The sequence below is a fragment of the Grampus griseus genome, assembly GCF_964374135.1.
Source record: "Grampus griseus genome assembly, chromosome: 11".
NCBI classification, from domain to species: Eukaryota; Metazoa; Chordata; class Mammalia; order Artiodactyla; family Delphinidae; genus Grampus; species Grampus griseus.
In genome coordinates, this window is record NC_139005.1 from 6,476,911 (window position 1) to 6,546,660 (window position 69,750).

Sequence of the window (69,750 nt, forward strand, 5' to 3'; positions counted from 1 at the left end):
ATGGGAGGGACACCAGGGCCCGACCCCATCGAAATGAGGTGGTGGAGGGAGAAACAGTCCCGTGACGGGGAGTGGAATTCACCTCTGTGGACCCCTTCGCAGTGCCCGGTCTTCGCTGCTCCATCTTCCCTTGAGTTGGAGATCTGGAGATACAGTTGTGTCTGAGGTCCTGCTTTCTCCCTGGGTGTCAGAACACATAAGGTGGCCAACTGCGGATGGCTTGGCCCATGGGAGGGAGGCCTCACGGCCTTACAAGTCTAGGTCAGGGCAATTGCAGCAGAAGGATGAGGCAAATGGAGCCCCAGAAGAGGAAGCCTCCCACTGACACCTGCGGGTATAAAGCCAGGACCTGCCAATGAACAAGAGGGGCCGTGGCGTGAGCCCCCAGCAGTCGGCCCCGGGAGGAGGGGCATCATAAGGCTCAGGGGGCCACGTGCTGTGTTCTTTGTCTCTCTGACTGTAGCTTCACTATAGCTATTCCATCCTATACCTATCTAACCACTATCTACGCTCACGATACTGGTGACTTGTGCATTTATTTTTGCCCACCCTGATTCACTTTATTTGAAGAAATTCCTGGAGGAAGGAGGGCTCCTCCTCTGCATCACTGTCTCATCTCCCTGGGGGACTCTGATAGGTCTCGCAAGATTGTTAGTGCCTCACCCACCAGGGTATAGACTCTCCCCTCTTTGTAGCTTTGGTGGACTAACTTTACTCAATCTTCCAGAACACTCTTTAGGATCGTCTTTTGGGAGAGCCTATGTCTCAGTTTGCTTGGAACAGTCCTAGTTTACACCGGTTGTTCCAGTGTAATTATGAATAGTTTCCCCTCTGGACAATGTTACACGGTCATCTTAGTGGATGGTGCCTGGTAGCTATTTCAATATGGCGGCTGTGCTGCAAGAGACCTTCCTCCTCATTAGCCCCACTCGCTCTCCCAGTCTCTGTGGCCATGACCCAGTCTGAGGCCTGATTACCTGGAACACTTTCCAGCAGCCCTGAGCTCAGTGCCTCAGTCACCAAGCTCCCATGAGCTGCACAGAGATACTCCCCTAGAATCGCCACTGAAATCCACCCCCTTCTCTCCACTGAAATCAGAGACTCGCTTCTTCTTCAGCACTAAAAAAATGTCATCTCAACGTACTCATGGCGGGGAATGAGTTTTTCCCAAGGCTCTGACGTTTGTCCACCAGCCACTGAGAGCTTAGTGTGAGAAAGAGGCTGGGGAACCTCCCCCAAAAGAACCCTCCTGCCTCTTCCCTGCCAGGGTGGCTGGAAGGAAGGGTAGGGAGGAAGCCTCAGAGCAGAAAGAGGGTTGTGGAAGAGATTTGCAATGTTCTGGAGTGAGAAAGCCAGCATAGTGGAACAATACTGTGCCCCATTTTGCTTGTCCCAGAAGGAGAGAAGAGAGAGAGTGAGGCAGAAAAAACGTTCCAAGAAATAATGGCTGGAACTTTCCAGCTTTTGTGAAAGGCCTATAGCTTTAGGTTCAAGAGACTCCACACACTCCAAGCAGAACTGAAAGTAAACAAAAAAGCACATCCAGGCACATCAGAGTCAAACTGCTAAAAACCAAAGATAAAAAGGAAATCTTGAAAGAGGCCAGAGATAAAGGACACACCGCAAGCAGAGAACAACACTCTCAGCGTCACTGCTTTCCCATCCAAAACCATATAGACCAGGAGGCAGGGGCACTACGTCTTTAGAACCCTGAAAGAAAAAAAAAGTTGTCAACTCAGAATTACTTTTCCAGTGGAAATATTCTTCAAGTCTGAAGATGAAGTGAAAGCATTTTCAGGTAAAAGAAAACGTCAAGACTTTGTCGTGAGCAGACCTGCTCTGGGAAAAAATGCTTCAGTTCTTAGCCTGAGGGGCAGGAATCCAGGTGGATGAGCAGAGCTGGAGAATGGATCATGGGAAATGGTACATTTGTAGGTAAATATAAGACATAGTTTTTCTTTTTAACGTCTTTAAAATACATATAGCTGTTTAAAGCAAGACATAACGTAACGTGGGGTTTATAACATATGTGGATGTGACATACATGAAAACTATAGCATAAACCCTGGGGGCTGGTTTCTTCATACAGTATTAACTCCAATTGCTAGATGCTCTTCTCTCTAGAACTGTGGTTTTCTGCCTGGTCTGGGAAGCCCCGGGGGTGTCCTTGACATCTTTTTTCTCTCTCTTTCTTCTCATGAGGGCACCCTGGGCTTGGTTACCAGAGGCTACATGAGCTGTGACGACATCACCCCAGACAACTAACGGGACGTGTGCTGTGTATCCTGGTGTTTTAAATTCTTCTTGGTTTTCATTTCTAATACAGTGAATATGACTAGATATAACCTACATACGCAAAAGCTCTTTGGGGTCCACAATACTTAAAAAAAATTTATTTTATTGAAGTATAGTTGATTTACAATGTTGTGCCACTCTCTGAGGTGTTAAGAAAGGCTATGGACAGAAGAGCAGATTACTGTAAAAAGAAGCAAGAAACTCTAAGAAGGAGGCAAGAAAAATTAGAAAATTCGTTTGCAGAGACGAAAGCTGAGCTAAAGGTACTGAATAGCAGAATGAATAATGCAGAAGAAAGAATAAGTGATCTCAATACTTTTTTTTTTTTTTGCGGTACGCGGGCCTCTCACTGTCGTGGCCTCTCCCGCTGCGGAGCACAGGCTCCGGACGCGCAGGCTCAGCGGCCATGGCTCACGGGCCCAGCCGCTCGGCCGCATGTGGGATCCTCCCGGACCAGGGCACGAACCCACGTCCCCTGCATTGGCAGGCGGAGTCTCAACCACTGCGCCACCAGGGAAACCCCTCAATACTTTTTAAGGGTATAAAGTTTGAGAACAGTTGCCTAGAGCAACCACTAAAAATAAATTAACATAATAAGAAAAGAAAGGCAAAGAGGTAGAGCTAAAAGGCCACTATATGCGTGAAAATGGAATTCTGAACTCTAAACCGGTTTAATTTGGGGAGACTTGCTTCTAGTAGGGTGACCTATTAGAAATTGTCCTGGTTTGTCTGGGACATGGAGCTTTCCATCTTAAAACTGGTTCAGTCCCAGGCAAACTGGGTCAGTTGGTAATTTATAGCCTTTCAGTCATCTATTTTGTCCCCCTTCCCTTAGCCAAATGAGAGCCCCTAAAGAGCAAAAGCACCTCTGACCTGCGTGCAGGCCCCCAAGATAGGTAAGAGGACTGAACAAAGGAAATAAAGGAGGCAAAATGCTAAGCACACTATGTCCACAAAAACAGAAAACACGGGACCAGCCTAAGATAACTGTCTATTAGAGTATATCACTACGGATGGTTTCAAAAATGTTTCTCTGTTTAGTGAAATTTTTGTCATGTTATTAAATCCTTTTGATAATTACAAAATAAATGTATTTAAAATGATCATTGTGATCAGACAGCCCTTTCTAAGCCAGACGAGATTAGAAGGTTGAGGCCGTGGATGCTGAAGATGATGCTAGACCTTGGCTCTGGGAGCATCTTTTTTTTTTTTTTATCCCTGGTACGCGGGCCTTTCACTGCTGTGGCCTCTCCCGTTGCGGAGCACAGGCTCAGGACGCGCAGGCCCAGAGGCCGTGGCCCACGGGCCCAGCCGCTCCGTGGCATGTGGGATCTTCCCGGACCGGGACACGAACCCGTGTCCCCTGCATCGGCAGGCGGACTCTCAACCACTGCGCCACCAGGAAAGCCCTGGGGGCATCTTTAATCCATGTGATCAATGGAGAAGAACTCTTGGTCCTTGGATACGAGCTCAGGCCACACACGGATCCTTTCAACCCTGGGAGCTTATGTCTCAGGACCAATCTGTATCCCGCTGTCTTTACTCGGCCCCTCATCTCCAATTCTCACTTACACTTTCTGAGGTTGCTTCTGGGTTCATTGAGTTGTGTTTTTCATTAACTGAAGAGGGCAAAGGGCAGAGGCAGGGACGGGGACAGTCTTCAAAGCTGTGATGGGGGAATGGAGACAAAGCAGGGGGAGAACATGGCCGTGAGCGCACCTAGTACACAGACTCATTTTCAGAGTTTGGATTTTTATTTTTGCTTTTATTTTTAAAATAAAAAAATATTGGTGCTGCCACCTGCTGTCCCACATGGGGAAGGACCCAACCGGGCAGGGATGGCGGGGGAGGGGTGTGTGTGTGTGTGTGTGTGTGTGTGTGTGTGTGTGTGTGTGTGTGGAGGTGTGGGGGAGGGGCGGGGCTGGGTTTTCCTGATCAGGGAGGTTTTTCGGCAGCCTTCATTAGACCCCAGCATTTAGAGAGGAGATTGCTCTCTCTCGGAATCCAAACAACCTCAGAAGACCCTGGGCTGAGGGGGCAGAGCAGTTTCCCGTGTGGACCAGGTTAGGAGAGATACAGGAGCCGGGTGGAGAGCAGAGCGGGCAGAGGAGGCCTGAGTCAGCTGGGCTTCTGTGCTTAATGGCCAGTAGAGATGTGGGCAGACCAGGGATTTAGGGGTAAGAGTGACTCTGCTGGAGTTAGGTCTGTCCTGCTCCCGCCCCTCTTCCCAAGTCATCTCTGGTTTCAGGTTGTCTTCCATAGGTTAAGGATAGTTGGGAGGGGTTGAGTCAACCCCAAAGACGGGTCAGCCACTAGCCTTGCCCCTCTTGTCCACCTTCCCTACTCTGTCAGCTATCTGTCTACAGTATCCACCAATCATGCCCCTCCCCAGCTTAAAGCCCTTCAATGACTTTGCCCTCTGATCCTCAAGAGGAAGCCCAGGCTCCTTGACTGTCAGGGCACATTGCTCATCCGTTACTGGGGCACACGGAGGTACCCACCTGTATCTGTGCATGAGCTCAGGCTATGGGGCAGAGAGGGAGAGTGTGCACCGGGCAGGTACTGGAGTTTCCAAGGCCGGTGCCCGGGGAGGAAGACAGCCCATGGTAGACAGGTGCGTCCAGGAGCTGGGGTTGGCCGTGGAGCCATGTGGTCCAGGAGAGGGTACCTGAGCCTGCTTCCTGTTCTCCTGAGCCAGTGGGGGGCGGGAGTGAAGTTCACTCCCACCGTAGCCCTGCCCCTTTTACTGTTCCCCAGTGAGAGTCCTGGCCGTTGTCATGTGACCCTGCCCCTCACTGCTGGGTACCTTGCCTTTTTTCGGAGAGAGCAGCCTTAGAAATGGACGGTGTCCTTGAGATAGCTTTGCTGGTCCTTACCTGGGGGCCTGGCTACTACCCCCTCTGGTCTTCATTTGGAGAGAGGGCTTCTGGCAGTGGTAGTGTATGTGGCCTGGTGAGCAGTCTGCTTCTCTTGGGTGACAGCAGAAGTCACAGTGTGGCGGGGTGGGGGGATGCCCATAGTCTCTGTTGGGGAGAGCACAGAGAGAGAGAGAAGAGAAGAGAGAGAAGAGAGAGTCATTAAAACACTTCTTTGGTGGTTTCCCCTTTCTAGTCATCAGATTTGGCTACACCTTCTGGCATCTGCACCAAGTTTTCTTCCACCGATGTTTCTCCATTTCATCCCCCTCTTTTCAGCAAAGAAACCTCTGGCTCCGGTATTACTGTGCTGGCCCTGGAGAGTAGGGGAGGACCCCAGAGATTCCTTACTCTGCGAGGTAAAGCCACGCCCAGGTGTGGCTCTCCCCTGCCTTGGATGTCGGGACACCACCTTCCCCTCGTTGCTGCTGGTCTTCAGATCCTGCTGCTCTGTCCTCTGCAGAATTTGTCAGCTTCCCACCAGCAAGGATCTGACTCTAGCTAAGAGATCCTCCCTGCCTCCGGAAGGACACTCTCTCGAACGACATGAGGCTTATTGAGTTGGACTCTGCTGCACCTGTCCTATTGAAGCCACAGAGTAAGGTCACACACCGGTGAAAGGGGTGGGGTGTCACCCGAAGATGCTGGATGTTCCTTTTAACAATTATCTTGGGAAGAGGTGGGTGCTCAGACAGTAGTCCAGCAGGTGGGCCTCAAAGAGGAGGGACAGGCGACACCTGTCTGTTTCTGAACTCCATTCTCTTTAGACTTCTAGAGGGGCTGACGCTGAGATTTGGGCCCCCAGTGCTGGGTGCTCAGAAGGTGTCTGAGCTTAGAGCTAGGATGGAAGGGCCTATGACACACTGGGTGTAGAGCCGTATCTTTTTGTGGATGGACAGGTTTTTATCTCCCTAAGTCACTTGCCCCCAACCCTTTTGCCAGTTATTGAGGCTACGGTGACAGGATGAGAGTCATTTATGGTGAAACTCATGTTTGAGAATATGTGTTATCTGTTGTATAATAGATCACTTGTATACTTAGCAGTTTAAAACAACAAACATGTATTATTTCACATAGTTTCTGAGGGTCAGGAATCCAGAAGCAGCTTAGATGTGTGGTTTTGGCTCAGGGTCTCTCACGGTCAAGGTCTTGGCCAGGACTGCAGTTACCTGAAGGTCTGACGGGGCTGGTGGTCCTGCTTCCACTATGGTCCCCTGACACGGCCGAGGGCTGGGGGCCTCAGTTCCTCGCTGCATGGCCCTCTTCCTAAGACACTTGAGTGTCCCCATGACATGGTAGCTGGCTTTCCCCAGAGTGATCTAAGATAGAAAGAGTAAAGTGGAGGCCAAAATGTCTTAAAATTAAAAAAAAATTTTATTGTGGTAAGAGCCCTTGACATGAGATCTACCCTCCTAATAAAATTGTAAGTGTACAGTGTCACCTACAGGCACAATGTCGTACTGAAAATCCCAAGTGTCTTTTATAATCTAGCTTTGGAGGTAACGTAGCATCCCCGTGCCATGTTCTATTGGTCACACAGACCAACCCCGATACAATGTGAGAAGAGACGACACAAGGATGGGAATTCCGGGAAGCAGGGGTCCTTGGGGGCTGTCTTGAAGGCTGGCTATCACAGAAGTAGTAGATAGATAATGTTAGTACAATAACTGCAGAAGATCAGCTAGCACGACGTTATTTGTGCTAAGTATGGTTGTATTTCAGATGCAGTAACATGAAGTCAGGCTCTGATCCTCTCCACCTCATCCCTGTCATCTGAAATACTCCTTCACCCACCCCATCAAGTAGCAAGACGGCACAGGTCAAAGTATGACCTACAGGGGACCAAACACAAGAGAAGGTGGGGATTTAGGAGGACAGCAAAGGGTTAAAAAGGACCAAGAAGCTGTTGAAAAGGAGAGGGATGGGCAGGAAGGAGAAGCCCCAGGTGGGATGCCCTTTCCAACCTTGGGAGGGTAGCCATAGCTTGAGTCCCGAGAATCCAGGACTGTGGTCCCCCACCAGCAGATTGTCCAAAGGGACAAGTTCAGAGGCTGGAGATCTCAGTTCCAAAGCTCCCACACCCCGGGGGCTTTGTGTGGACCCTCATGCCTGAAATAAAGGCTTTTAGTAAAGGACCCTTTAAACATACCAGGTACGTGCCTGGCTTGCTAATGGCGAGGCGGTTGGTTCTGCTGTGGCCGGCACCGTTCCTTCCTACTACAGTAAGGAGTCTATGGGTGAGGGTGCACTTGGACCTCAGCTGATCGACTTCTGTAATACTCTGTTCTAGCTCCCTTTGTTTCCTCCAAGACTTTAACAAACCCTTATTTGAACAGTGTCCCCTTGTCCCATCTGTGCTGCTCACAAAGAAAGGAGGGGAGGTGAGTGGCAGCAGAGGACAGGGGAGCCCCACTGAGGAGTGGGGGAGTGCTTTGTGACCTAGCTGCCCCTTCCCGAGCTGGGGTTCTGTCTCCATTCCAGAGAACCTCCCCCTTTAAGAATGACAACAGTTTCCTTACAGCTGGGTCAAGGACAGGAGCAAGGTTTTTCTGCAAACAGTTGGGAAGGAGAGAGGAAGCCAGGGGGAAGGGTGGGTGTCGAAGGCAGGACGGTATATCAGTTATAGAGCATTGAGGCCGAGCAGAGCGGTCCTGGGAGGAGACAAAGGCACAGAAGTGAAATAATTTGCCCAAGATCACACAGCAAGGCGTGACAGTGGCTCTGATAGCCGTGACTTTAGCTCTGTCTTGCCTGCGTGCCTGGGACAACCCATGCACTACAACAACTCCTGTTCCATGCAGGGAGGAAAGAGAGGAGGGCCGGCTCTCAGCAATCGTCTAGCGCGTGGATGAAAGGCCACACGGACAATGCAGTACGTAGAAGAGATGTGCAAGACAGACTAATGAGTGACACACATACGCAGGTGGAAGGAAAACTGGGCAGGTGACGGTGAAGCAGCCCTTCGGCCTCCCGGCTCATCTGTGGGACAGGGAGAGCAGGGGAGGCCCAAACTGGGGCACGAATGGAGGAATGGCTGGAGCCTCGTTAGTGTAGAAGGATGACGGGCTGGAGGGGGGGTGCGGCAGGGGGTCAGGGGGAGGAGGGTGGAGGCCCCTCAGGCCGGGAGGGCGCTGGTTGGTGTTGGCATCGTGGGGAAGAAGGGTGAGGAGGCAGGGGGTCAAGGGAAGGTGGCTGCACGCGCACCTGGGGACTGGAGAAGCTGGGCCTGGACAGAGCCCCTGCCTTGGCGGCCCAGCCCCTTGACCAGGGCAGAGGCCCACCAGGGACTCAGGGGTGGAGCCTCGTGGCTCCGTGAACAGCTGCCACCACAGCGCACCGGGGCCGGGCCCCTGTCCACCCATCAGTTCCCTCTCTCCTGCGCTGAAGCCTCCTCTCGGCTGGTGGGAGGGTGGTGGTAAACAGCGGCTGCTGCTCTGGGGTTTGCAGCCCTTGGACAGGAGTAGAGGTCTTGCCCAGATGCTGGTGCAGGGCTCGGCAGGGGCGCCCTGTCTGGGATGCACTCTTGTCCTCATGGGCATGGGGGCACTACGGGATGCAGTGAGATTCTGGTTGTGGAGCCCCAGTGCGGGCAACAGTTCTCCTACATCCATCACCCCCAGATGTTTACCTGCCTTTACTGTCTCTAAATCTCTGTTGTCAGTCATTACACTTTGTTATAAATATCAGAACCGGGCTTCCCTGGTGGCGCAGTGGTTAAGAATCCGCCTGCCAATGCAGGGGACACGCTGGTCCAGGAAGATCCCACATGCCGCGGAGCAACTGAGCCCACACGCCACAATTACTGAGCCTGCGCTCTAGAGCCCATGAGCCACAACTACTGAAGCGCGAGCGCCTCTACTGGAGCCCACGTGTCTAGAAGCCCGCGCTCCGCAGCAAGAGAAGCCACTGCGATGAGAAGCCCGCGCACCGCAACGAAGAGTAGCCCCCGCTCGCCGCAACTAGGGAAGGCCTGCGCGCAGCAACGAAGACCCAATGCAGTCAAAAATAAATGAATAAAATAAATAAATGAAAAAAAAACGATGGGAAATTAAAAATTAAGAAAACATCAGAACTGTGTGACCCCAGGGCATGGGCAGTGAGTTCTCATCCTTAACTGTAGAAAACAAGGCTTTGTGTCCAGTTAAGAGAAGTTCAGTCAAGTGAAGAGGTAGGGATGATAAAAGCAATGACAGCTAACGTTCATTAGTGCTTCCTCTATTCCAGGTACTACGCTGAGTGATTTTACGTAGAAACTTCCCAAAATTCCTTGCAGGAAGCGCGTACTCTTGGTATTGCCTTGGGTGATCAGGAAACGGGCTCATTTACTGAGGGTTAGTGGCTTGTATATGTTCACACAGTGAACGAGAGGTAGCTGTTTGACACGGAGCCTGCTCACCTGTCCACTGTGTATTATTCCCTCCCAATTTTGGATGCCATTTCAGGCTCATCGAGAACCTCTGAGGCAAGTGGTTTATGCGTGAACACGGTGGCCTAGCTATGCCGGCAGCCCTCTGCTTGGGCACTGCCCACGGGGGACAGAGCAGAGGCTCCTAAGGGTTGCACCCTCTCCTGGTAGCCAGAACAAGAGTGAGGGCAGAGGGCAGTGAGACTCGGGCCTGACTGGGTCGGGGGAGTCAGGAGGCTCACCCACAGACAGACAGTGGGCTGGCAAGTGCTCGAGAAGACAGAGGCCCCCTGTTGCTGCTGGAGGGGTGAGTGTGACAGGTCAGCTCCGTCTCAGGCCCCTGGAACCTAAATGGCCTCTGGTGAGGGTGGGTGTTCAGCATGGAGCCCAGGTGTCTGCAGAGCTGACCCAGAGCCGTCCTGTGGGCTGAGGTCTCAGGGAGGATGAGGACGGCCTGATGGGTGCTGGTCTGGCCCCTGGTCAGGTCAGGCCACGGCTCACGCCCCTGGCCTCAGAGGCCTGGGCTACCATCTTTGTTTCTTTCTTTCTGCCCTCCTCGCAGACCCAGGTTGGCTATGTCACAGTCCTTCACATAACCCTTTGATTTTCCCATCAAGTCTCCTCACCCACTACCTTTCACCTCCTGCTGGACCTGCAAGGTCTCCCCCATCCTGGCCTGTCCACGATCATGGTCGCAGCTCTGGGACAGCTCCAGGTCAGTCTCTGGGGACCCTGATGGCACAGGTGCTGTTATGATTGAGGGTGTTATGGTGGGGGGGTTTGGGAGAGACATCCCAGAGAGCTGGCTGGGGGTACTGGAGGTGGTCCCCAGGCCGGGCAGAAGCATCGGTCTCCAGAGGAGGAAGAAAAGGCTGAGGAAGGGCAGGGAGAAGTGGGAAGGGAGGGCCAGACACAGCTAGCGGATCCTCACCCACATCGGGGGCTGCAGGCCTCGCACTGATTGTTGGGTAATTAAGCCTATAGCCCAGATGTGGTTCCTTCTCCTTAGGGGATAAGATTTGGGTGTGGGGAGGGGGCCAGGACTCTGCTCTCTCTTGGCGTCCTAGGATTTGCAGTGGCCTCTAAGGGTCCCCTGCTGCAATAGGGGTCCCACAGTGTTACAGGATCAGCTCCTGCCTGGGATGCCTTTGTGTTCTGCAGGTGAGGAATTTCCTGCTCCCCTTTCATCCTGCAGGTCTGGGCACGTGGGGTGGGGGCGTGCGGGAGACGGCGGCTGAGGTGAGGGGGCAGTTGCAGGGGGATACGCAGCTAGACTTTGTTACTCCTGCCTCCTCTGGGGCCCCTACCAGGACGTGGGGCCTGAGTCCTCGGGCAGCACGGGGTCCTCCGCTTCAGGGCACACACCGATCCTGACCTCGGGTCCATGTTGGTCAGTTTCTTCTGAGCAGAGGGCTCTGGACCGACCTAAAGAATCAAGGCTAAAGGATCATTTGGAGTTCAGGCTGGAAGGTTGTTTGTGACCATTTGGTGCTCTCTGGGCCTGGCGGACGGGGAGGGGGCAGGGGCCTGGCGTGGAGCTGCGTTAGAAGGGTGCAGTCACTCTGTCTCACGTGGAAATAAACGTATTTGATTCTTGATCATCTCCCTGGGGTCTCAGACTCTGGTCAATGAGGTCAAAGACGGTCCTGGGAGGTATAGCTTTGTGTGTCCCTAGAAGGGCTGGAGTGGGACCACCCATCCGTGGCCGTAGCTCCCCCCCAACCCCCGCCCTTTCATCACCCACACGTCGGTGCCCTTGGTGACCATCTCTTCCATCTGACAGTCAGTGGTGCAGCCAGATTGGAATGAGGGGTAGGGTCTTCGCAGGGTGAGCATGTGGGCTGGGATTGGTGTGTGTGTGTGTGTGTGTGTGTGTGTGTGTGTGTGTGTGTGTGTGTGTCTGTCTAGTGGGGGCAGGGACGAAATATCCAACAGGGTGTTGGAGGAGCGAGGACTGAACTTGGTGGGTCTCTGGCTCCCACTGCAGCGAGCACTGCCCCCTGCTGCCCACGGGGGAAATGGCAGCCCTGGCTTCCTGCATCTGGGTGGATCCCGCTCCCACCCCCTTGGAGGTGCCCAGGAGCAGCTCAGTCCTCCTCTGGTTGCTTGTGCTCCTTTGGGGTCTCCAGGCCTCTTGTTGGATTTTGGCTCCTGGAGGGGAGTGGTCCAGTGGAGGATGTGGACCCGCAGGTGGGAGGGTGTGGGTGTTCATGTCACAGGAGTCTTGGGGGGACTGAGGCTGCTTCCACTTGGGTCCAACAGTCACCATGGAGGCCTATGTGCTCCCGGCAAGATCCCAGCGAGGGGTCGACATGCAGAGCACAGACAGCAGTCCTATGGGGAGAGGCCTGGATATGCACTGTGAACTCGGAGTGGCCGGGACCTGGTGAATACACATGGAGCATCTTCCAGTGCCTTTACCGCACCTGGGAATGGAAAAGGTAGGATTCCCCCACTTCCTCTGAGCTTCTGCTGCTCTGCCCTCCCGACGCTGCTGGGGACCCTGCGGAGAGGTTGGGCAGGGATGAAGTTGCTCAGGTCCACTCTGCATTCTTTCTTTTTCTTTTTTTTAAAAAAATTTTATTTAGTTATTTTTGGCTGTGCTGGGTCTTCGTTGCTGCAAGCGGGCTTTCTCTAGTTGCAGTGCGCGGGCTTTTCATTGCATTGGCTTCTCTTGTTGCAGAGCACGGGCTCTAGGCACGCGAGCTTCAGTAGTTGTGGCTCACAAGCTCAGTAGTTATGGCTCTCGGGCTCTAGAGCACAGTCTCAGTAGTTGTGGTACACGGGCTTAGTTGCTCTGCGGCATGTGGGATCCTGCCAGACCAGGGCTCAAACCCATGTCCCCTGCATTGGCAGGCGGATTCTTAACCACTGCGCCACCAGGGAAGCCCCACTCTGCATTCTTGTCCAAATTCTTTTCCAAATTCATTCCAGGCTTGCGGTGGGATGAGTGCTGCAATCCTGGTTCTTGGACAGAGCCCCAGAGACCATCTCGGATGTGCAGGGGCCTGGCCATTGCAGGAAGAGGCAGCAGGGGTGTTCATCTAGTGAGCACAGGCCAGGGATATTCCAGCATTCCCCTCATCCCCCCCAGCCAGGCTCTGTCCCCACCCCACGTTGAGCCCTCTTCTCTCTGCTCTTGCCCTACAGGAAGGACTTTTATTCTGAAAGAGCCAAGGCCCTTGGAGGTAGGGAGGTGACCAGAGGCTGGAGCTGGCCCTGAATCTGAACAGGCCCTACCCATCTGGGCTGTTTTCCAGGGCAGCGATTCTGGGACCCTAAAGGAGGGGCTGTGCTGTCTTCAGTTGTCCCCCTTACCTTCTGTCTGCAGCCTTGCTGGACTGTAGGCAGAGGGTCCTAGAGGCCTGTTGCCTTCACACCTACTGTCACCCTCATGCCCTCATCTTTCTAGCCCTTAGCCTTGTATCCTTCATCTGCTTCCCTTTTCAGTCTCTTCTGGCGCTCTTGCCGCCTGTCCTTCCCAAAGCAGACGTGGAGGCCAGGTCACTATTTAGAAGCTCCCAGCCTCCCCCAGCACTGGACAGAGGTCTCGCCCTGACCCGTCCCTCTTCCCCAACGTGCAGGATGCAAGCATACAATGGCCAGGGCTCGTTAGATGTCGGTCAACGTGGTCTGTTGAACTCTGTGTGGCTGGGGCCATGACTTGGGCCTGGTTCTGTTGAGCCCATGAGGTTTCTCGAGAAGAAGGACAAGGAAATGGACCAAAAACCTCTCCCAGTAGCTCCTGTTTAAATTCTTGAATCCAGTCACACTTTTCCAGAAGGTCCACCAGTATGGTTTCCACTAATGCTCAAATGCTCAAAGCTGAGTTCTTAGATGGAAAATAAGAGGCCAGATGAATGAAAGAGGGTGGGGATCCGCTATTCTCTGGGCTCCTTTCCCCTTTGCCTGTTTCTCTCATCCAGGAGGCCAGATCTTGAACTGGATATGAGGTCGCTATTGTGCAGTGGAGTGTGAGAAAGAAAGGGCTTTGGCCTGGGGGCTGCAAGTTATAGATTAACGTGGGGTGGAGGGAGGGGGGATGCAGAGGGAGGGTCAGTGGCCTGAGAAAGGGACTGCTGACCTGGGACCATCTGGGCTTGAAGGGGACACAGACAAGAGGAGACTGGGGACTGCCGTGGTCCAGGGGGGTCCTCAGCTCCTCTCCAGCTACTTGACCTTCCTGAAGACCTGCTCGTGCACTGCATCCCTTGCAGTCATCTCCTGGGGATAGAGTAGGAATGATGAGGACAGAGAAGGTTTTTTCTCAAGGTCCTTGACCTCCATTGAATCCTTCAGGATACATCAGCTAGAGCACTCGATGTATGGGGAATTGTATCGTGTTGCAAACCCTCAGCTTTCCACCCCAGAGGAAGGAAGGTAGCTGGGTCAGGGAACTGAAGTGGCTAAGTCTCCACGTCTCTGGTCATGATTTACGGACATGCGTCTGACTTACAACCAGGGCCCACCTTGGCCACTCCACTTCTCCCTCTCTCCACTCTTTCCAGGGCTTCTGTTTTCCCTCCTTAGTTGCCTTCCTTGAAGGGAGGCGAGGCTGGAGTAGCAGACGGACTTGATTTGAGTAAGGGCATGCATCCTAGCTGGAGGGCCCCCTCTCAGACACACCCACTTGCGTCTCCTCTCCCAGCCCTCACCCTGCTCACCAGATACGACGTGTCTCCCTCCAGCCAGTGTCTCCAGCCCCAGTCAGGGACCTCCCCTTTCTCTACACATACCAGCTGCTCCTCTTCCCAGGTGACAGTGGTCTATGGGGGAAGGCGGGAATAAAGGAAGACTTGGGGGGCAGGACACCCCAAATGCATCCAGCTCACTCTGGCTGGGCTGCCTGCTTTGCCTCCAGCAGACACTGTCTTGCTCCAGTCCCTTCCTTCCAGGACTCCCGTCCCCCACTCCTAAAGGTCACTGTTTGTGACAGTGACCATTTGGGCAGAGCAGGGATGAGGCAGGATCATGGGGGGGCGTGAAATTGGGGGTTAGGGGATGAAGCGTGGAGAATTTGTTCTCTGTCACTTCTGGCTGACCTGGAGGAGATTTGGGGAAAGAAGGGAGATTGGTTGGGAGCCAACCAGGGAATCTCCTTTCTCCTTTTTCTCAGTCTCGAGGGCAGCTGCAGTGTCCCTGAGAATGAAGGATCAACCCCCTAAATCAGAGCTGGGTGGGCCTGGACCTTCCAATCACCATTGTTAGGCCCCCCAATAGGACAGGCCCCCCTAAACAAGGAGCTCAGAATCTTACGGATTGTTCTTGTGGCCGTGCCACGCGGCTTATGGGATCTTAGTTCCCCCACCAGGGATCGAACCCAGGGCCCTGGCAGTGAAAGTGCAAGTCCTAACCACTGGGCCACCAGGGAATTCCCAGGGAGCTCAGAATCTTGATCAGATAGAGGAACAGTTGGTAGGTATCTGTGATACCAGGCAAGACTGTTGACGGTGGGAGTGGGGAGGCAGTGCGTCTTCAAGGCAGTGAATTAGGTTGGAGATGATGGGAACTTTCTAGCAAGGATAGAAACAGTGTAGAGGTAAGAAAGAAGAGTAGGTAGCTGTGAGGGGCTCTAACCTCGTATGTTTGTGTGGAGGCCCTTGGATGCAATGTGGAGTGTATGGCCCTTACCTGGAATGTAACAAAATGTCACTGAAAGGGTTTAAGTCAGGGAGTGTCCTGGTCACTTTTACATTTTATTTTATTTTATTTTATTTTATTTTATTTTATTTTTTGTTTGTTTGTTTTGCGGTACGCGGGCCTCTCACTGCTGTGGCCTCTCCCGTTGCGGAGCACAGGCTCCGGATGCGCAGGCTCAGCGGCCATGGCTCACGGGTCTAGCCACTCCGCGGCATGTGGGATCTTCCCGGACCAGGGTACGAACCCGTGTCCCCTGCATCGGCAGGCGGACTCTCAACCACTGCGCCACCAGGGAAACCCCACTTTTATATTTTAGATAGATCCTTGAGGCTACAGTAGGCAGAGTGGATTAGAGGAGGGTCAAGACTGGGCACCAGATGAGAAATGAGGGCCTGAAATAAGGTGGTGACAAAGAGAAGGGTTAGGAAGGAACAGATAAGAGCCATGTAAACAAGTGATGCTCAATGGAAGTACAGTAGGTCTTAAATGCAAGCCACATATATAATTTTAAAAATTTCTAGCAACCACATTAGAAAAGCAAAAAGAAACAGGTGAAATTAATTTTAATAATATATTTTATTCAGCCTAAAATATCCAAAATATTATAATTTCAGCATGTAATCAATATAAAATTTCTGAGATGTTTTGCACTCTTTTTTGGTATTGTCTTTAAAATTCAGCATGTATTTCACACTGATAGCACATTTCAAATGTTCAATATCTGTATATGGCTAGTAGCTACCATACTGGACAGCACAGAAAAGTTACACAGGCTTCCTGACCAATTACATGTGGTGCACGTGTGCATGCGTGTGTGTGTGCACACACGTGCACGTGTTGGGAGCATGGAGGTAAGGGAACACAAGGTAATGACTGTGACAACAGCCGGCAGGACCAACACAAGGTAATGACTGTGACAACAGCCGGCTGGACCAACACAAGGTAATGACTTGGTCCTGCTGGTTGTTGACATTGATGGAGACGGTAAATATAAAAGCAGGAATAGGTTTGTGTAGGAAGATCAGAACTTTGGGTTTGACCTTGGGGCATGCAGATGGAAACATTTTGCAGGCAGTTGAAACTCCGCCCTGGAGCTCAGGTGGTGCCTCTGGCGGGAGAATCTGTGTCCAAGGCAGTTTATAGATGGTAACCGAACACATGGGTGTAGATGATTTAGCCCGTGGATAGTGTACAGACAAGAGAGAGAAGGTCAAGAACAAAATACTGGGGGGAAATTCCCAGTTTAAGGGATTAACAGGGGAACTAGGGTCTGCAAAGGAGGCCAAAAGGAAGCAGAAAGGACTGCACCAGAGTGGAGTTAAAGAGGCTGAGGGAAGAGAGACTGTGGTGTCCGCAGGGTCACAGGCTAGAGGGTGAGCACATGTTTGCTCATTGGCCTGAGGGTGACCTGCCCCTTTTGCCCTGTTGACTGGTGCTAAGAGGGGGCAGCGTGGGTGACATCAGGAGCCTGCTATCCCAGGGACTTCGTAGCCTGCTGTGGTCATCACTTCCCGGCTCTGGATGGGAAAGGTCACTTTATTTTGCCCCACTCTTTTAAGTGCCCCCTGCCCATCCACACCCCCTCCCCGCCAGCCTGAGAAAAGGTACCTGGAGCTTCCGTCCCTCCGTGATCCTCAAGTCCTCCTCAAACTCCACTCCCACCTCGAATTCCAGAGCTTAGTTTCGGAAAGTGCTGAGGGCCTTCACTGTCACGTGGTTGCCCCGATGGTCAGTCTCCTCGTCTGGCTTGAGCAGCGGCGCGATCTTCCGCAGAGCCATGTTGATGTCTACGGAGGCTGTCCTCTTAGGACCAGGGTCCTTTTAGCCAGCTGGCCAGGGCCTCCTCCACCCGCAGCAGCAGCCTGGAGCTGGGAGCATCCCCTGGGCTGGGTCTGGGACTGTGGATTTACTCCTTCCTAGCAATGCCCCTGGCTAGAAGAGGAGCCCAGCCCCCTGACCCCCAGCCTTTCCACGATGTCGGACCCTCACATCCCCCCTCCTCAATGGGACTGGAGGCAGGAAGGGAGAGGGGAGAACGGGAGTGAAAGGGCTCGGGAGGGGTGAGGCGGTTACTTAGAGCTTGCAGGTAGCTCTCCAAGTTCTTCTGCGAGACAAAGCAGTAGTAGCCGGTGAGGTTGGGAGGCATGGTCCAGGCTGGCCAAGGTGGAGGTCAAGATTTCAGGAGAATAGAGGGGGCAGGGCAAGGAGGGAGGGGGTGTCATCCGACAGGTGGGGCTGGGAGACTCCTGGCCAGCCTCTGCACACACAGAGGCAGCTTGTGTAAGGTCTGTGCTACCAGGGTTTTTATAGAGGTGAGGCCCTGTTGCAGTAAGAGCTCCTGCCAGACTCCCCGCCCGCCCCCCCCCCCCCCGGTGATGAGTGTGAGGCTGGTGTCTGCAGCTCCACAGAGGGGCAGGGACTTGGCAAGTTTTTGCCTGACCTCGGCTTTTCCTGAGGAAGGAACCTGGAACAGGATCTGGGGCTGTCGGTCAGGCTACACTTGAGCCTTCCCGAAGGTCAGTTTTGGCTTTCAGCCCATTTCTGGCAGGTTTGGGAACCGTCCTGAGACTCCAGAGTCAGCCTCTCCTGGGAGGGAGCTGGTCTTGCTGGGTGGAGGGGCGCGCCCTTTCAGACTCACCCAAGGGTGAGTTCTAACAATATCCTGAGATCTTGGAGTGAGTCGGGGATCCCAAAAGGTATGAGGGGGAGGAGGTGGGGAAAGAAGGGGGGACAGCCAGCTGGCCGGGAGCGCCAGTGAGGAAAATCCTCTAGCGCTGGCCCCTACAGCTCCCTCAGACAGCGTCGCTGAGCTGGGGCCCCCGACACTGGCTTTCCAGACTCTGTCCTATAGGAGCATTAAGAGGGGGGCAGAGAAACTGCGGAGGGGGCCGTCAGCGGCCTGACAAAGTCTGGCTGGAGCAGAAGGTGAGGGAGGAGCCGCTTGGCTGTTCGGGAGAATTCTACGCGCTTTGGCTTGGGACCCAGAGGTTCCCCTCTCCTTTTGGAGTCACTGATGGTACCGTCAGCCACCCGCGTCCCCAGCCGTTGGCCAGCCCACGCTTACCAGATGTACTCCCATTGCGGGGGGCGGTGCGCCTCAATTACTGTGTGCCCCGCCCCGCACTCCCTGCCCCCTCCCCCCGACGCGCACTCTTCTTTGCCTCTCGAACCCACCAGCCTCCCTGGCTTCAGAACCAACTGGGCTGGTTCATCAGGGTTTAAGGTGGGAAATTTGGGGCGAGCGGGTGAGGGAGGGTGAGCGCAAATATCTCACTCTTCCTCCGGTCCCAGAGCCGGGTCCACGGCCCGGCTGCCCACCCCGTGGCTTCCTCAGAGACCTGGGGCTGGGAAACGAAATGCTGGCATAGGTCGGGGTCAGGTGGTGGGTTTGACTGCGAGGTTCCCAGGAGGCACCCAGCAGGGACTTGCTGATGGAATGAGCTGTGAAAAGAGGTTAATGCAGAGTTGGTGATCGTGGTGGTGGGGTGACGTGGATGCTGTCCCTCCTCGCCTCCCTCAGGTCTCCGTTGACGTCTCCTCTCCCCACCCCCGGGCATCTCGCTTCTTCATTCTCCCCATGGCCTTCTTTTTTCCCACCCCCTCTACGGCTTTCCAGCTTCCTCCCCAGCCCCCGCAGTTCCCTTGCCCCCCCAGATTGCAGTCAGGGGAAAAAGCCCTAACACCTTCTCCCAACCCTGCTCTCCGGTCCCATTGGTTCCCACCCCCACCCCCCCGCAGCACCTGCCCCCCCACCAGTCACCCGATTGGCCAGCGGCCCCATCAATCCTCGCCTGGCCGTGCTGACGTCATCCTGCAGTAGCGGGGATGGGGTGGGCATGAGAGAAAGAGCCAGGACGCGGGGCTCCAGAGCGAAGGAGAAGAAGCCACTGCCAGTCCCCCACCTCAGCCGCCCAGATTGGGGGGCTGCTCAGGTCTGCTCTATGGACTAGGGTGGGCGGCAGGCTCCTTTCTGTCTCTGCCCTGCTGCCTGCTCTCTTCCCTCCCCTCCTTGGAGAGCCCCTGCATCCCTCCCCCAAGGTGGAATACGCGGGCTTGAGGCTCCCGGGGGAGAGCGATCGGGGCCCGGCGCTGCCCGCGCCACACCATGACCCTCCTGCTGTTGTTCCTCTTGCTCGGCTCCCGGCTCCCCTCCAGCTCCTGCAACAAAGGTGAGTGAGGCGGGGGGCGGGGGCACTGAAGGAGGGGTCTCAGGCAGGGCGGGGTGGGGGGGCGGTCGGGGTGGGCAGGAGCCCTTAAGGCTCCCTGGCCCATGACAGGTGGTTCTTCAGACCACCTCCCTTCCCATCCGTTTTCTCAGACCTGCCCCCTTCTCTTCTCCCTCGCATCCCCCTTCCCACATCCTCCTCTCTGGTCCATCTCTACCCATGTGCTTCTCTTGCTCCCATTTGGTCCCCATTCCCATCCTGGGCTCTCTCTCTCCCCCTCCCCCAATTTCTCCCTCCTGGAGCTATGTCAGGTCTCAGAAGGACTTGCCCCTGAGGGGCGATGCACATCTCTGGGCGGGTCTCCGTTTTCACCGGGGTGTGCCGGGGCTGAGGGTGTGTAGCACATCCATCTGGTTCCTCTCCATCCATCCTGGGGAGAAACTGTTCCCTGCAGCTCAGCGATTCGGAGCACGTATGTTTTGGCGTGTTCCTCTGCATCCGTAACCTTCCGTCTGCATGCAGCTGGGCCGAGGGTTACCAGAGCTGCCCTCTCTGCAGACAGCAGATAAATTCAGCTGGGTGAGGCCGTCCGAGGGACCAGGAGGGAGGGAGGGGGTGGGGGCCGAGGGCTCAAGTAGGTGGAGACGGGCAGGGAAGGGCAGAGGTGGGTGTCTGGGAGTGTTAATTGAGTGGTGAGAGGGGAAGGGAGAAGGAGAAGGGAGATGAGGTGTGGGAGGGGATGAGAAGGGGGTGGACCAGGGTCAAGGTGGAGGCCAAAAAAAAAAAAAAGAGAGAGAGAGAGGAATGAAAGGGAAATCAGGAAGAACAGGTGAGGAGAGGGGGAGGGGAGAGTCCAGGAGGGAAAAGACAGGGAGCCCAGGAGTCAGTGAGAGGAGATGGACACAAGGAGAGAGTCGGGGGCCGAGAGGAAGGCAGCAGAAGGGTGGGGTGGGGCGTGAGCTGTGCGCAGCCCCTCCATCCTCGGCTCAGTCTCTGACCTCAGCCGGCTTCCGAGCCTACTGCCACTTCCTGTGTTGGCTTCTGGGCACCATCTTGTGGCTTTCTCCTCTGCCACTAGAGAAGGGGGTCATGGTGGGTCCTCCGCGAGGAAGGGGCCGGCATTCAGATACCAGAAGGCTTTGGGGGATGTCACTGGAAGAAAGAATGGAAATCAGGATTGCTTGCTCACCATGACATACTGGGGATGACTTTCTTTTTGGAGACTCAGTTTCCCTCTGATGATATGTCTTCCTCTGCCCAGGTCTCGCTGATGGGCCATCGTGGATGTGCTCTGGGAGCTTAGGGGTTGGCTTGATGGGATCCAATAGAGCAGGCCGTGGAGGTTGGCGTTGGTGAGGGGAAGGGAGCCCCTCACCAGGCTGGTGGGAGATTGGTCCTGGGGAGGAGACGTGATTGAGTTGAGTCTGGTAGCAGATGGGGAGATCTGGAGGCTGAGTGAGTCCCACATCCATTGTGGATCGGCTGGTGGCTGAAGGGAAGAGGGGTGGGGTAGGCGAGAATTAGGACTCAGCCATGAGTCTGTATAAGAGCGGGGCTCAGGGAGTGTGGGGTTGGGTGGCCTTCTGGGGGACATAGGACCGTGTTGGTTATGAGTGTGTTCTCTGGGTGTGAGGGTGAGAAGCAGGGAGAGGATTTGTCGTGTTTCTAGGCCATTTCGATAATCCCTGAGGATGTCGGCTCTGCTGGGCCCAGCCGTTCAGCATTGATTCCTCTGCTCCATCCCTGCCTCTCTCTGTCCTCCTCCCTCTGTCCTATATATTTTCCCTTCTCTCTTTTCTCCTCTTCCCTCTCCTCTGGGAGAATGGCCTTAGGATGGGGCTTGGCAGGGAGAAGAAGGGATCAAGATTGAAATGGGGTGGTGGTGGTGGAGATGATAAACAATCAGGATCTCAGGAAGCTTCTAGTCTGCTTTTCCTAACCTCAACTCTGCCCTTAATCTATCTCTTCCCTTTTCCAGGGCCTTCTGATGGCCCACCACTGCTCCCTGAAGACCCGGTGTCCACACTCTAGCTCTTGAAATCCCTAAAGAAAGTCTCCACCTTCTGACCAGGTTTCCCAGGGGACATGGCAGTCCCCCTCCCCCCAGGGCAGGCTGTGGCCATGGAAACTGTCTATCTTGTGACCTCCTGCAGACCCTCTGACTCCCTTCATGGCTGATTTCTTGTCCTCAGTCCTTTCTCCTGCAGGTGCTTCTGCAGGGGCTGGACAGGGTGGTGATGCTGGAGTGTGTTGTCTGGAGGTGGAGGGCCAGCTCACAGGTGCTTCCTTTCCTCTCCCTGGGGGCGGGGCAGCCAACAAGCACAAGCCATGGATTGAGGCGGAATACCAGGGCATCGTCATGGAGAACGACAACACTGTTCTGCTGAACCCACCACTCTTTGCTTTGGACAAGGATGCCCCCCTGCGCTATGCAGGTAAGTGGGGTTGGGGCAGAGGAGGGCGGGTAGGATAGAGAGAAGTGGGTGGGAGGGCAGGGGCAAGGGAGGAGAGGGGAGGTCCTGGGAGGGAGAGCAGTGAGGACGTGGGGGAAGAGGAAGAAATAGACTAGGAGGAAACGGGCCACAGCGAGGAACGGTGGTAAAATAAAGGGGGCCAGAGAGGAGGACGTGGGCAGGTGGGGGTCAACGCAGTCAGACTTTGCCGGGTCTCAGACCTGGGGGCTCTGAGAGGTTGCCACTCAGGGAAGCTGGTGTTGGAGCTGATTGTCTGATAATGAATGCTTTTCCATGTGCAAGAGAAGGGACAGGGGTTTGGAAGGAGAGGTGAAGTGGGAGCCTGAGGGGGGTTGGCGAGTGTGGGAAGGAGACCCTGGAGGTGGTGCAGGAGCTGCGTCCTTCCCTCCTCCTCTGGCCAGGCGAGATCTGTGGCTTCCGGCTCCATGGGTCTGGGGTGCCCTTTGAGGCCGTGATCCTGGACAAGGCGACAGGAGAAGGGCTGATCCGGGCTAAGGAACCCGTGGACTGCGAGGCCCAGAAGGAACACACCTTCACCATCCAGGCCTATGACTGCGGCGAGGGCCCCGACGGGGCTAACACCAAGAAGTCCCACAAGTGAGGACGCTCCTGTCCCCTGCCCTCTGCTGCAGGCCCCCCACCTCCTCCCAGGCCCCTCACCATCCTCTGTCCTCGCCGTCACTGACTATCTGCCCCCTCCCCTCTCTGCTCCTGGGGTTTAGGGACGGGGCCTTGTCGTCCAGGAGCCTTCAGCCAAGGGGACAGAAGCACGTGGTAGAACTCAGTGGGATCTAATCTTGGCTCTGCTTCTTGTGACCTTGGGCAACGTCTTAGCCTTTCTGGATTTGCTTTCCCTTGTCTGTAAAATGGGGTGATGGTGATGCCTACTTCTTCAGGTTACTGTGGAGATGAAAGGAGATGGTTTGTATAAAAAGCAGGCGCTGCAGTGCCTGACACTGAAAGGGCTCAGTACCCGGAGTCAGGATGCTGAGAGAACGAGGAAGAGGACGGTACAGTCAGCGCACACCCACCTTCCTTCCGACCGTCCAGCCGCCTGCAGCGTGTGCGACACTCACACACAGAGCATGCGCACACACAGCAGTGGGTGAGGGTGGGCAGGAGATGGCTACGGCGGGAAGAAGGCTGGGGCCCAGGGCTCCGACACCTGTTCCCAGCTCACTTCTCCTTCGAGAATGGGAGCAAGATGGGCAGTCAGGACTCCTGGGCCACTACGAGGCACTAGAGATAAACCACTCCTTTTGATGACTCAGTTTCCCATTTAGAGACAGAACCCTTGCCTCTGGGCCCTGGGTGCCAGGATCTGGGCTGGGGGCAGGGCTCCGCATGAAGGGCTTAGCCCCTCCCCAACCTCTGCTTGCCCCGCGGGGGCCTGGGCGGGGGAGGGGGCACGGCCGGCTTGCTCACTGCACACGTCAGATGACTTGTGACTCTGGTACAAATGCCACTTCCCTGAATGTGTTTGCTTTTAATTTGGTTTTTATTCTGCATCTTCCTTTTTTTCTTTAAGAAGGTTTATTTATTTATTTATTTTTTGGCTGCGTTGGGTCTTGTTTGCTGCGCGCGGGCTTTCTCTAGTTGCGGCGAGCGGGGTCTACTCTTCGTTGTGGTGCGCTGGCTTCTCATCACGGTGACTTCTCGTTGTGGAGCATGGGGTCTAGGCACCTGGGCTTCAGTAGTTGTGGCGCCCGGGCTCTAGAGCGCAGGCTCAGTAGTTGTGGCACACGGGCTTAGTTGCTCCGCGGCACGTGGGATCTTCCCGGACCAGGGCTCGAACCCGTGTCCCCTGCATTGGCAGGCGGATTCTTAACCACTGCGCCACCAGGGAAGCCCCTGCATCTTCCTTGATTATCCCATTGGATTTGACTCTCATGAAGGAACAACCGGCTGGACACAGAATCCTCTGTCTCGCGTGGCTGTCCCCAACCTATAGCATTCTGTATAGAAGTCATCAAAATCGGCCGCTGGTATCCCCTGGGGTCGTTCCTCACCCCGTACATCAGTCACCCTTTCCCCGGTGGTGCCTGTCCCTTGCTGTGCCTGGTGCCCTGGCTGGGGGGATGAGCGTGCCCACTGCCCCGGGCTCCAGGACCTGCTGGTCCTGCCTGCTCTGCTTCCCTGTCTGGACTCCTAGATGTGGCTGACTTTTCCTCGTCCTCCTCCTGCTCTGGCACCTGCAGGGCCACCGTGCACGTGCGGGTCAATGACGTGAATGAGTTTGCCCCAGTGTTTGTGGAGCGGCTGTACCGCGCGGCCGTGACCGAGGGGAAGCTGTACGACCGCATCCTGCGGGTGGAGGCCATTGATGGCGACTGCTCCCCCCAGTACAGCCAGATCTGCTACTACGAGATTCTCACGCCCAACACCCCCTTCCTCATCGACAACGACGGTGAGCGCCCGCCACCCCAGCTGCTCCGCCCCGGGCGCCCGCGTCCCTCAGGACATCTCGGGGCTGTGCCCTCCACTTCTGTCCCTCACATCCTCATTCCTCACCCTCCTTCCCAGATGTGGAGCCTCCTTCCCTAGATTCCTTCCTCCCAGCTTCCCGCTGTCTAATTCACCTGCTGCCCTATTGGCTCATAAGTCCTCCCCAGACTTTCTCTAGTGCGCCTGACCCTCTCCATCCCCCACCCCCACCCCAGGGAACATTGAGAACACGGAGAAGCTGCAGTACAGTGGCGAGAAGCTCTACAAGTTCACGGTGACGGCTTATGACTGCGGGAAGAAGCGGGCGGTGGATGACGCTGAGGTGGAGATCCAGGTGAAGCCCACCTGTAAACCCAGCTGGCAAGGTGAGGAGTTCTGCTCTGGGACCTGTCTTGTAACCCATCTTTCACCTTGGTGTCCCTTTGCATCCCTTCTGACAACCACAGGGGTTAGGCTAGGAGTCAGGGGAGGGATATCTGGGGATGGCTTGTAGCTGCCTACCCTGGCTGGCTATTTTGTAGGAGCCCGAGACTGTCCGTCCGTGGATGTGGCCAGAGCAGAATGGATAGGAGGGACTGCCTTGCCCATCTCCATCTCCACTGCCAGCTCCCTCTCACCCCTGCAGGCTGGAACAAAAGGATTGAATATGCACCAGGCGCCGGGAGCTTGGCTTTGTTCCCTGGTATCCGCCTGGAGACCTGTGATGAACCTCTCTGGAACATTCAGGCCACCATAGAGCTGCAGACCAACCATGTGGCCAAGGGCTGTGACCGTGACAACTACTCAGAGCGGGCACTGAGGAAACTCTGTGGTGGGTGTGCTCCCCTTGGCTCCCCGGGCCTGTCCCCTGTGCCCCCTACCCCCAGCCTCTGCCTGAAACTCCTCTGCCTCTTTCAATAATCTGTCTTGGGAATTCCCTGGCGGTCCAGTGGGTAGGACTCTGCACTCACATTGCAGAGGGAGCAGGTTCCATCCCTGATCGGGGAACTAAGGTCCTGCAAGCCGTGCGTTATGGCCAAAACCAAAAACAGAAATACTGAATCTGTCTTACATCTTCCTTTGCCCATCCATAGATGTGTATATCTGCCGGCATGTGGCTATCTCTTGTGGTCCAAAGAGCACATAAATATGTGGGTGGCAAAGATGCATAATTGTGGCCCAAGAGAGGCACCAGATACATTATGGGACAATGGCAGGGAGAGATGACGAGTTGGAGTTGAGGTCACTGGAGAGCTATTCCTAGCCATTCCTTTCTCATCTCTGAAAGGCCAGAAGAGGCGGTGAGCGTAGCTGTGGGAAATCTTTCCTTGTCCCTCTCTCCCTGCCTGCATATCCTGTTCCCCATCTGCTGCCTCTCCGCTCTGACACCTGTGCCTTTTGGGGCTCCGGCAGGCGCGGCCCCTGGGGAGGTGGATCTGCTGCCCATGCCCGGCCCCAATGCCAACTGGACGGCGGGCCTCTCGGTGCACTACAGCCAGGACAGCAGCCTTATCTACTGGTTCAACGGCACCCAAGCTGTGCAGGTGCCACTGGGTGGCACCGCTGGGCTGGGCTCCGGGCCCCAGGACAGCCTCAGTGACCATTTTACCCTGTCCTTGTGGATGAAGCATGGTGTAACTCCCAGCAAGGGCAAGAAGGAAGAGGAAACCATCGTGTGTAACACTGTCCCAAACGGTGAGCCTTCCCTAGGGCACCCGTCTGCGTGTGGAGAGACTGGCTTCTTGTCCTGCCTCTGTCACCGTCCAGTCTGTGACTGTGGACGCGTCACTCCTCTCTCTTCATCTGTCAGAGAGCAGTGCTAGGTTTCGTATTGCTGTGATTTACTCCCAGCATGACAAGCTGGGATCCTACTGCTCTCAGAGTGATGGAACCCTCATCGCCCTTCTCATCTGCAGCTGCCTCATCACGCTGCATCCACGTATAGCAGACTGCCCCCCAGACCTGCTCCCCTTAAAGCCCCCCATCCCAGCCTGAGTAATGCTGTGCCCATTCTTCCTCTTCCACCACCCCATCCTCCTTCTTTAAGGGCTAGTGGGCTCCAGCCCCCAGGACCCCTCTGCCCTCTATGGCAGCAGCACAGCCCTCTTGAGGGGCTCAGCCTTCACATACTCTTTCATTTCTGCCTCTTCTCGGAGCTCATCTCTCTTGACCTGAAAAGCAGTGTTGCCCATGAAGTTTGTATTAACCAAAGGACCGGTAAAGATCTGAGTGGGGGCAGGCTGGCCAGTGTCCCCCCTCAGCCAGTCAGAGTGCCCAAGAGAAGCCCGACACTGGACTCTGTGTGTGTGTGTGTGTGTGTGTGTGTGTGTGTGTGTGAGAGAGAGAGAGAGAGAGAGAGAGAGAGAGAACCTGAAGGGATGAAGAGAATCCGGCATCCCCTCCCTCCTGGTGCTTTGAAGCTGTTTTTGCCCATGCTTTGTGTTTGACCTCTGTCCCCATCCTCTGCCCTCAGAGGACGGCTTCTCTCACTACTCGCTGACCGTCCACGGCTGCAGAATTGCCTTCCTCTACTGGCCTCTGCTGGAGAGTGCCCGGCCAGTCAAGTTCCTCTGGAAGCTGGAGCAGGTGAGGCCGGAGCCAGGCTCCTGGGAAAGCTGGGTGGATGTAACTTGCTTTCAGGCGAGGAGGTCCTAGGGCAGGGGTGGGCATTTTCTGGGTTGCCCTGTGTCCCTTCTTTCAATCTCCACTTTCAGTTCCTGACTATTTTTACACCTCCCTGCCCCCCGCCCTGGCTCCGTTTTCTTGTTCTCTTTTTCCAAGGCTTGTCTCTTGCAGAAAGCACTCCTGGATTAAAAGGAAGTAGGGAACAAATTACTTCGAACACCAAACCCGACCAACCATCTTTCCCCTCTTGTTTTCTTTCATCTGTTTCTTATCTAGACCCTTACCAGTGCAGATGCCTGACTCTCAAGCAGTTAGCATGCTGTAATTGAGGAAATAAGTAATCTGAGGTACATAGATTAGGTTTGAGTCCCGCTAGGGGAACTTCCTAGCCATGAAATCTTGGTTAATATGTTTACAACTCAGTTTTTTTTTTTACCTATGAGTTGAGGATAATAAGAATTCTGTATCCCAGGGTTGTTGTAGGATTAAATGATGTAATAGACCTTTATAGACTAAAAAGCAGTATATATATGTGTGTGTGTGTGTTTGTATATTTATATATCCATGCAAATAAATCTCACTATTTCATGGTTATGAGGGATAAATAAAAATGGGCAAAAAAGAAGAAAAAAGAAAAGAAAAATCTCTTGAGCCGAGAGTTGCAGCCTCTTCTTTATTCGTTCTCCCAGCTGACCACAGGGACCGTGGGGATGAGCTGTGTTTCCATCTCCTTTGTTTTTCTTGTAAGCCCCGGTGGAGTGGCTGAGTAAGCAAATGGCTGAAAAAAGGCAGGAAGTGGAAGAGAGAGAAAAAGGGGAACGAAAACCCACAAACTGGATAATTGAGGGCTGTCTCCAAAGGCTGCTTTTTGTGGCACTCTTTTTATTTTTTAATTTCTTTTTTAACATCTTTATTGGAGTATAATTGCTTTACAATGGTGTGTTAGTTTCTGCTTTATAACAAAGTGAATCAGTTATACATATACATATGTCCCCATATCTCCTCCCTCTTGCGTCTCCCTCCCTCCCACCCTCCCTATCTCATCCCTCTAGGTGGTCACAAAGCACCGAGCTGATCTCCCTGTGCTATGTGACTGCTGCCCGCTAGCTATCTATTTTACATATGGTAGTGTATATATGTCCATGTCCCTCTCTCACTTTGTCCGAGCTTACACTTCCCCCTCCCTGTGTCTTCAAGTCTCTTCTCTATGGCTGCATCTTTATTCCTGTCCTGTTGTGGCACTCTTCTAAAGAGATATTCTGCCATTTGCTTCTTCTGGATCTTTCTCCCACGTTGCTAATACTGGTAACATTCCTCTTTCTAGTTTTCTTTTATTTACCCTTATTTATTCAACAAAGATTTAGTAAATACCAATTCCCTGCCATTCTACTAGGTTCTGGGGATACAATGGGGTCTAAGATGGAACAAAATCTCTGCCTTCATGGAGCTTACATTTTAGTTGAGGAGATAGATTTTTAAAAAGTAAGCAGACATATAAACATGATAAATTGTGATAAATGCTGTGAAAGAAGAAGCAAGGGACTGAGGTAGAGAATAGGAGGCAAGGAGAAGGGAACTCACTTTAGATTGGTTGCTCAGGGAAGGTCTGATAGAAGTGAAATGTAAGCTCATCCTGAAGGATGAGACAGAGCTGTGAGAGAGAGTTCCAGGCAGAGGGAAGAGCAGATGCAAAGGCCCTGAGGCAGGAAAGGGATCAACATGTTGCAAGCACGGAAAGAGGACCAGGGAGTTAGAGCACAGTGAACAAGGGCAGAGACTGGATTTGAGGTTGGAGAGCTGGACAGTAATCAGGTATATGGTGGACTTTGTTAGTTGGGGTCATTTGGATTTTGTCCTATAAGTCTTTTGAAGGGTTTACAGCAGGGACGTGACCTGATCAGATTTACATTGTAAGAAGATCCCTTTGTATATGTATATGTATAACTGATTCACTTCGCTGTACACCTGAAACTAACACAACATTGTAAATCAACTACACTCCAATTAAAAAAAAAATCTTAAATTTTGAAGGTGCTCCTCCACCAAATTTGGGATATATTTCTCAAATTAACTATAATTTTTGGGATTTCCGTGGTGGCGTGGTGGTTAAGAATCTGCCTGCCAATGCAGGGGACTAAGGGTTCGATCCCTGGTCTGGGAAGATCCCACATGCCGCAGAGCAATTAAGCCCGTGTGCCACAACTACTGAGCCTGTGCTCTAGAGCCCGCGAGCCACACCTACTGAGTCCGCGAGCTGCAACGAGTGAAGCTCACGCGCCTAGAGCCGGTGCTCCGCAACAAGAGAAGCCACCGCAATAAGCCCACGCACTGCAACGAAAAGTAGCCCCCGCTCGCCGCAACTAGAGAAAGCCTGCATGCAGCAACAAAGACCCAACGCAGCCAAAAAAAAAAAAATTTTTTTTTTTGTTGCAAAAATAGGAAAGATTTTTCTAATTTTGCTTCAGAAAAGATTTGGTTACAAGTAATTTATTTAATTTGCAATTAGCTATGATTTTTCAACAATTGTCATTTATATTTGGGAACATTTGTGAAGTGAGGAGAATCCAATCTTTTCAAATGTAATGAGTTGTTAATGAATACTAAGTTTGACAACATTAAATTCAGTAGTGATTTAAAGATTAAAAAAAAAAAAAAAAGAAGATCCCTTTGGCAGCTATGGGAGGAAGGTCTCGGAGACACCTAAGAGTGTAAGTGCTCAGACAAGACTGTTGTAACAGAGAGAGACTGGGGACTTGAATGATTGGGTGGCAATGGAGATGGAGAAAATGGCACAGAAACCCACAGCTTTTAGTTCTGTTTGGACTCGGGATGGACAGCACCTGCTGACGGACTCCTCTTAGGAATGTTGATGCTTTTAAAGGTTTACCTGCAGAGTGGAATTTTAGGTACGAGGTTGGAGCCTGATAGATTCTGGGCAAGGATATTACTCCTTTAGCAATTCACCAGTAGGACCTGTTGATAGGACAGGCACTACGAGGGACTGTGCCCTGCCTCCCAGGAGGTGGGGCGGTGCCTTGCGTTCGTTCCCTGGGGATGGTGTGACTGACAGGTTCCTGCCCTTCCCCACCCCCAGGTCTGCGATGACGAGTGGCACCACTATGCTTTGAACCTCGAGTTCCCCACGGTCACACTCTATGCCGATGGCATCTCTTTCGACCCTGCCCTCATCCACGACAACGGTCTCATCCACCCGCCCCGACGGGAGCCCGCACTCATGATTGGGGCCTGCTGGGCTGGTAAGTCCCGCCGAGCTTCTCCATGGAGGCGCTAATGGTTGGGGCCTCCCGCGGCTGATGGAGGAGCAAAAGGGCAGCCTGACCTCATGAGCTCATCGCCCTGCAGTTGGGCAGGCAGGCCGGGAAAGATCTCTTGGGGAGGAGACCACAGCCCCTCAGGTGTCCTTCCTGTTGGACTGGTCATCACCTCTGACTTGGAGGAGTTTCCTGCTCAGGCAACACCAGCATCTTTCTTTCTGTAACTTCAGTCACTTCCCACTTTGTTCCATCCCAGTGATGATGATTCCACAGCCCATTCTCCTGCTGGAGGACAGTAACCCTGCAGAGAGTCAGCAACCTTCTAACTTTTAAGCTGTTTCTTTCATTTTTTCCTTCTGGGAGGGTGTGTGTGTGTGTGTGTGTGTGTGTGGTGTGTATGTGGTGTGTTTGTGTGTGTGTGTGGTGTATTTGCATATGTGGTGGGTGTATGTATGTGGTGTATCTGGTTTGTGTGTATAGTGTATCTCTGTATGTGTGTGTGTGTGTGTGTGTGTGTGTGTGTGTGTGTGTGTGTGTGTGTTGTACCAGAGCCCTTGTGTTTCCTCAGCAGCATATTTGGAGTTTGTCTATAACAGAGGCCTGAGATAATCTCAGACATGACAAAAGGAGGGTTGGGATTCAGCAGAGAGGTTCAAGTCCTACACGGGCAGGGGCAACGCCTGGAAGACCTCCCCGTCCTCTCTGTCAATCTGGCCACACATCCCTGAGCTCACTGGCACTTTTTCTCCCCCAGAGGAGAAGAACAAAGAGAAGGAAAAGGGAGGCGACAACAGTACGGACGCCACAGCAGGTACTTGCGTGTGAGATCTGGAGGCCGGAGAGCTAGCATCTCAGTTTAGGGGTCCGGCTCCGGCTCCCGCGTCCGCATGGCCCTACCCGGCCTCACCGTTCACCGCCTCGCCCACCACCAGGGGGCAGAGCCTCCAAGCATCGCAGCCAGGCGGGCTCGCCCGGGAGAGGGCGGCCAGATGGAGCCGGGCTGGGCGCCGGTGTCCTTTCCTGCCCACGGAGTGAAGTCGAGGGTTCTCGTGCTGGCTTTCCGCGTGGCAGAGCGCAGAGGGCAGGAGGCAGCCACGCGGCCGGGAGAGCTGGGCATCCCTGAAGCTCACGCGCATCCTTCCCGGTGCTCCCCGCATGCACCGTGAAGACCCCCTCGCGCACTCTCCTCGTTTTCTGCCTTGAGTCTCCTCTTTCCTCCCTTTCGTCCTGCTTTCCTTCTCTTTCTGCCTCTGCCGGAAGCTTTTCTCATTTCCGTGGCTTCTATTTTTCGCCCTCCGTCTCCCCCCGCCCCTCCCCGCCCACCCCCGGTTTTATTCTGTCTTCTCGCTCTGCCTTGTCCCATCTTCCCTTAGCCTCCCTTGCCGCTCATCAATCTTTTCTTCTTTTGGCTTCCACCTGGCTCCTTCCCGTCTCCCTTCTCCAGCCTGCTGCTCTTTCTCTCAGCCCCCTCTTCTTACGCCTCCTCTCACCTCTGGTCCGCCCCTGTGTTCCTGCCCTAGGAGACCCCTTGCCGATCCACCACTACTTCCACGGCTACCTGGCTGGTTTCAGCGTGCGCTCAGGTCGCCTGGAGAGCCGTGAGGTCATCGAGTGCCTCTATGCATGTCGGGAGGGGCTGGACTATAGGGATTTCGAGAGCCTGGGCAAAGGCATGAAGGTATCGCCCCTTCCTCTAGCCCCCTCCCTCCAGGCATGGCCCCTGACCCCGCCCTTCCCCACCCCCACCTCTGCTCCCTTCCTCTCCCGCCTCTGGTCGTGCTCTCAGCCCTGTCTGTGTCTGGGGCCCAGGTCCACGTGAACCCCTCGCAGTCCCTGCTCACCCTGGAGGGGGACGATGTGGAGACCTTCAACCATGCCCTGCAGCATGTGGCTTACATGAACACTCTGCGCTTTGCCACGCCCGGCGTCAGACCCCTGCGCCTCACTACTGCCGTCAAGTGAGTGTTGGGTGGGCGGGCAAGTCACGGAACAGAGCCAGACAGTGTCAGAACTCCTTGGCCTTAGGCACCACCGACGGCTAGGCACACCTCCCTCGTTTCAGGGATGAAAAACTGACCTGCCCAATTGACACAGCAATGCTGGGAGAAGAGCCTGGACCAGACTCAGATTTTCCAAAAAAGGGTTCATGACTCTTCCCACTGAAGCACACCTCCAGGATTTGGGGGGTTTTAATCTCTGCGTCTCTGTGCTGATATGTAAAGTGGGACAGAAGAGGGTACTGGATTGGGAGCCGGGAGACCTGACACTAATTCTGACTCAGTACTAATTCTCTGGATGACCTTGGGCAAAGACCTCTAGTTGCTTGATTAATCAACCTCTTGCAAGATCAAACAGGATGATCTAAGTCTGGGGATTGGCAGCCGATGGCCCCAGGAGCAAATCTGGCCTGCTGCTCATTTGCATATTGTTTATGGAAATGAGCTGCTTTCACCCTATGATGGCAGGGCTGAGTAGCTGGGACAGAGACTGGTACAAAAAGTCGAAAATATTTACCGTCTGGCCCTTCCTAGAAAAAGTTTGCTGACTTTTGAGTTCTAAGTGAAGGATTCTGAATTCTTTAAATGAAAAACTGTGCACTACTTCAAGGTTTAAGTATATTAGGTATTTAAAAATACAGACTGAGAGGTCATGAAAGCCTAAGAGTTATGGACACAGAGTCTTTTACTTACTAGCTTTTTAAAAATAAATTTATTTATTTATTTTTGGCCGCATTGGGTCTTCGTTGGTGTGCGCGGCCTTCTCATTGCAGTGGCTTCTCTTGTTGTGGAGCACGGGCTCTAGGCGTGCAGGCTTCAGTAGTTGTGGTGCGTGGGCTTCAGTAGTTGTGGCACGCGGGCTCAGTAGCTGTAGCTCGTGGGCTCAGTAGTTGTGGTACACGGGCTTAGTTGTTCTGCGGCATGTGGGATCTTCCCAGACCGGGGCTCGAACCCGTGTCCCGGGCATTGGCAGGCGGATTCTTAACCACTCCGCCACCAGGGAAGCCCCTTACTAGCTTTTTAGCACTGAGAAAATGCCATAGAGCAGGGATAACAATAGAATCTAACTCATGGAAGTGTTGTGAGGGTAAATGATAGCATCCAGATCAAATGCCCAGAGAAGTACCTGTTCTGTCAACACTGTCTACTGTTATACGAAGGCATTTTCACCCCGTATTATGTTGATGGGGCAGTTTTTAGGAGCTACTGCCATCCAGTGGGTGGATCACATAATGTAAGGGTCAGGATTCCTGTGTTCCCTTCTCCCCTGCTATGCCTCAGTTTCTCCAAAAGCTATCTGAAGAGAAACATCTCTGACTTGTCCCTATCCTGGCATGGGTGGGTTTGGAGAGGAGAGGGCTCTGAGCCCTGGACAGTGACTGGGCGTGACTGTCAGGCCTCCCAGAGCTTTGGAAGGCAGGGGCAGGGCTTTGGGGAATTGGGCTGCTGGTCCACGGTGTGGTCCTGGTGGGGAGCTGAAGGCCACGGCAGATGAGGTCACGTGGGTGCAGATCTGTGCTGAGGATGCGCCCCACCGTGTTCTAGTCAGAACTCTAGCTGTTAGAGGGCTCTCACCCAGCTACGAAGATATGAAGGGCTTCATCCCTCAGGGACCAAGGAATGGCTTCATCCCCTTCGTAGGCTCAGGAGTCACGGCAGAGGGAGGGCTCTGTCTTCTGGCTTATGGTGGAGCTCTGCATGGGGCAACCCCACAAGGGGGGAGTTGACACCCTCTCTGTTGACTGTCTTATTTGAATTCCTCCAACCTCTTTCCCGCCCAGGGAAGAGGCTTATCCAAGGACTGGGAACCTGACGTTGCTCCTTCAGTAGAGGGAAGGGGCCTTTTTCCTTTATGAGGTTAAGAAAGAGAGAAGTCTCATTTCTCCATTTTAGGGCTACCATGTGGTTAGTGCTACCCTAACACTTCCTTGAGGTTGAAGGAGAAAATATAGAGGTGTGTGTGTGTGAGTGTGTGTGTGTGTGTGTGTGTGTGTGTGTGTGTGAGAAACAGGGAGAGACCGATACCCAGCGGCGCCTTCCTTCCTGTGATGCACATCGTTGCCCTGGTCCATGTGGCTTCCCTAGCCTCCAGTGTTCAGTGCTTGGACCTCTGTCCATTTAAAGCCAGATTTATGCAGCCATTCAGTCAATGCAGGTTTCCCCTAAGTTGTTGTTGTTTCTTAATCTCTTGGATTCTTGGAAAGCTCATCTGGCTACCACATCCTTTTCTCTAGCTTTGTTCTCTTTCCGTAGCTCTTGAATTTCTTCCTGCTTGTTGTAAGTTCCATCTAGAAGTTCTGCCAGCACCTCAGACAAACGAGCTAAAGCTTAATAATGAACTTCGATGCCTGAACTAGCCCCTCCCCCTGAATTCTCTGCTTCTGTAATGGTGTCTCTGTCCTTGCAGTTACCCCGGCTTGCAGCTTCTGAATCGCCTTTGATTCCTCCGTCTTTATCCTCCACACCCCATCGGTTACCAGGTCACCTAGATCCCACTCTGCGCCCATGTCTGGCATCTGTCTCCTCTTTTTCCATCTCCAGCAGCTCTCATTACCTCTCATCGGGCCTATTGCTCTAGCCTCCTAACTAGTGGACTATCTCTAGTATTCTAACTTCAGTTCAGTTTCTACCCAGAGGCTAGGTTAGTGATCTGAAATCAGAATGTCCACCCTCACACTTCCCTGCTGAAGAAGACGTCCATGGTTCCCTCCTGCCCACTGCACAAAACTTGCGCTCAAAGCCCATGACCATCTGGCCCAGCGTTTCCTGCCTCACGTTCCTCTACTCCCCTTCGTGTATTCCTCACCCTCCACTCTAGGGTCAACTTTCTGCCCTCCTCCGAAGGCTAGCTCACTTGCTACTTCTCTTGATTATTCCTACCCTCCCTTGCCAAATGCCCCACTCCCATCCTTAGCCAGAAACAACCTCTCCCACTCCGAACTCTCGTGGGTTTGTGTGATGGTGACCATGTTGGCTCTTGTTTTAAGGTTTGCGTGCCATTTCTAATCTCTTGACCAGTTCATTAGTGTCCTTCGGGTCTGGACCAGCCCCCTAGTACCTTTTGGGTCCCCTTTGGATCACCCATCACAGTGGGAGTGTCTGTTGGAGTCTGTGCTTCCAGAGTTAGCTGGGGTTGTTTTCCAGGAGGCTTTGATCCGGGTCTCGCTGGACGACTGTGCAGACTGTCTCAGGTCCTGCTCCTTCTGGCACAGGAGCTCAGCAGACTGTGGGTCTGGTATTTTCAGGGGCTCTGCGTTCATGGAATCCGCTGAGGTTACACCTTCTCCCTCTGGCTACAGTAGTCAAGGTGGGCCTGCTCGGTAGTGTGTGTGATAGTCCTTTCAACAAAATCATTTCTGTTAGCCCGGGTGTGTGGACCACAGGCCCTGCTCTGGAATTACCACCTCCCCTGTGAAGACTGCTTGTTCAAGGGCCACTTCCTTTTTTTTTTTCGGCCGCGCCGTGCACCTTGCAGGATCTTAGTTCCTTGACCAGGTTTGAACCTGGGTCCGGGGCAGTGAAAGCATCACGTCCTAACCACTGGACCACCAGGGACTTCCAAGGGGGCACTTGTTTACAAATAAATTCGACTCATGCAAACCCACGTGGTGGCTGTGGTTTAGTGGAAGAATCGTGGACTTGGAATGAGAAGAATGGGTTCAAGCCTGGCCCGGGACACATATTTCTTATGTGGCCAAGATACTTGACCCGAGAGCTTTGGTTTCTTATCCCTATTGCAACAGCAGCCACGGAAGGTTAAATGAAAGAATGTGGACAAAATGCTTCACAAAGCAGAAAGCACTCTGAGAATTACTGATTGGCTGGAGGCAATCCTGGGAGCGTGTTCCCCGAGAAGCTGTGCTGTTGTTGGTTTGGGCCGGCTCAGTCCTCTAGGGAGGGTTTGTCTGGTACCAGGATCAGCGAGGCTTCATGGGATGGTGGATGCAGGTCCAAGATGGTCAGATTAGCTCACGTCCTGAAATGTGTTTCTCTGATACTGGAGGGGCTGAATTGGAGACACTCCAAGCAGGAGGACATCCTTTTTTTTTTTTTTTTTAATTCACGTATAGTTGGTTCACAGTGTTGTTGTAATTTCTGCTGTACAGCATGATTCAGTTATACATACATATATGTGCTTTTTAAATATTCTTTTCCATTATGACTTATCATAGGACATTGAATATAGTTCCCTGTGCTATACAGTAGGACCTTGTTTATCCATTCTATGTATAAAAACCTACATCTGCTCACCCCAGCCTCCCACTCCATCCCTCCCCCAACCCCCTCCCCCTTGGGAACCACCAGTCTGTGCTCTACGTCCGTGATTCTGTTTCTGTTTCATAGAGAGGTTCGTGTCGTATTTTAGAGTCCACATATAAGTGATATCATAGGATATTTGTCTTTCTCTTTCTGACTTATTTCACTTAGTAGGATAATCTCTAGTTGCATCCATGTTGCTGCAAATGGCATTATTTTGTTTTTTTTCTGGCTGAGTAATATTCCATCGTATATATGTACCACATCTCCTTTATCCATTCGTCAATGGACAGTTAGGTTGCTTCCATGTCTTGGCTATTGTGAATAATGCTGCTATGAGCACAGGGATGTATGTATCTTTTTGAATTATAGTTTGGAGGGCATCCTTTGATATGCTCCCCACCCCCACCCCACTTTTGTTGTTGAATATTTTTTCTTTTTTTTTTTCTTTTTTTTTCGGTACGCGGGCCTCTCACTGTTGTGGCCTCTCTCATTGCGGAGCACAGGCTCCGGATGCACAGGCTCAGCGGCCATGGCTCACGGGCCCAGCTGCTCCGTGGCATGTGGGATCTTCCCGGACCAGGACACGAACCCGTGTCCCCTGCATCGGCAGGCAGACTCTCAACCACTGCGCCACCAGGGAAGCCCTGTTGTTGAATATTTTTTGACACGTATCTACCAGATATTGTACTGAAACACACTTTTTTTTTTTAACATCTTGGGTGAAGAACTATGTATGTATATATATTTCTGTAAGTTCAGTTTGTAAAATACTGTTTGATAGATGTTCCATGGTCTTGGGGGTAGGGCATTGGTGATGTCATCATCCCCATAGGTCAGGGCTGCCTAACCTTCTGTCCCTGGCCCTTCCCTGCAGTGGTATCCTCCCTGGAAAGGGTATCTCCCCCTCCAGCTTTGCTATGGGGGTGATGGTCGTGCAGAGACACTATCCCCCTTTCTTCTCCTTTCCCTCCCTGACACGGGGTGCTCTCTGTAGAGGTGGAGGCCCAGAGTGGTGGTCAGAATATAGATTATAAGGGAGGGGATGATGGGGTCACAGGCTGCCTCTCTCCCTCTTCTCATATAGGTGCTTCAGCGAAGAATCCTGTGTCTCCATCCCCGACGTGGAGGGCTACGTGGTGGTGCTCCAGCCTGATGCCCCTCAGATCCTGCTGAGTGGCACTGCTCATTTTGCCCTCCCAGCTGTGGACTTCGAGGGACCCGAGGGGGTCCCTTTGTTCCCTGATCTTCAAATCACTTGCTCCATTTCTCACCAGGTGGAGGCCAAAAAGGACGAGAGTTGGCAGGGCACAGGTAAGGGTGACCTCAAGGAGTGATAGTGTCCAGAGAAGGGGTCCGTGTCTGGAACCAGAGTGAAGGAGAAGCTCTGGGGCTGGCCATGAGAGCGACAACATCCCTCATTCACTTTTCTAGAACCACTGACTGTTAGGAACGAGAGCCAGCGGGAGACCCCCGGGTGTCAGAAGGTTGATGGGTAGTGACGTTGTTGACAATGATGCTGGCAGCTCTCAGGGGATGACCCCGGAAGGGGAGGAAGCATGGCCATGAGGTGGGCCCTTCAGCTCTGACCCACATCCTCACTGCCTCCTGTCCAGTGACAGACACACGCATGTCGGATGAGATCGTGCACAACCTGGATGGCTGTGAGATTTCTCTGGTGGGGGATGACCTGGATCCTGAGCGGGAAAGCCTGCTCTTGGACGTGGCGTCTTTGCAGCAGCGAGGCTTGGAGCTCACCAACACGTCTGCCTACCTCACCATTGCCGGTCAGTGGGGCCCAAGAACCTGTCCTCTTTCCTTGGGTGCGCCCCTCCCCATGGTCAAGTCTCTGGGAAACTCAGAGGGTCCTCCTTCCAGGCTCAGGGATGTGGCCAAGTGCCCCCTTGCACCTTCCCTGCCTGGAATGTCCTCTGGCTTTCGGATTGTCCCTAGAGGTGGTGGCTGGGGTTTGGGCTCCTGATGGTTCTTTCCCAGCTTCTCTCTCCATCCCAGCTCACCTCCACTTTGGTCTCCACTCTTCTTTGGCTCAGTCTCTGAATAGCTTTCTTTTTTTAAAAAAGTTATTTATTTATTTTTGGCTGCATTGGGTCTTCGTTGCTGCGCACGGGCTTTCTCTAGTTGTGGCGAGCGGGGGCTACTCTTTGTTGCGGTGCGCAGGCTTCTCACTGCGGTGGCTTCTCTTGTTGTGGAGCATGGGCTCTAGGCACGTGGGCTTTGGTAGTTGTGGCACACAGGCTCAGTAGCTGTGGCTCGCGGGCTCTAGAGCGCAGGCTCAGTAGTTGTGGCGCACAGGCTTAGTTGCTCTGTGGCATGTGGCATCTTCCCGGACCAGGGATCGAAGCGTGTCCCCGGCATTGGCAGGCGGATTCTTAACCACTGTGCCACCAGGGAAGTCCTCTGAGTAGCTTTCTAATCCTCTAGCCATTTGGTACTCGCCCTCTTCTCTGTCTTGCGTCTCACTAATCTCATGGACACAGCACAGCTTTAAGTCAAGTGCTCATCTCTTACCGTCTGGTGGTAATGATTTGTTGGTAGCTTCCCAGGGAAGCCTCATCCTCTCTGAAGGATGCTCCATCAGGGAGAATAGAAGATGAGGCGGTCAGTTCCTTCCTGTTTCCGTTCCCTTCCAGAGCCTCACCGAGAACTTCTGTGTTATCCTCTCTCCGTTTCCCCCCTGCTGCCACCTCCCTCTGTCCTGCAGGGTGTTCCTATTTCCTTCTCTCCATCCCTCCTCCCAGCTCTCAGAGGAGGGCGGAGGCAGAAATGGAGCCTCGGTTACTCTATCCCAGTCAGTCGGAGCTGGTGGGGATGCAGGGGAGCGTCTCTCCATCTGAGAACTCGGGTCGCACCCCTGTTGAGGGGTGGCAGCTGGTGGGAGTCTGGGAGAGAGACTCCAGGCCTCTTCGCTGGCTCCTGCCCTGAGCTGCCTCCTGGTCGCCAGGGGTGGAGGGCATCACTGTGTATGAAGAGATCCTGAGGCTGGCTCGTTACCGGCTGCGACGCGGGGCTGCCCTCTATGCCAGGAAGTTCCGGCTTTCCTGCTCAGAAATGAATGGGCGTTACTCCAGCAATGAATTCGTCGTGGAGGTACCCAGAGTCCCCTTCCTTCCACAGCCAACCCCGCTGGCGAGGAGCCGGGGTGGGGTGGACTGAACCTGCTGGTGCGTGGGGATGGAAATTGCAGCCCAGGGGACTCCTGGCCCCGGTGGGGAAGCTGGGGGGCAGCGGGGGAGAGCTGGGCCCTCGGGGGCTGGAGGAGGGGCGGGGAGAAGCGAGCGTGCCCACTGAGCCTGCCCTCGCCCCAGGTCAGCGTCCTGCACAGCGTGAACCGGGTCACTCACCCCAGCCACATGCTCAGCTCCCAGCAGTTCCTGCACCGAGGTCACCAGCCCCCACCTGAGATGGCTGGACACAGTCTGGCCAGCTCTCACCGGAACTCCAGTACGTAAGGCTGCGTGGGTCCAGCCGGGCGGGTGGGTGGAGGGAGTGGGTGGGCACGAGCGTCCTCCCCTCCACCACTGGGCCGTGGGGGTGGGGTGGGGGGAGGAACGGGGTGGAGCCATGGATTCTGTTCCCTGTGGAACTTGACTTAGTTGACGGCTGTGATCCAATCCCTTTATCCCCCAGATGATTCACTTTGCCTAGTGGAGAGTCCGAGCCTTGGGTCATCACAGGGGCACTCATGCCTGGGATCATGGTCAGTGAGGGTTTAGCCTTTGTTGTTCCTGCTGCCCTCTCCCAACAGTATCAAGTTAGCCCTGGACCTAGGGATCCTCAATAGGGAAGCTACCGAGTATGTATTAAGCACCTACTGTGTACTAGCAGTGTCCACAATACAATTAAGAATACAAAATTTATAGGATAGACACAGTTCCTATCCTCAAGGAGAAAGTTGGTGCTATTGCATGTGTAATTATGTGCTAACTATAAAGTCATAAGACTGTTTCTAAAACAAAATATGCAAACACGCCAAGTATTACATCCAGCTGGAGCGCTGCCCTTCAAAGCAATCTCATTCCCTGGCCATGATTGTTTACTAGTGATGCAGTTTTTAATTCACAATTTAAGAGTTACTTAATTATAGAAAAACTGGAAACTGTAAGTATAAAGGAGAAAAGTCAGCCATAATTCCACCACAATTGGCCATTGTTAATATGGTGTTATTATTATGTGCCAACTTTTGTCTGTGCCTGTTTTTTTTTTTCTTTTAACAAACTTGGGATCAAACTATTTTGTAACCTAATATTTACACCTAATATTATAAAATGAATCTTCTCCCCCATTGTTAAAAACGGCAATGATTCTGATGTTGCTGGAAGTGATTTTTGGAATCCCTTTTGAGAATTGCTTTCAAAGTCAATTTATGAGATGCATTTATTTTTGTTCCTTTTGGTACACACCTTGCCTTTGGCCCAGTTCAGTATTACCCGACTTCAGCATCCACTTTTGTCAGAGTTGGCTCTGTGTTTGTAAACATAAAACCAACTCTCAGAGATTTGTCACTTTTTTAAAAAGTCAAAAGGCGTATCTCAGGCTCTGAAGGCAATTCCCTAAAGAGTTCCAAAAATGCTTTCTTGGGAGGTCATGGTCACTGAACCCTACCCTGAAAGGACAGCTCGCACATCAACCATGTAATCGGAAGAATAATGAACACATTGGTGTGCCAGGCACCCTGCCCGTGGGCTTTACACCTATTAACCCAGTGAATCATTACAGACAAAAGATGGAATAGGTACTAGAATTATCCCCTCTAAAGGCAAAGAAATGGAGGCCCAGAGAGGTTAAGTACCTTATCCAAGGTCACACAGCTAAAACACGGTGGAGCCAGGATTCGAATCCAGGCAGCAGGATTCCAGAGCCCGTGCTCTAACCATCACCCTCTATACCCTGTCCATTTATGTTTGATGCTTTAAAAAAAAAAGTCTCGTTACTTTATAGTTGCACCTAATTTGGGGGAGCTCCTTAGGGCTTCCCAGTATGTCTTTGACTGAGGCTAGCTCCCTGGTACCCCCGGAGTTCAGTCTGTTTTCCTCTCCTTGGGCAGTGGCCACCACTGCACTGTCTCTTGTGTTTCCCTTTCCCTGGGGCTGGCTCCCTTCATCCTTGCTCTTTCTGAAAACAACTGCAGACGCCTTTTTAAGTGTTCTTCCTGTGATTCCTACAGCAAAGCAGATGGAAGTAGGTGTGAGGAGGGAGTATAAGGCGTAACCAAGTTGCAAAGGTTCTAGGAAGCTTTAGAGGTGTGTGAGTGAACTAAACCTGTTTTTGTTAAATAGACTTTTGGGGCCACAACTCCCTAGCTCTTCCTCCAGTTCATCCCACTCAGCCTCTTCGGGGCTGGATACTGGGTTCTGCCACTCAGATTAGGCTCAAGGCGCGTCCAGGTTGGCGTTGCTGCTGGGCTCGGTAAGACTCTCACCCTTATTTTCTCTGCTTGCTCTGAGATCCCACCTGAGAGCGGCAGCCTGCTTTTGCCTTTTCCCCTGATTTTGGCCTGAGTAGGTCACAGAGTTCATAGTTCACCTGAGGGCCCTGGTGATTGACATCTCCTGAGCTTATCAGGAGATCCATTTCATCAAACCTGTTCTATATGCCCTTCCTGACTCTTCAAGGTGTTCTCTCCCTTTCCCCTCCCTCCCAGCCCCAAGAGTGTAGTTACAGGATTGTGGTTTTGCAATTTCAAATTACTCTGACCATGCAAAAGAGCAAGAGATAGAATTCCCTCCAACGAGACAGGGGCTTCATTTCTCTGAAGCTCCCAAGTGCATGAGGAAAGAGAGATCAGCGTGAACCAGGACAGTCAGCCGGGGAAGGTCCGGTGGTGCATTCAGACCTTGAGCTTGGACCTTGAAGGGTAGAAGCGTAGATGGACGTGAGGGAGAATGAGAGTTTGAGAACTGAGGGTGGGTGGGTGGTGTGGGGGAGCTGTGTTTAGGGAGAACGAGGCTGTCTGAGAAGGGTAAGATGAGCGATGAAGACAACATTTATCCAGTCTTCCCAAATGTTGGTGCACATCACAATCGCCTGGGGAACAGTGAAAACGCTTGGTGCCTAGGCCATACCCAGACCAGTTCAATCAGAAGGTCTGGGTTCGGGGGCCAGGTATCAGGGGTGTTTAAAGAGCCGCAGGTGATTCCAACGTGCAGCCAAGTTTGGAACCATTTCCTGGTTTGTTACCTACATGTATCCGAGACTTTGCGGAAAGACCTGCAGTGCGATAGGATACAAATAGAAAATGAAATTGGAAGCGAGGAGGAAAGGACAATGAGGAAAGAAGACGATGAAGCCAAGGGATAAGTCAGTTCATAAAATACCTGCTGTGAGATGCTGTGACGTTGCTAGAATGGCCAGAATTTGGACTCTGAGCTTCCTTGTAGCTGAAGCAGAAGGGAAGCTGAGCAGTCAGGAAAGTCCTAGGATGGGACCAACCAGTGCTTCAGGAGAAGCCCGGGGACCCAGAGCAGAAGGACGTTTCTCTCTAGGCTCTTCAGAAAGGGGGCTCCACGTGGGGCTGTGGACAGGGCTTCAACCCTGTCTCACAATCACACGGAACCAGGAGTTTCACACGGGCCACTGGCTAAAACTGAAACACCCCTTGGTGTTGTCCTTGGAGGTCATTCAAGGCCAGAATCAACTGCTTGGGTCTAATGTAGAAAGAAAGGTTGACGGTACTTCCTAAACTCTTGATTTTTGTCTGTAACTAATTTAAAAATCCTCCCATCTCCCTGGCCTCCTGGCTGATTAGAAACTAACCATACTTGTCTGCCTGCAGATAGAGGGTCTGCCTTTTGTCTTTCTTGTGGTCATTTCTTATTCCAGGCAGTCAACTTGTCACTTCCTTCACCAGGCCAGGGGCTCAGAGGAGCAAATGCATTTGATTAAGACACAAAACAGAAGCTTTGGCTCGTCATCACTGTGCCCCTAGAGCGAGTTCACCTGCTATGGCCTCCACTCTGAGGAGGGGTTTCTGCTCCTTCTAGAGCCCGGGCTTAGCCACAGGGGCATTCTGCTGGTGGGGTCACTGCCTCGGATCTTGCCCACTGACACGAAGACGTGGGAGGGGCTGTTGCCTACAGAGGAGCAGAAAGGGCAACTCTGCCTCCCCCGTCTCTTTCCCCAGCCCCAGACAGTTGAGAAATTCTCATTCAGCCAGGCCTGTCTCTCCCCGGAGCCAGTGCCCGGGAGCCCACCTGGCCTGCTCAGCAGAGTCAGCTCTCGTTGGCCCCAGGTGGGCTATGGGTCATGTCAGGCTGGGGACCGACCTGGCAGAGCGCCGTCAGGGCGGCCTCAGGGAGGGGTGAGGGTAGTATGGCTACTCAGGTGGGGGTGCTCCCACACCTGGGTGGCTCTGGAGCGCGTGGCAGCGTGTGTGTGCTGCCGGAGGATGGGTGTGCCGCAGGGGTGGGGAGCTCCCTGCGCTCTGCTCTGTCTTTCAGCATGTGAGTCTTAGAGGCTGTGGGTAAATTCGTGTGCGTGTGTGCATGTGTGTGTGTGTACAGGAGGTGGGCAAGGCTGTGCTCACGGCTGTTGGCTCTGTGGCCCTCAGGGCCCAGGTCTGTGGCGTTTACACCTTCCTGCAGGGGTTCTCCTGGTCTGCCCAGCTGGCGGGGAGCTGGGTGGCACTGCACGTGTGGCTCTCCTGTGCCTTGGTGGAGACCCTCAGGCGCGTCCCTTTGATGCTGCCGTGCGAGCAGGTCTCCAGGTGGCTGGTGTGGGCAGCCGTGCAGGCCGGCAGAGGCCCGGTGCAGGTGTGGGGCACGGTGAGCCCGGTCCAGCTGGGTGCCCACACGCTCTTCCTGGGCGCGTACCTGCGCCTGCATGTCTGCTTTGCTGCCATCAGCTCTAAGGTCCGAGTGAGGGTCCACGCGCCCTTCTGCGTCTCACTGCCCTTCAGAGTCCACGGCCCCCTGAGCCCGGGCTTCAAAGTGAGGCTGCGGGCCCAGAGGCTTGACAGGGCCGAGGGGGAGGTGGGTGTACCCCAAGGGGAGCAGAGGCCCCAGGTGTCCGGAGGCTCGAGCCCGCAAGGAGATGGGAGGTGTTACTGAGCAGGGGTGAGCTCTGTCCAGGTGGGCGCGTGAAGGGGCTGCTCTCTGTGCCCTGGACCTGTGCCCAGCTTGGGTGCCAGGCCACGCTTGGAGCTTGCTCCTCCTATTACGATGCAGGAGAAAGAACATTCTCTCCTCTTGCACTGTCAAGCCTGTGTGGCCGCCTCTCTCCTTTCCCCGCTGGGCTCTGGGGACCTCCCTCCTGGACTACGTGGTCCCTGGGGAAGGCACAGGCAGAAGGACCCGGCAGGGCCCAGGCCTTGCCCTCTGTGCGCTGAGAACAGGGCTGCTCAGGACAGCGTTGGGCTGGGAGCCCTTCTCTTCCCCCTGCCCTTGCCTCCTCTGCAGATCTCCCTCCCTCAGGCTCTCTGTCCCTCCCCGTCTCCGCCCTTCCCCGGGGGGAGCTCTACTTTTCCTCCAGCTTCTGCAGGGCAGACCCCTCTTCTGGGCCATCATGGACCCTGCCTTCTGCTCGGGGACTCCCTCTGCCCAGGCCCCCGACTCCGCCCCTGAGCGGAGTGTGCTCAGGTGCGCCTGGCTCTCCCCGCAGTGGTCCCGAGTGCTGCGACCCTCATCATCGTGGTGTGCGTGGGCTTCCTGGTGCTCATGGTCGTCCTGGGCCTTGTGCGCATCCACTCGCTGCACCGCCGTGTCTCGGGGGCCGGCGGGCCCCCGGGGGGCTCCAGTGACCCCAAGGATCCCGACCTCTTCTGGGATGACTCAGCTCTCACCATTATCGTGAACCCCATGGAGGTGCGCGGGGGCGGGGGGGCGGGGCGTGTCGGCAGCGTCGGGGCGCAGCTGGGGCGCACTGCCAGCATGCGGACTCCCGCTGAGCTCCCCCTCTCCCTGCCGTCCACAGTCCTACCAGGGCCGGCAGACCTCCATGGCGGGCGCTGCGGGCAGCCAGCAGGAGGACGAGGACAGCAGCGACTCCGAGGCAGCCGACTCGCCCAGCAGCGACGAGAGACGCATCATCGAGACCCCCCCTCACCGCTACTAAGGCCTCCACCCCTCCCCAGACAGAGAGAGGATTCCGCCCTGGTGAGACAGACACCCCCCCGAAGAGAGAGGAGGACACGCTGAGAGAAGAGAGACCCAGAGGGAGCAGCTCTTGGAAGAGTCATCCTTTAATCTCAGAACCCCGTGGCCCTACCGGAGCCCACCCCCTCCCCCTCTCCCCTAGCCCACCCCCCTACGAGCCTCTGGGCTCCTCCCCCCCCGCCCCCCCCCACCCCCGGGGTGGGAGACTGGCAGGCAGCCGGCCCCTTCGCTCACCCCTGTCTGTCTCTCCCCATGCCGGCCACGCGCTGTATGGGTTGTAGGGCGGACTGAAGGAAACCCTGTACCCTGCCCTTGCCTACTCTCCTGTCCACGGAGACCCCCACCAGACCCCCAGCCGGGCCTTCCCTGCTTCTCTTATGAGCCCGCCTCTCTCCATTTCCTTCTGGGGATCCCTGCTTCTCCTCCTGGCCCCCTTCCCTCCTCTCCTTGCCTGAGGTCCTACGGCCCCTGCCCTTCCTACAGGACCCGGCTGTGGCTGGCTTGTAGGGGCCCCGGGTGTATTATATATAATGTATATTTTTTCATGTCGTCGTGAGCGCAGCCCCTGTGTTCCGTGTGCAGCTCACAGCCTCGTGTGCGTGTGGCATCGTCACGTCTTGGGGTTAGGGTAGGGATGGGTGTGCTGAGGAAGGGGACACACCCTAGGGTTTTCAAATAAAACAACCAGAAAAAAGCTCGGTGAGCTGCCTCTGGCCTGGCTGATCCCTGGTGGGCGCTGTGCGGGTGGCAGCTCTGGGGTCTCGGGCCCCTTCGGCCTCTGAGCTGAAGTAAGGGGCAGGGCTGGTTGTTTCCCACTGTCTCCTTCCCTCAGCACCTGTGGGAAGAGTATAGACAACTGAGGGAATGCCGCAGACTCTGGATCTTTGTGGGGGACATTGTCAACCCCTCCCCATCTCTTGGAAGTTTCCGCCTGGGGGGCTGGGGCAGCTCCCCATCTCTTGGAATTTTCAGCCTGGGGTGCTGGGGCGCCCTGCCCGCGGAGTCTAGGGAGAGAGTGCAGGCAGCCCTGCTATTTGTTTTTTATAAATTTATTTATTTATTTATGGCTGCGTTGGGTCTTCGTTGCTGTGCGCGGGCTTTCGCTAGTTGCGGCGAGCGGGGGCTACTCTTCATTGCGGTGCACGGGCTTCTCATTGCGGTGGCTTCTCTTGTTGCGGAGCACGGGCTCTAGGCGCGCGGGCTTCAGTAGTTGTGGCGCATGGGCCTAGTTGCTCCGCAGCATGTGGGATCTTCCCGGACCAGGGCTCGAACCCGTGTCCCCTGCATTGGCAGGTGGTTTCTTAACCACTGCGCCACCAGGGAAGCCCAACCCTGCTGTTTGTAATAAGAGAGAACGGGCTCTGAGACATGTCCCCCAGGCTGTAAGGGGCGGGAACCAGATGGGGTTATTTCAGAAGAGTGTGCTGTAGGGGAGCATCCTTCCTGTGCTGTCCCGGCCCCAGGAAAGACTAGAGATCCAGATCTTAATTCCTTTCTGTGGGATGGGGTGTTTGAGTATCAGGAATGTTTCCCCTACTTCTCTGCGGTTCTCATGGACACAGTGGGGTGGAAGTGGAGCTTACTGGCCCGCTGCGTGCAACACCTGTGCCTGGTCTTACTTCTGCCAGGCGCCCATTCTTCCCCCTGGCTTCAGCCACTAGCCATGTATTGATGTCCATACTTAATCTCCCACCCAGACCTCCCACCCAACTACTATTGGCAGTTCCCCTAGGACATCCTGTGCCTAAACGCAACCTTGTCCCGGGTTCTGCTCTCTTCTGTTACCTGTCCCTTTCACCTTTCTCCCAGTTACCTAAACAGAAACCTGGGAGCCAGTCTGGATTTCTCCCTCTCCCTTAACCTCATGTCCAAATGATGACTAAACCTTCTCATTTTTACCCCTTAAAATCTCTCACATGTGTCTTTTCTTTCTCTTCCCCTACTGCTGCCACTGCCTTGATCATACTGTCTTCGATGCCTGCCTGGTCTATTGCAGGAGCTTCCCTGCTGCCTGCTACCTCTTCTCCTTGCCTCCCATGTTTTGCTCCACTCCACCCGCCTCTGGGTCCGAGTGACTTTTATAAAGTGTAGCTCTCCTTCTAGAACCTTCCATATCATTGCCAGGGTCAAGTCCCGACACCTTGAGAGGCCCCTCAAACCCCCTCCCTGCCCCTCTCTGCCACCACCCCTGCACACCTGGGTGTTAGTCACACAAACCACTAGTCCTTCACCAAACTTGTCCTACTCCTTCCCGCCTCTGTCTTCGCATGTCCCGTTCCCTCTGTCTAGCATGGCCCTTCCCCCCGTGTGCCTAGCAATCTTCTCCTTATCACTGAAGACCTCGTTCCAGCGTTGCCTCTTCCAGGAAGTCTTCTGTGCCCTGGCACCTCTTGTTCACGCCTCCATCACAGCCCTCCTTACTACGTCGTGGTGCACGTCTGTCTCCACCACCGGATTCGCTGTATTCTCAGAACTCACACAGGGCCTGGCGTGCAGTAGGGGCTCCATAAATGATGAATGAGGTGACGTGTGTAGCTCTCAGACTGATTATAATAGAAAAGACGGGGGCTTCCCTGGTGGCGCAGTGGTTGAGAGTCCACCTGCCGATGCAGGGGACACGGGTTCGTGCCCCAGTCCGGGAGGATCCCACATGCTGCGGAGCAGCTGGGCCCGTGAGCCGTGGCCGCTGAGTCTGCGCGTCCGGAGCCTGTGCTCCGCAACGGGAGAGGCCACAACAGTAAGAGGCCCGCGTACCGCAAAAAAAAAAAAAAAAAAAAATAGAGAAAAGACGTATTGGTAGGAGGGGAGAATGGCGATGCCCTGATGGCCCTCTGGCCCGGGGGCCAGTGCACAGAGGACAGCGGTGGCCCAGCAGGTGCCTGCAGCAGCCTCTCCTGGAGGGGCCCCCGCAGATGCCAAGGTCACGTTTCCATGTCTGTGGCAATAACACATGGGGGGCAGCCCTGCCTGTTCTACCCGGAGTTGCTCAGAGGCTCAGTGATGGCTCAACGGGCAAAGCCTTCAGACATCCGGAGCCTCAGCACTGATGGGGTGTGAGAGAGAGCTTTTAATTTACGGTGTTAAATTTCAGGGTGCTCACCACCCTCCCACCTTACCGTCCCCTCTAGTCCTTACGCACCCCTGGCCTCAGGGACCACAGCTTCCCATGAAGGGGAGCTAAAGCCGAGTGTTTGCCCTTGGAGCCCCTACACTGTAGCTGAGACTCGGGAGCTGGGGTCTCCATTCAAGTTCAAGCCCCAGCTTTCGGGTGGGGAAGAGGGCGAGCTTGCAGGGCCCTCTGTCCCTCTCTTGAGTACACACGTATCAGCAGCACAGAGTCCATCTCTTAGCATCTGCCCAGCTCCCAGCCTTCCTGGATCATCTGTCTCTGGGACCACGCAGGGGTTTCTTCTGAAATGCGCCGTTCTGTATTCATTTTCCAGACACTCTCCAGGGTCAGAACCACCGAGCACTGACTGTGTCTTATAGGTGTAACATTTCCTGTCCCTCCCCTTTTGTTTTTGGTTGAAGCGTGAGGCATGCAGAACTTCCCTGACCAGGGATCGATCCCATGCCTCCTGCAGTGGAAGCACAGAGGCTTTACCACTGGACCACCAGGGAAGTCCCTCCTGTCCGTCCTTTTCACCGTCAGTGTTGACACTCCAGAGGCCAGCCCATGGTTGCCAACCCCTCCCTGCATGACAGCTGGGGGGTCGTGTCGTGATGGGGTCAGTGTCAGCAGGAGTGTGGGTGCCTGGAGAAGACTTTGAAGCCCTTGTGCCCCCGCAGCCACACATGCCCCAAATTACTGCTCTTGCTTGTAGGCCCACCTTCCTCTCTCACTGTCTCTGTCTCACACACACACACACACACACACACACACACACACACACACACGCACACCACACACTGGAAATAGGCAACAGGAATGCCATCCCCCATCGTGCAGAGAAAGGGCAGCAGGCAGGAGTCCAAATGGGTTTTTATTTTGTTGCTCAAGGTCTCCTGGAAAGTTCTTCCCCAACGTCCCTCACAGAAGATGCCAAAGGCCCAGGATGCCAGGCCTTGGGCAGGGTTTCCAATTTCCCTAGTCCCGTTTAATTTGAAACAGCAAACATCTCCTTTGGCCACACTCAAGTCTTTTCTTTTGCACTGAAAGGCTGTTTTCCTCTGCAGTCCACTCTCTGCAGTGAAAATTAACGAGCTTCCTGAAAAGTGCACGATGGAGAAACTAGGCCTTGGGAGAAGCCGGGCTGTAGAGGCGGAGACGGTAACCTAGCGCTCAAGAACCAAATGCGTTCTGCTTCCTGTTACCAGACCGGAGACCTGAAAGCTCACTTTTGTGTCTTCCGGGCGGGTGGGCGGACACGCACACACACACACAGAGACGCGCTCACACACCAGGTCTCTGCCCAGTTCAGGAGTATACCACCCTGCAACCTGCAGGCTGATGTACCATCAGCAACAGTCCTGAAACTCGCATTTCCCCAGCCGCCAGCCCCTGCCCTGGGGGCAGGGAAGATCTCGTATTCCCCTTAGATTTTAACCTCCACCTTGGCCCCCAAGGCATGTCCCCTGGGCCCCCTCAGGGCTCCTCTGGACTGCGTTGATGGGTGAAATCCCCAGACCCTGGGATGTTCCCGGGTGTCTGTAGAATGAACTGAGATTGCATCCACAGTGTTCCTCGGTGCGCTGTGGGTTCTGGGGTCCTGGACCTCGCCTCCCTGCGAGTCCTCTTCTCACCCAGCGTCCTGCCGAGGCTTCTCTCAAAGGGCGTCCCCTCTCGGAGAGACGAGGAACAGGAGGAAGGGAGACGGTGCAGAAGGAGATCTGCGAGTCCGGGGCGGGCGGGCGCCTCTGACCCACGAGGGGAGCTGGCACGCTTATTTTCACAGCGCTGGTGTCACGGCATCAACTGCGGCACCACGCTGTCGCTCCCTAAAATACCCCGGTCCTACAGGAAAAGGACAGATGAGGGTTTAAATTTAGCAACAGTGGGTGGGAGGGGGTGGGGCATGGGGACTTTGGGATGCGGTGGAGCTGGATTTGTCAGAAACGGAATTGGAACCCCATGATGCCTCAGTTGACTTAAACAAAGGCACACGTGAGAGTTGCGAGTTAAGTTTTATTTGGGGCAAAATGATGACTGCAGCTGGGGAGACAGCGTTTCAGGTAACTGTGATAAACTGCTCCGGGTAGACGAGGGGGGAACCAGGATATATAGGAGTTTTGCAACAAAGAGCAGGTAATTGGGAACGTCAAAAGATTATTGTTAAATAAAGAAAACCAGACATCTCAAGTTAAGGAATTTAGCACTTTCCTGTGGATGGGAAGATGCAGGAGTCTGGGCTAACTGAAATCATTCCTTTGATAGGCACCTTAGCTCCCTGGGGCCCGTATTTTCACAACCTGAGTTTCCTCAGGGCTCACCAGCTCACGCTGGAGGGCTGCAATCATTGGTGACTGTGACATCCTTTGTTTGTTGATATGGCAGGAAATATTCCATTTGTACATATTCCGTTCCACTTATAAATATTCCATTTATCACCTCGACGCCCCGAATATCCATTCTCAAAGACCTGACCCAAATGGCTGAAGTTCTCATCCCCACTCTGCAGCCCCTCCCCTATCCCCATGAGATGTGGTCTTTTCCCTTAAACAGGTGAGTTGGGATTATCCTGCCCTTTCTCTCCATTGGCTGCGGAGAGGCTGTCAAAGGGAAAAAGCAGCAGTTGAGAAAAGCCCTGATTTTCAGTCAGGCTGCTGAAGGGAGAGGAGTCTTTCTGTGCTCCGGGTGCCACAGAGAGGGAGAATAAGTCCAAAGGGCACAGAACGGTGAACAGAGGGTGATACAATTTGCAGACGACCACAGAGCGAAGCCCCAGGGTACCAGGCCCAGGTGACTTAGCTGCTCTGCTGCCTTGTCCCCCCACAGGCCACCAGGCCACCTCAGGGCCCTACTCTTCCTATACCATCTTGCTGCTTAGAGGAAATCCCAAAGCACAGAGGGCACCTCCTACTGTGAGGTGGTGGGGAGGAGGGAGGAGGGGTTCAGGAGGCCTTTGCTATCAGTTCCGCCTGCGTTCAAATCCCAGCACTCAGTGTTCGGCCTTGGTCTTTAGCTCCTCTAAGTGTTGGCTCGCCGGGTATCAGAAGGAATTGTTTACTCCAAGGCTTGGGTGAGGCTTCAATAAGATCACTTTTTCTGAAGCAACTCAGAATCGGCTTACTACTCGTGAGCTATCATTATCATTAATTATTGGGAGATGGACAGAGCCATCCCTAGCCTGGTGACAATGGGGTCTTGAAAAGCATAGAGACTCGGGGATGGCAGGATCCCTAAAGCTCCTTCCCCCTGAAGCCCAGGCAGCGCGGGCTTGTGGTTTTGAACACACGCTTTGGAGCCAGACATGCCTGGGTTTTTCTTTACCTTTTGGCAGCTTACGGAAGCTTACCGTGGCTCATGTCCATAGGAGATTGGCTATTTTTATAGTTACCAGGCTGATTTAGACAAGCACAGGTTATTTTTAAGCACCATGCTTTTTTAATTTTTTTCGCGGTATGCGGGCCTCTCACTGTTGTGGCCTCTCCCGTTGCGGAGCACAGGCTCCGGACGCGCAGGCTCAGTGGCCATGGCTCACGGGCCCAGCCGCTCCGCGGCATGTGGGATCTTCCCAGACCGGGGCACGAACCCGTGTCCCCTGCATCGGCAGGCGGACTCTCAACCACTGCTCCACCAGGGAAGCCCCAGGTTATTTTTTTAATAAGTGGGGGCCTTACCAACAGGAGCTGCTAGGGTCTGTCGTGCTCTGAACGTGGGTTGGAAAAGAATTTCCAGATATAAGGCAGAATGTAAAGAAGATAGAATTTATTAGAGGAAAGGGTCGCTGCCAGAACAGCGGGCTGACTTCCTAATAGTCTGGGAGAGTCGGGCCTGAACATGTGCTATTGATCAGTTTTTACAGCCAGAAAACAAAGGAATGGTCCGAGGTGAAAATGTCATTTACTGATTGGTCGAGGCACATATACCTTCCTTCTATAGGTGGGAGTGGGACAGGGCAGATGCTTTTCCTTACTTGGGACAGGTCCGGTTGCCCAGGTGGGCGTCGCCCAGGTGGGCTCAGGAATCTTGTAACCATTGCAACGTGGTGGGATGGCGAGTGAGAGTCCGGTAGGGGGTGTAACAGCTGAAACATTTTCAGGCAGGGTCATCCTTTGTCCTTAAAGCACCATTGTCCTTGGAGCACCACAGGGTCTTGGTAACAAGAGCTCACAGGCTTTCGGGTGCCGATTTCATGGGCAAAGGTGACCTGGCACTACAGGTAAGGCAAAAATAGAGGTTAGTTCACCAAATATATAGTCTTTTGGTCTTACCTCAAAATGGGCAGAATATTAGCTACAAAGGCTTTCCAGGTAAGGCACTGGTGGATGGAATAACTTTTTGTTCTGCCATGTTTTCAGCCAGAGTTTTAGGCTGACCCTCAAACCTCAAAAGGAGCTGAGTTTCACTCCTGAGCATGTGTCCGTGAACTTTGTGTAGGCCCAAGTAGGCCATGCGTGACCTGTCCTTGTGAACTGTGTCAGTCCACAAGCTCCCAGGACTTACCAATACCCATCTCAAGGTGGCTCTGGAATTGTCACCTTTATAATCCTTTAGTCAATTATACAATCCTTGGCCAAGAATTTGAATTTTGGACTGTGGTTTTAGCTACCAAGGGTGGTATATTTTTTCCAGTGAAGAGATCAAAAGGAGTGAGGATCCCTTATTTAATAGGGGATGTATCATTTTCCTGTGAAGATAGAGAAAAAATTGAACTTACTGCAAACCCAAGGGCTCAACAGGGCAATCCAGAAGGTCAGTGTCTGGAACATTCTGATTCTAACAAGCATGTTTGTTCAAGGCGTCAAGAAAGAACTGCTTAAAAACAACAACAACAACAAAATAACAACATAAAGTTTGGTCTTTCTTCTGGAATAAAAGAGGTGAAAATTGAAGGAAAAATACAAGGCTGATTAAGCTGGAGGAAGAGGTAGATTTCACTGGAAGAAAGGTCTATGGTCTTTGAAGACAGGCTAGATACATGTGGAAGGAGTGCAAGGTCTGGGAGGCCAGGCAGATATGAAAGGGAAAAGCAAGTTTATGTGGGTCTGATGACACTTAATTAGAGGCTTAGAAAAGAGAGGTCATCGACAGGGCTAGAGGATCAGGTAAGAAAGAAAAATACAAAAGGACTTAATAAGTGAAGGAAATTTGCTGACATCTAGGTGGGGATACAGCAGCAGATCATCTACCCAAGGCGGGATAAGGTACAATGCAAAAGATGCCCTGCTCATGTGAATTGTGAGCCGGTCCAGCTGAAAACCCGCCCTGCGGTCAGCAGAGGTAACTCCACCTGGGGAGCGCTCAGGGAGTTCACAGGAGGATTACTTTGCAGCATGCAGCCCTGAAGCCCTGAGCTCTCCCGCTCTGCTCTTCAATCTGACAGCTAACTGGTCTACGGCACTAATTTTTTGACCTAATAACCTCAGCCTTCCCGATGGTCAAACTGACTCTTCTGGGAAAGGGTAGAATTTAGAATAGAGACAGTGAAGTAAATCATAATATTTTGATGTTAACTTTAAGTTTAGAAATCTGTATGGGGCTTCCCTGGTGGCGCAGCGGTTGAGAATCCACCTGCCAATGCAGGGGACACATGTTCGAGCCCTGGTCCGGGAAGATCCCACATGCTGCAGAGCAACTAAGCCCAGCGCCACAACTACTGAGCCTGTGCTGTAGAGCCTGTGAGCCACAGCTACTGAGCCTGTGTGTCACAACTACTGAGCCCGTGTGCCTACAGCCCATGCTCCGCAACAAGAGAAGCCACCACAAGGAGAAGCCTGCGCACCGCAACGAAGAGTAGCCCCCGCTCGCCACAACTAGAGAAAGCCCATGCGAAGCAACGAAGACCCAGCACAGCCAAAAATAAATAAGTAAAATAAATAAATTTATTTTTAAAAATCTGTATGAATTTAAGTTAAACTTTGTTGTTTCCAACTTGAAATATCTGTTGATTTTAGAGTTATGATTTTTAGTCGAAAGCTTATAAACAGTATTAGAACATTCAAGAGAAATCAAACAGCAGAACATGGTCAATTAAGTAATTAGACTTACAAGAGTTGCTTACGTTGTAAGAAAGATTTTGTGAGTATTTTAAATACTACCTTGTCGGGCAACTGAAGTACATGAGGGGGAACAAATCAGATATATTAAGTGTATGAATATGGTGTAAAACAGTCATGGAAATTTTACCAACTTTGTAGATGAGACTAATTGCTAAGGAAATTTAAATCTGTTCGAGTTGAGTTAAACATCAATCAAAGAACAAGTGGAAGTAATTTTTTAAAATGTAGTACATTTATAAATAGAATTTCAGGATTTTAAGTTGAATTTCAAGGTTTAAGCAAAACCATGTTTTATACTTACAATTTTAATAAATTAAATATTAATTTAAACCCCAGGTAACTGGAAATAGTCTTTTCTACACGCATTAGACATCGCGAATACTCACAATGATGGGGTGTTTGTGGAGCTGGTATCAGTTTTTGGATCAGAAAGAGTGATGGGATCTAAAGAAACCTGAGATGGAGAAGGCATGGCCCAGACAAGACAGGGGGTGCCAAGAGGGAGCTCCTGTCCAGGACACACCGAGAGGAAGCGAGAGATCTCCCAAAGACCATTTAACAGGTCAGACAGGTCCAACATGTTTTTCTAAATTAGTTTTTCATTTACAGGTTAAGGAAGATTTCAATGGCTCCAAGTATTCAAGTAATTTTAACAAAAATCTCATCAATCTCAATGCTTAGAGTAGTGATGATTTTTTCCCTGAATTATCAAAAATGACTGATGCCCATGTTGCAGCCAAAATAGAAATGAGACTTTTCTGATAAACAAGGAAAATAAGGAAACAATGAATCGTCTGGGGAAGCAATGTAAACAGGCCTGAAAGAGTTCATTAATCTTGGTTATTCTTTAGCTGTTACTACTAACAAACACTCGAGGCTAGACTTGGCCTTCACCAAGCTGATTACTCTCTGACTCCATACAAATCACCCTTTGCATCTGGCATTTCTTCTCCCCCTACACTCCCGTGTAGCACTCTTCATTTCAGAAAGAAGGTCACGGGCCGATAACTTCAGGGACACCAGACCGGGTTGCTGAGCCACTTGATGCCAGCTTTGGCCATAAGTTTGCAGAAGAAAAGAAATGCAAGACCTTCACCACTTTTGATCCTTATCACATACCCCGGACTGAGAGCCCCACGTATGAATTCTTCCCTGATCCCCCTAGGAGGGTGGCACAGTTCTTGAGGCGTTAGCCTACTGTGTCTTCCCTTTGCCTGGCAAAGAAAATAAAAAGCCTCTCTATTTCTTATCTTCCAGTTCTCTGTCTCCGTATTTTTGTTCGGCATCGATGCATAGGGAGCCAGATTTGGCAACACCCATACATTATAACAGAAGTCTCTCTGCAGAAGAGCTAGCACTTAAATCGAAGGTTTGTACAGAAAGCTGAGTTTCAGTCTGGTGGCGGGTCTTTATTACAGCTCAGATTTTTCCAACTGGGGCAGTTCCACAGAGAGGCTTCTCAATGATGGTGTAAAGATTCTAATTATGGAGCCTGGAGTCAGCTGCAGTAGAGTCCATGAGGGAACAACTAAAAACTGGAAGATTGAAACAGCTACACCAACTTCTGTGTTGGAAAATCCTTTCTATGGAGTTTAATATCATAGTCTCTGGTATAGCCTGACACTGGTGACCAGAAGGGTGGACTGGTGCAGAGATCGCCAGCTGCTCACCAAACCTTAGTCCAGCCCATTCGGGGCCTTAGTCTAAACTACATTTCTCAGGTTCCTTCTCTATTAAGGTGGCCGAAAGGCTGAGCCAATGGAACGTGAGCATTACACCACATCAGCCTCCTGATTGGAGCATCCCTTCAACAGAGTTTAATTTCATAGTCACTCGCAGAGCCGGACCCTGAAACCAATATTTCTCCTATTATTCATTTTCTCTAGTTACTTCTAAGTCTTTACTATGGGCTTTGGCTGCATAGTCACACAATCTCTCACCAGCCATCCTGAAGTCCACAAAATTTTGAAAACCAAAAGTGTTTTTAATGAGTCTGATGCCAAAATTCATCCTGCCCTGAACAGGTGAAACTGTTTATAGACTTTATCTCAAAGTAAATATTCATATTTTTTCAGAAGAAGTATTAATGTGCTTGATTCTCGGGGGCTGCCCCAGGCCTGGCTGGGGAAGGTGTGTGATCATACACGCTGCTGTAACGCATGTACTGCATTTACCTCAGGAAAATCCCCGAGTTCTGGATACTGAAACACAACTGGTCCCAAAAGTTTAAGATGAGGGAATACGGACCTGAGCAAATATGGGTTTGGATTGTATAATGCGTTGTTCCAGATTCTGGGAACACTAGTTTGCTTGGGACAATCACTTTTTTTTTTGCGGTACGCGGGCCTCTCACTGTTGTGGCCTCTCCCGTTGCGGAGCACAGGCTCCGGACGCGCAGGCTCAGCGGCCATGGCTCACGGGCCCAGCCGCTCCACGGCATGTGGGATCTTGCCGGACCGGGGCCCGAACCTGTGTCCCCTGCATCGGCAGGCGGACTCTCAACCACTGCGCCATCGGGGAAGCCCTGTTTTTGTTTTTCCTTCTGTCTTCTTCTTCTTCCTTTTTTTTTTTTTTTTTTTTGGTCTAGTTTTTCTCCATTGTTCAGATTGGGTAATTTCTATTGTCCTATCTTCCAGTTCATGGATTTTTTTTCCTCTGCCCTATCCATTCTTCCTTTGAGCTCATCACTGGGCTTTTAATTTAGTTATTGCATTTTTCAGTTCTAGAGTTTTCATTTGGTTCTTCTTGATAGCTTCTATCTGTTTGCTGAGGTTCTCTATGCCATTTGTTTCAGTGGGTTTGTAATTGCTTCTTGAAGCATATTTATCATGGCTACCTGGAAATAATTCTAATATCTCTGTCATCTTGGTGTTGGCATCTATTGGTTGACATTTAAAAAATATTTTTATTTTATATTGGAGTAGAGTTGATTCACAATGTGTTAGTTTCAGGTGTACAGCAAAGTGATTCAGTTATACATATACATGTATCTATTCTTTTTAAAATTCTTTTCCCATTTAGGTTATTACAAAATATTGAGCAGAGTTCCCTGTGCTATACAGTAGGTCCTTGTGGATTTTCTATTTTAAATATAGCCATGTGTACATGTTGATCCCAGACTCCTAGTTTATCCCCCCACCTTTTCCCTTTGGTAACCATAAGATTTTTTCTAAGTCTTTGAGTTTGTTTTGTAAATAAGTTCAGAGGTATCATTTAAAAAAAAATTCCACATATAAGCAATATCATATGATATTTGTCTTTCTCTGTCTGACTTACTTCACTTAGTATGATAATCTCCAGGTCCATCCCTGTTGCTGCAAATGGCATTATTTCATTCTTTTTAATGGCTGAGTAATGTTCCATTGTATATATGTACATCTTCTTTATCCATTCATCTGTTGATGGACATTTAGGTTGCTTCCATTTCTTGGCTATTGTAAACAGCGCTGCAATGAACATGTATCCTTTTGAACCAATATTTTCTCCTGATATATGCCCAGGAGTGGGATTGCTGGATAATATGGTAGCTCCACTTTTAGTTTTTTTAAGGAACCTCCATACTCTTCTCCCTAGTGACTGTACCAATTTACATTCCCATCAACAGTGAAGGAGGGTTCCCTTTTCTACACACCCTCTCCGGCATTTATTGTTTGTGGACTTTTTGATGATGGCCATTCTGACTGTGTGAGGTGATACCTCACTGTAGTTTTGATTTGCATTTCTCTAATAATTAGCAGTGTTGAGCATCTTTTCATGTGTCTCTTGGCCATTTGTATGTCTTCTTTGGAGAGATATCTATTTAGGTCTTCTGCCCATTCTTTGATTGGGTTGTTTGTTTTTTTGATATAGAGCTGCATGAACTGTTTGTAAATTTTGGAGATTATTGGTTGACATTTTTTAATTCAGTTTGAGATCTTCCTGGTTCTGGGTATGATGAGTGATTTCCTACTGAAACCTGGACATTTTTGCATTTTGTTATAGACTCTGGCTCTTATTTAAGCCTTCCGTTTTGAATGGCTTATTTTGTACACCAGTCCTGCAGGGAAAGAAGGGGCACTACCTCACTACCACCATGTGGAGGAAGAAGTCCAGGTTCCCCATTTGGCCTCCACTGACACTTGAGGGGCTGGAACTTCTCCTTACTGCTGGGCTGGGCAGGGGGGTTAGTTTCAGCATCCCACGTGATCTCCACTAACACTGCCAGGAATGGGGGAGAGCCTCATTACTGGTCTGTGGGGATGGGCTCCTTACCTGGCCTTCTCCGACACCACCTCAGGGTGGGGTGTCTCATTATAGCTTCTTGAGGTTGGTAGTCTAGGCTCCCTTCTTGGCCTTTGCTGGTGGGGGGGCCACAGTTTTTTAGTTGGTGTTTGGCTGGAGAAGAGTGGTTATTGTCTGGAAGTTTCTGTTTTTGTAGGCTACCCCTTTCCTGGTCTTTTGGCTAAAGAGCAGACTTTTTTAAAAAATAAATTTATTTATTCTTTATTTATTTTTGGTTGTGTTGGGTCTTCGTTGCTGTGTGCGGGCTTTCTCTAGGTGTGGCGCGCAGGGGCTACTCTTCGTTGCGGTGCACAAGCTTCTCATTGCGGTGGCTTCTCTTGCTGTGGAGCACGGGCTCTAGGCGTGTGGGCTTCAGTAGCTGTGGCATGCAGGCTCAGTAGTTGTGGCTCGTGGGCTCTTGAGCACAGGCTCAGTAGTTGTGGCGCATGGGCTTAGTTGTTCTGTGGCATGTGGGATCTTCCCAGACCAGGGCTCGAACCCGTGTCCCCTGCATTGGCAGGTGGATTCTTAACCACTGCACCATCAGGGAAGTCCCTAGAGAGCCGACTTTTATTGGAGCTTTCTTTTTGGTCTGTGCATGCTGGTATTTCCAGGTTGCTGACCTCTCTAGCATCCAGTCTGGGATGTATGAGGGAAAAAGAAACCCACAGAACTCACTACCATGCTGTGTCCTGGGTCCTAAGGTCCTAGCCAGTCCACTTTCTTTTTTCCACCTTTCAGAATCTTATGTTTGTTTTACCTATAATGTCCAGGGCTTTCAGTTGTATTTAATGGGAGCAATAGAGAAAATCAAGTCTACGCCATCTTTCCCAAAGCAGAAGTCTTCCTCCAACAAATAAATCAACATACAAACACATTGTATAGCTGTGTATCCTATAGATGTTTTGTGAAAAATCCTGAAAAGGGAGCAAAACCATTCATTGGGAAAAATACTCCCAAGTCAATAAACTTGATTTCTTTTTTCCTTCCTTCCGTCCATACTTTGCGGGGAGAAAGGATCAAAGATTTCCCAGTTGGATTTTGGTAAGGGTGACATAGACTGAATCTTCCCTGTATTGCTAAAAGTGGTAAGGTTCCGCTCCAAGCAGGGATAAAGGGAATATGCATGATGGTCCTTGTTGCTATCTGGGGGGAATTCCCTGCTATGTGTCCAGGGGATGGAGTTAGGTACCCAAACGTATGTTGGGTTTTACCCAAACCTACGCTGGTAGTTCTGGATACACCTGGGTAAATCTAGATTTCACTACTCTGAACACTATTAAAGCAAAGTGAGTTTTGTCCATGTGTATTTAGATGAGCCTAGCTTTGGGATTTGCTGTGTCTCAATTCACGTACAGCTTTCCTCCCTTGTCAAGCTGTCTCTGCCAATGATGTCAACTGAGGGTGAAAGGAGGATGGGCAATCATAACCAACAAGCCCCTCTAAGGGTACATGTGTGAAGACTGTACCTTGATTTGCAATTTCCAGAGCATGGATATTTCCATTACACTGCACCTTAACATCATCAAAAACCCTAAAGAATCAGATCAGATGAGGCGATTCCTCATTTCCAACTTTTCTCCCAACAAAAAGCTACAAAGTAACTTAACACTTAGGAAGTAAAGACATTAATTTACCCAAGTGAAGCTGTGAAAGAAATTAGCTGCACCTAAATGAGATAATAAAAACTAGATAAGGGGCTTCCTTGGTGGCGCAGTGGTTGAGAGTCCGCCTGCCGATGCAGGGGACGCGGGTTCGTGCCCCGGTCCGGGAAGATCCCACATACCGCGGAGCGGCTGGGCCCGTGAGCCATGGCCGCTGAGCCTGCGCGTCCGGAGCCTATGCTCCGCAACGGGAGAGGCCACAACAGTGAGAGGCCCGTGTACCGCAAAAAAAAAAAAAAAAACTAGATAAGGGGCTTCCCTGGTGGCGCAGTGGTTGAGAGTCTGCCTGCCGATGCAGGGGACACGGGTTCGTGCCCCGGTCCGGGAAGATCCCACGTGCCGCGGAGCAGCTGGGCCCGTGAGCCATGGCTGCTGAGCCTGCGCATCTGGAGCCTGTGCTCCGCACAATGGGAGAGGCCACAACAGTGAGAGGCCCACGTACACAAACAAACAAACAAAACTAGATAAGATTGTAACTTGTGAGTTGTGTATCGTTATCAGTTGAAGGAGATGGCCTTGGGGATCCATGACACAGGAGACAGAACTCATCTCTAAAAATGGGTCGACAGTGTTCACTTGTGATTCAGACAGCATCGTCTTTGGAGTATGTAGGTCCTAATTGTTGTGTCTTGGTCTCAAATCTCTGACCCTTTAAGTACCTGTACTGTGGTTAAAAATTTAACCCAGTAATTTTGACCTACCTGAGCCAGTAAATTTGCTATCCGGATGTGTGTAAGTGACGTTATGAATTAAAACGTTTGATCTTTAAGAGAATCTAATGTATGACCCTTCAATTTGGGAAGTAAAGTTTTAGACTTGAGATTTGAAGAGGACTAAGGTAATTTCATAAATGTTTATAAATTTATTAGACCTATAGGGTTGAATAAGGGTTTAGAAAGATTTTGCCTGATGGGGTGGTGTGCCCTGTAAGCCATTTAAAGTGTTTTAAAATATGTATATTAAATGCCATGTAGTTTAAAATATTTAAGGAGATCTTTAAATTTTATTTTTCAAAAAGGTAAGTCTAGCATAATGCTTAAGAGCAGGAACTCTGGGAGCAGGTTGTATAGGTTAGGGATCATCAAACTATGTCCAGCTGCCTGTTTTTGTACAGTCCGTAGCAGAGAATGGTTTTGACATTTTTAAATGGTTGAAAAAAATCAAAAGAAGTAAAATATTTTATAACATAAAAAAAGATATAGGGCTTCCCTGGTGGCGCAGTGGTTGAGAGTCCGCCTGCCGATGCAGGGGACACGGGTTCGTGCCCCGGTCCGGGAAGATCCCACATGCCGCGGAGCGGCTGGGCCCGTGAGCCATGGCCACTGAGCCTGCGCGTCCGGAGCCTGTGCTCCGCGACGGGAGAGGCCACAACAGTGAGAGGCCTGCGTACCACACACACACACACACAAAAAGATATAAAATTCAAACTTCAGTGTCCATAAAAATTTTTATCGAATCACAGACATAGTCATTCCTTTACGTACCACCCATGGCTGCTTTCATGCTACAACGGCAGAGTTGAGTAGTTGTGACAGAGACGTATGCCTGCAAAGACAAAAATATTTTCTGCTTGGCCATTTACAGATAAAATTTGATGCCCCTGGTGTAGGTTAAAGTCACAGCTTTGCAACTTACTAGTATAAGCTTGGGCAAGTCACTTAATCTCTCTGTGCGTCAGTTTCCCCATCTATAAAATGGGGATGCTAATAGTTGTTATTAAGTTACTGTGAGAATTAAATAAATCAGTATTTGAAAAATGCTTTAGAACAATGCCTGGCACATAGTAAATACAGTATAAGTGTTTAACAATTGGAGGAATTTAACTTATTAAACTTGAATTTATCAAATATTAATTAAAGAATAAATAAAATATTAATTACAGAAAAGGTAAAAAATAATTATATCCATTTAATAAAAATATTTGTTATGAATAGAATAAGACTTTAAAGTTGAATCTGGAGTAACAAACTCTAAGGTTTTAAATCTGGAACTTCAATAAATATTAAATACCCAAGTAAATCTAGTGGTCCTTTCCCAGTGCCAGAGTCCCTCTTGGACGTGTGAGCCAGGTTCTGTGAAGACCTATGGCCTAGGAGACCAAAGCTCTCCAGGGCTTATAAGGAAGACTGGGAGGCAGTGTTGTAATGGATAGGTATTTGGAGTTATGTCTGGATTGAACTTTGACTTCCTAGCTGTGTGACTTTTGGCTAAGTCTTAATTGTGAACTGGGATTAGCAATACCTATTTCACAGGGGTATTATGAAGATTAAAAGTGTTAATGCACATAAAATGTTTAGTACAATGCCTGGATTTAAGTAAGCATTCAATAAACATCTGTTATTATCATTGTTACGATTCTCCTACAGGCGGCATACATAGTGAGTTATTGTTAATCAGTTACTAAACGCCTAGCAGAGCTGAAGGTTCTATGTGTGTTATGGTTTGAATGGTACTGGGATCTGGTTGCCTTGATTTTCTGACATTCTGCTGTATCATATGCTTTCAGGTAAACATTGCTCTCTCCAGGGATCCTCTTTTTTAAAGTATGCACTTTCCAGAGCGCATCCTTTCCTCACTGGCTTGGTTTAGTTTACTAGGTACTAGGTATTTGCTTTACAATGTCAGCCTGAGACCAGAAAACAGGCAAGGGCTGGGATCCATGGTGAAAAGGTAAGGAAAAAGAGAAATTTTGCACAGTCTCAGGTTTTCCCTGCTGTTCTGTTCCCCTGAGGTGTCAGAACAGCTTCTCTACCATTTCAGGGAGGAGCTTACACAGCCATGCCCCTCTGGTCCCCTGGGGCCTCCACCTGTGAAATCTGCAGGACAGCCAGGAAGCCAGCCTGGCCCAGGGTGCCACCTGCTGACTACCTGCCTCCTCTCCTGTATCCTAGGCTGGGACGGTACTTCTGTCCTTTTGGCACAGACCTGTCCTTGCCCATCTACCAGCAGCCCTGAGCACCTCCTGCCCTTCCTTCTTCATGACATCGGGACACCCTTGGACTTGGAGGCAGGTGAGATTTCAGGGTTTGTTTCCCAGTGTCCTTGAGGTTTGACACCAGAGCCAATTCTGTGGCAGATGGTGGGGCCTGAGGCTTATTTCGTGATTAGAGATCACTTCTTGCATCATATTTGTGCATTCCCTGTCTGAGGCAGTGGGAATAAGGCCACCACAGTGACCTTGACCAGCGGTGAGGGAGGAAGGAGGGGAGAGGAGTGACTCACTGTGCACCTTCCCAGTAGGTTATCGGCTTGAGGTCTCAGGATGCGTTGGACCCTAATTTAGTAACCGGAATTTGTCGTCATCCAGTGCTATTTCCCCCAATACGCAGATGTGGCAGAGGGATTGGGGGCAGGCCTCTGTCACTATGGAGACCGTGACGCTGTCCTGCTAGGGGCAGTTTGGAAGCGGGCAGGCCTAGAAGGCTGGGGAAGGCCCCGGATTTGACCCCCACCACTCCCGCATTAGGGCCTTTCTCTAAAACCGAGGCCCAGAAAGGGAGGGAATCCCCTTGGGTCACAATACGCCCCCGGGAAGAGGCAGAATGATCTGAGCCCAGGATCTGCGTGCTCGGCTTTCCCCCAAAGATCAGGAAGCCCCTGCTAGCTCCATTCTTCTTTGAGCTTTCCATCAAACAAGTCGTAGCGTCCGCGATCCTTTCGAGTGCTCGCAGAGTCGAGGCTCCAAGACTTCTCCTTTAAGACCCACGGCTCCTCCCATCACGCTGCGTCGCAGACTTAAGGCCCCGCCCCTCCAAACAGCTTCCGTAGGACCGCGACCGTCGCGCGGCGGTCACGGCCCCTTTAAGCCCGAGCCCCGCCCCTGGCTCCCCAACCCCTTCTCTCCGCTCCCCCTCCAGCCCGCACCAGGTACCCCGGCGGGTCGTGCGGCTTCGCGCGCGGTGGTGAGTGCCGGGCCCCGAGGGGGCGCGAGGACACCTTCCTGGTCTTCCAGCAGCCCTTGCGGTGTCCTCGCGGGTCGTGGGGGGCGGAGCTTGAGCAGCGACCCTGGTGGGGGAGACTGGGTGCTCTGAGCGCGGAATGGGTGGGCCGGGACCGGCCGAGCAGGGGGAGGGGCTCAGGTGATTTACGGAGAGGGCATGGCCCCCAGCAGTGCTCGCCTGGTGACTGCGGGTGTAGGGGACTGGGCTTAACGGTCCCGCGGCGTGTCCCCTCTCCCTTGCCCGGCCAATGCTCCCGTACAGCTCAGTTGCGGAATTGTCCTCCCGCTCCCCTGGGGTTCAGGCCCGTTTGTGGGGGGCGGCTGCCGCTTGTCCCGCCGCCAGAGACCGCAGTCGTGGAGGCCGCTGGAGAGGCCCAGGGGGGCGGCAGGAGGGCAGCGACCCCCCGACTCCTGGCAGAGGTGGGGGCCGCAGCAGAAGGCGCAGGGGTGGAGAGTGGCCAGCGGCCAAAAACCGCCTCCCCCAGGTCCGGGCTGAGTTGTGGGTTGGGGAAGGGTTTGGCTCCGGGACCTCAGTTCCAAACCTCTGCCCATCAGAGAGCCGGCGGTCACCATGGCGATGCGGGAGCTGGTGGAGGCGGAATGCGGGGGTGCCAACCCGCTCATGAAGCTGGCCGGGCACTTCACTCAGGACAAGGCCTTTCGGCAGGAGGGTTTGAGGCCTGGCCCCTGGCCCCCAGGAGCCCCAGCCTCGGAGGCGGTGAGTGTTCTTCAGGCAGAAAGCTCGAGTTGTGACCTGGGATGGAGGGTCCGGATGCACACTTTGGGATAACTGCTGTCTCTATTGTGTTGGAAATGATAATAGTTGCCACGCAACGGGTGTTTACTATATTAAACATTGAACGTCTTTATATAGACGAAGGCAACCATTTTATAGATGAGGAAACTGAGGCTTTGAGAAGTTTTGTGGCTTGCCTTATGAATGGAAGAACTGAAATTTTAACCCAGGGTTAACTGAGTTGTGTGGCTGTGGTCTTCACCACTGTACCATATTGTCTCCCTTTCTTTTGTCTTAGGTCTCTAAGCCTTTGGGGGTAGCCTCTGAAGATGAGGTAAATATGCCAGTCTTTTCTGTCGCATTTTTCGTTCGCCCATTGTATTTTTCCTTTAAACTGGGCTCATCCGTACTTCAGTCTGTGGACTTCCCTGATCAAATGAGATTTGCCTCAGCTCTCCTGCTTGTGTTTAAGTATTCTTCGAGTGTTTCCAAATCTATAGTTTCTGTGTTTCCCTTTCCTTGTGTTTGATGTTAGTATCCCTCATCCAATGGGCCCCTGTCTCTTGCTGGGTTCCTTTCACCACCTCTCTTCTGACAGTTGGTGGCCGAATTCCTCCAGGACCAGAATGCGCCACTTGTATCCCGTGCCCCTCAGACCTTCAAGATGGATGACCTCCTGGCAGAGATGCAGGAGATTGAACAGTCAAACTTCCGCCAGGCACCCCAGAGAGGTGGGTCCAGAGTCTGGTTCTGGGTTGGGGGGGCGGGGGGGTCACCATTTTCTGTGCAGGTAGGGACAAGGGGATTCCGTATTTAGATGCTGCTGGTATTGAGGAACTGAGATGCAGAAGGAGACAAAAGGAACAGAGTGTCTTCATGTGCACTCAGGGTTCCTTAGGCATGATAGAATGATAGGTATTTTCCTTAGTTCTCTCTCTGTCTCCCCCTTAAGCCCCTGGTGTGGCCGACTTGGCCCTGTCGGAGAACTGGGCCCAGGAGTTCCTTGCAGCAGGAGACGCTGTGGATGTAACTCAGGATTACAATGAGACTGACTGGTCCCAAGAGTTCATCTCGGAAGTTACGGGTGAGGCTTCTTATGGGAAGATCTACAGTGGCGCCTGTGATGCAAAGTTCTACGCTGTTACCCTCATTCATTTTAGGATATAGAGTGATTTCAACTGCTTAGGACCTTTCTGGACTCTTGACTCTTTTCTATAGGGCACTGAGCCTGATTTCTCTTAGGTGGTAACAGGGAATTGAAGCTTATATTAAACAGAGGCGTGCGTTTGAACTGGATAAGAGATTTTGAGGAGAGAGAGAACACGAGGAGTTCGGGTTTCTTCTTTGCTATCTGGAACTTTAGTACTGTAGTTTGGTGGGGAGGATCCACAGATTGGGTGGATGGCAGTGTTGCCCAGGAAGAGAGAAATGTTTAACACATCCCTTGGGATTCTGGCATTAAGTCATCTTGAACAGGGTTAGAGCCTTGGAAAGTGGAATTCTGGAGTTCAAAGGCCTGAAGTATATGGTCTTGATGATAATAATAAAAATTAATAACAAGAGCTAATGTTTACTTAACCATGTTCTAGGCTTTGTTTTAGTGCTTTAAATGCATTGTCCGTTTAATCCCCCTGAGAACCCTTGAGGTAGTTATTATTCCTAGTATATAGATAAGAAAACTGAGGCTGAGAGGTTAAATAATTTGCCCAAGGAGTCATAGCTTTGTAAGTGGTGGAGATGGGATTTGACTCTGGGTTTGAATGATTCCAGAGTCTGTGGGCTTACCCGTTATGCTATACTGCCAGGCCTGCAACTTAAGCTCTTCAGGGTCCCAGCCTAATTTTTCCTCTTTGAGTTGTCTGTGCTCACTGCATCCTGGGGGACTGATTCTTCTCCCCCAGGCCTTTCTGATTACAGGCCTGGGCAAGGGCATTCTCTTCCTCTTTGCTCTTCCTGATTGCTCTCAAAGAGAGCACTGTTAGCCTATTTCCAATTTAAGAAATCAAGAATCACAAAAGAGATAAAGGGAGAAAGTTGCAAAGATTCTGGCCTCTCAGAGTGCTCACATCATCATAGTTCCTGAATTTTCATGACATGATTGATGGGACCTAATTGGTACCCCCTGCCCCCAATCATTTTTATTCTCCTAAAGACAGGGCTTCCTCCACACACAAGAGAAAAACCCCCAAATCGTACCAACTAAAACTCACCTTTAATAAAAGCTGTTGGTCTCTTTTATCATGACTCCCTTTCCCTCCTTTAAGTTGGAGTTTAAGGAAGAACAATGGGTGTTCTTGGTTTCTATGCACTTTATATTCTCAGAGCCAGTTGAACTTCACAGAAACACAAGGTAGGTATTCCTCCCCCATTTTATAGACAAGGAAACTGAGATTTGGAAGGGTTAATACTTTGTCTGAAATCATTCAGTAACAGAGATTCCATGCAAACTCATGTCTGTCTGACTCCAGGCTCCATACTTAGAATCATTACCCTATCATGGAGAATCTTCTGTGTGGAATTGCCCCAATTGGAAAATCTGAGCTGCAATAGAGACCCGCCACCAGACTGAAAGTCAGCTTTTCGTACAAACCTTAGATTTAAGTGCTGTTTCTTATCGCAGGGAGACTTCTGTTATCATGTATGGGCATCAGTCATTTTTGATAATTCAGGAAAAAATCATCACTACTCTAAGCATTGAGATCGATGAGATTTTTGTTAAAATTAGATGAATCCTTGGAGCCATTGAAATCTTCCTTAACCTGTAAATGAAAAACTACTTTAGAAAAACACGTTGGACCTGTCTGACCTGTTAAATGGTCTTTGGGAGATCTCTCGCTTCCTCTGTTCTGTACGTTTTTGTGGAACTGTGCCTGCTTCACAGAGGCAGGGATGTGGAAAGCTGGAAAGGGATATTGAGCTATGTGGGATCTGCCTTCATATAAATGTCCTATTGCAGTAGTATATTGCTTTGTATGTAGCGGCCCTTCAGAATTTACTGAATGAGAGAATTGAGATCTGGGAGAAAGAGCTAACGGGGATTGATTTTCTAGTACAGTTATCCCTTGGTATCTGCAGGGGATTGGTTCCAGGACCCCTGTGGTTACCAAAATCCTGGATGCTCAAGTCCTTTATATAAAATTGCAATTTTATATATAAAATTGCTCAAGTCCTTTATATAAAATTATATAAAATTGCATAATATTTGCATATAACCTACCCTCTCGTATGCTTTAAATCTCTAGATTATTATAATATCTAATACAATGTAAATGCTTTGTAAATAGTCGCCAGCATGGGGCAAATTCAAAGTTTTGCTTTTTGGAACTTTCTAGAATTTCCCTGCTCCTCTCCCTCTGAATATTTTCCATCCACAGTTGGTTGAATCTGTGGATGTGAAACCCGTGGATACTAGCCTCATAGCATTTGTGGCTGATATTATTACAGTAGTGATATAGGTTACCTATTTCTTTGTGGATAAGTAGACTGCAAGTTGAGAGAAGGTTATATTCTTTAAATCTTCATTATTTTTAACTCCCCATTGTTAGGATTCTAGAATCTAGTTTAAAAGGAACCTTGAAGCTTAGTTTTTTTCTTGTTTGAATGTTGTATTTGGAAATATAGTTTCACTGGAAGTTGCAAAAAAATGTACAGAAAGGTTCTGTGTGTCTTTCCCTCTGTTTTCGCCGGTGGTGACATTTTGCATTTGTTAGTTATGTACAATATCAACAGAAAATTGCCACTGGTACAATCCACAGATCTTATTAGATTTCACCAGTTTTACATGCCTTTATTTGTATGTTTATAGTTTTATCACATATGTAGATTTGCATAACCATTACTGCAATCAAGATATAGAATTATTCCATTACCACATAAAGCTCATTTTTTAGCCTGAAATATTTCTTGGTGGAATTCCGCTTCTCCCTCTCACCCCAATCTTCTGCGCCAAATAATTGTCCATCTTGTGATTGCTCAGCTCTAGGGAAGAAACGCATCTTTAAGGGGTTTTGAGTTTAGACAGCCTCAGCTAAAATGGTGTGTGGGGTTCATATGACAATTATGAGAGATAAGCCTGTACTTTGATAGGAAGGGCAATGGCCAGCAGTAGCAGATGATGATTGGCAGTAGCTCTCCCCTGGATGGCAGAGGAAGAGGCTATGGAATAAAAGGAATAATAATCTCATTGTGATGTTTTCCACTTTTGTATGGATTTTCCTTGAGCAGACAGTAATGATAATAATAGCTAATATTTGTTACTCTGTGCTTTGCATAGGCATTATCTCATCTGGTCTTCACAAGAATCCCTGTGAGGTAGCTATTATATCTACTTCATAGATAAGGAATTGGAAACTTAGAGGGTTGATAACTTGTCTGGAGACTCACAGTGAATAAGTGGTGGAGTTGG

The 69,750-nt window shown here is 51.7% G+C and overlaps 3 protein-coding genes across 8 annotated transcripts in view; 2 read left to right on the top strand and 1 right to left on the bottom strand.

Annotated features, from left to right (window-relative positions):
• Nucleotides 1-13,785: 13,785 nt before the first annotated feature.
• RBP5 (retinol binding protein 5) lies at nt 13,786-17,401 on the bottom strand (the record flags this gene model as incomplete). Its single annotated transcript, XM_082666308.1, is given in 5 exon segments — nt 13,786-13,839; nt 14,280-14,381; nt 16,864-16,932; nt 16,936-17,042; nt 17,329-17,401. Coding segments are annotated over 5 exon segments (405 nt in total).
• A 1,959-nt stretch (nt 17,402-19,360) lies between these two features.
• On the top strand, nt 19,361-45,575 carry CLSTN3 (calsyntenin 3; the record flags this gene model as incomplete). Its single annotated transcript, XM_082666806.1, has 18 exons — nt 19,361-19,424; nt 21,734-21,856; nt 22,297-22,492; nt 24,094-24,302; nt 24,556-24,705; nt 24,966-25,151; nt 25,733-26,014; nt 26,793-26,905; nt 30,039-30,201; nt 30,974-31,030; nt 31,740-31,897; nt 32,029-32,177; nt 37,561-37,787; nt 38,090-38,260; nt 39,436-39,581; nt 39,800-39,935; nt 45,090-45,292; nt 45,402-45,575. 18 exons carry the CDS (start codon nt 19,361-19,363, stop codon nt 45,540-45,542), a joined length of 2,874 nt encoding a protein of 957 aa, XP_082522932.1. The 3' UTR covers nt 45,543-45,575.
• A 17,983-nt stretch (nt 45,576-63,558) lies between these two features.
• The window catches only part of PEX5 (peroxisomal biogenesis factor 5), an 18,229-nt gene continuing 12,037 nt past the window's right edge, over nt 63,559-69,750 (top strand). For 3 of the 6 annotated variants that reach the window (XM_082666445.1, XM_082666450.1, XM_082666449.1), the window contains exons 1-5: nt 64,440-64,571; nt 65,165-65,327; nt 65,644-65,679; nt 65,944-66,076; nt 66,298-66,429. In XM_082666445.1, coding sequence (XP_082522571.1) covers nt 65,181-65,327; nt 65,644-65,679; nt 65,944-66,076; nt 66,298-66,429 — 448 coding nt within the window. In that variant the 5' untranslated portion in view covers nt 64,440-64,571; nt 65,165-65,180. Of the gene's footprint in view, nt 63,681-64,439; nt 64,572-64,726; nt 64,749-65,164; nt 65,328-65,643; nt 65,680-65,943; nt 66,077-66,297; nt 66,430-69,750 lie in introns of those variants that run through there. The other 3 variants (XM_082666446.1, XM_082666448.1, XM_082666447.1) reach the window with 3 other exon arrangements.